Source organism: Lactuca serriola, chromosome 5 (genome assembly GCF_051521515.1).
Source record: "Lactuca serriola cultivar US96UC23 chromosome 5, Lser_US96UC23_V15, whole genome shotgun sequence".
NCBI classification, from domain to species: domain Eukaryota; kingdom Viridiplantae; phylum Streptophyta; class Magnoliopsida; order Asterales; family Asteraceae; genus Lactuca; species Lactuca serriola.
Window position 1 is genome coordinate 177,035,878 of NC_136412.1, and position 72,089 is coordinate 177,107,966.

A 72,089-nucleotide genomic window follows, 5' to 3' on the forward strand; every position below is an offset into this window, starting at 1 on the left:
ATCCAACATACAACTTTAACGGACTCAAATTGCCAACTCACAAAATAGATGGGTCATAAAGCTTACCTGGATTTTGGGCTGTTACAGGTGAGTTGAAAGTTTTACGGGCAAATTTTCACCTTGCTTGTAATTGTTTAAATTTCTGAATATATTTTTAAATAAGTGAGTCAAGAAGACGAAGAACTAGTCCAAAACATGAATACCTGGCTCGGAACACGAAGAATATGTCCAAAATGTTACTTTTAAACTTTAAATGTGCCTAAATTATGTTGTTTTTTTAGTGCCCTACATTATTCCACATTAAAAATTTGTAGTCTGGAACATATAAAATGCATCCTAGAACACACAAGACATGTCTGGAATGAGATAACTACTCTAGAATCCGAAGAAAAAGTTCAGAATGTTGAACACGGTGTGTTCTAGAGGACCTGTTTCATTCTAAAATTGTTTTGAAATTATTTATTTATTTATTTTTGTAGCATGACGATGTTTTTGGTGCATTGACCCATGTAATATCTAACAAACCGGCAATTGTTGCGGACATTCTTACTAAACTCAGGGCCCGACCGCATGTGAGGCTATGTTCTAAATGACGTGTTCTGGTAGGTTGTTAGGTATTTCAGTAAGGGTCGAACGGGATCATTTGCTTTTACATTACGTATTCTGCAAAGAAGTTATGACAAACCCTTGAAGCCCAGTACAATAAATGATTTTTGAGATTTATGAGTACGAGTTGACGTTTGAGAAGATGGAATTCTACTTTGTAACCGATTTACGGTTAGGTGAATATATTGTCGCCTTGGATTCCGGACACACTTTCCCGTTATGTGTGTTTCCTAAGGTTAAGGCGACTGACTCGATGAAATTGAAAGATTTTATTAATATCTTCATGAGTTATCGGAGGAGGATGTGGTCTGAGTTTGTCTATTATATTTGTTGGAGATGGGGTTCAAATGTTCAATGTTTGGTTACCTAGTCAGCTTGTGAAGCTGGAGTATTTCGGTTTGGTATCAAAATTTGATGATTTCAACATGTATCATGTCGTTAAATTATTAATATTATTAGTAATGTTATTTACGGAATTAATTATGCATTTTTGGCGTCGCAAATATTTGTGTGTGTGTGTTGGGGGGGGGGGGGGGATAATATGAGATCAATTATTGTAACATACACGTTCAGTTATCGTGTTTTGTTTAAAAATGAATATTATTTAATATATGATATTGAGTGTTGAGTTCTAACAAGATAGTTTTTACGAAATTTGAAGTAAAACTATGTTTAGAATCATCCAGAAAGTATTGGAAGTCTTATGAGATTCCGATCAAAAGTCAACTATTGAAAATTAAAAAAATATAAAGTTGGAAATAAGTAAAAATAATGTTATTGAAAGTTGTATATTATCTCGTTAGAAACATTTAGACGAAAACCTCATCGAAATCCGAGTTATAACGAAAAAGTTATGACCAATCGAAGATCCGCGACAAAATCGGCAAAACACTATTTAGCGTAAAAAGTAAGTTTTCAATAAACTACTTTTTAGCCTTTATGATCTAAATGAAAGTCTTAGTATTCATTAAACCAAAAATTTTCATAAAAAGAACGTCTAAATCTGACTTCGTATGAGGAAGTTATGATTTTTCTAAGATTCGATATAGCAGTATACAACTAAAAACTCGAAATAAAGATCGAGTCATTTGTAGCCGACACAACCTAAATAAGAATCGAAGGTCTTGTCAATAGTAGTACAACGGTATAAAGACAGATGAAAATGGACGTTGTATGAAGAAGTTATGAATTTTTAACAGATTTTCATGTCCCGGCCCGTTAAAAATATAATATTAAAAATAAAGTCAAAATTAACTGACGGAGTCTAAACGAAAGTTGTAGAGCATAATTTCACCTATGCGTGCATATAAAGAACGTTAAAAACAGAGCTCGTATATGAAAGATATGAAAATTTGAAGTTTTGGGCACAAACTTCGAGGCTGGTCTGAAGGAGTACGCCCAACGTACCGATGCACGCCCAGCGTATTCGTGAAGTGCTCTGGAGTCCGTCACCATCCCTACTCCTTTGCATGAGTGCCACGTGTCGTAGGCTTGTCGAGTCTGAGCTGATCCACTTCGTACGCCCAACGAAGAAGGCTGCAAGGCAGTATGCCCCGCATACCGGAGAATTACGCCCAACGTAATGCTGAGTCTTGGACACTATATATAGAAACCGAACGCTTCTGAATTTTGTTTAGAATTTTGAGACTCTTTCAGTCCCTATACTCTCTAAAATTACCCTAACACCCCCCGAAGCTATGACAACCTGAAACTTCTATCAAGGAAACTCGACTCTGTCACCTTTTAAACACCATTTTCGTTTAAGTATTCTAAGCATGAGTACCACCAAGATTAAGATTAGGGATGAACTATAAAGTCGTGAAATAGCAAAAATGGGCCATACACCCTCTTGGGAGGAGTGTGCGACCGTACACATAGGTGTGCGGCCGCACACCTGCCCCTCAACCGCACACCCGGGGTGGTGGGTCACCCACCCCTATAAATATGAGGAGACCCCTCTCATTCACCCAATTCTTCCTTTGGCTGCACACTGCTACTTTCTCTTTCTAGAATCTTCATCCAAGAGCACTCCAATGGCATAAAAAACGTAAGTGATTCATCCCCTAGCTTGTTATACTTGAAAGATTTCCTTGATTCTTCATGTTTTAGGCTTTGTTCTTTATCCTTTGAAGGTGTATGGCCACCCACCTTCATAAGGTCGTCCATACACACCTTAAAGACCCTCCAAAGTGAGAATTTGGCCTCTATCTTCTAGTTGGACACGACCCTAGCCTTGATGCTCTTGAAAAATCGACATTTTGGGCAAGGACGAAGAGTGTACGGCCGCACACTCCTCTGTACGGCCGCACACCCCTTGTACGACCGCAAACACCTCCCAGAACCGTAAACACCCACTTTGATGTTCACACTTGGCCTTACACTTGCAAAACCATTAAGTATGGGACCTAGAACACTCCTTGGTTGCTTTTAGAACCTTGGAAACGCCACAAAAGCACCCCTTATCATGAGTGTACGACCGTACACTCATGGACCGTACACCCATGGCCGCACACACCCTTAGGGTGGCGATACACCTCCTTTACTCAATCACATAAAGTTTTAACACTTAGTTCAAGTGTTTTCTAAGTCCCTAGATTAGCTTCCCGTTATGTCTAGTCGTGAAATACCCAGATTTTTACTCCTATATGTGTTATTACATGTTAAATAGGATCTAATTGTGTTCAAGACTTCACTAGGCACTCATCATCTCATACGGATCTTCGTTTAAACCATTCACTCAAGGTGAGTTCATACCCCTATGTTTTTCCGTGTTTTCATGTTTTCAGGGGGGGGGGGCACAAGTAAAAGTACAAGGAAACTTATGCTCAAAATATATTATTTTGTCTAAGATAATTAAATTTTCAGTATGCTTTTAACGTGGAAAACAATTTTTACCAAGCGATTAAGAAACAAACTCGTAGAATCAGTTTCAAAATTAGGGTAACTAACTTGTGAATCATGTGGTAAAATATATTATTTTACAAGGGACTCATGCAAAATCATAAACATGATTTTCAGTATTATTACTTGTAAATTTGTTATTCTAAGTTGGAGACACGTCCTTGGTAACACTCCCACCGAATTCGAGAGTGTAGGTCTAGAACTTGTAACCATAATCTCTTGTAAGGAGAGCGTGACTGATGTGTATAGATCTATACGGGACTGACTATCCCGCACCTGAACTGCTAGCTACAGTTAGGCAGACATGCCTGGGGTGACAAAAGTCATAAGATACTGGCCCCGTTACGTGCCATATCAAGTTATTGTATGGTTATAAAACTCACAACCTAGATAGCAGAGATTTACTTTTGTAATAATGAATCAAGTGAACTAACCTCAAAGTAATAACCGATTTGATTATTACTAGATGGTGTTGATAGTACCTTCAGGATTTAGTTCAATACGTTTTCTTTTATCATTTTTATCTATATAATAAGGCTAACATACCTCACTGGGAGTAACCAGGGTTTTTAAAAGAAAACTACGCTTATCGATATAAGTATGGTAGATACTCGTACACCTCAGCTCAGAACGGATAGCCAACCATCAACTTTTAGGGAAAATATAGGATTTTCCCGGGATAACTTGGCTTTTCATAAACAGATTGTTTTTTACATGTAACTAACGGATATTCATATTCATTCCACGACTCCTTGGGTTGTACATAACTTGTATAAAGCTGGGAGTCATGGAAGGAATGGGGTTTCAAGCACGCTTTTCATAAGAAAATTTAGGATTTTCTTGAGGAACACTTTTCAAAAGGATTCAAGGAAACATTTTCCACCATAACTTAATGCTTATGAACTCACCAACTTTATGCTGATATTCTTTCAAAACTGCTTGTATTCTCAGGGACTTAGTAGACGGGTACTTCCAAGCTTTTGGAGAAGTTAGCGCATTAGAGTCACGTCATTCCATTTTACTTTTGCTAAGAAGCAAAACTTTGTACTAAGACAATGTAAATATTATTCATATATGTTTTCAATGTTTGGTTGTGTTTACTATGCTTGCTATGATAGAACTGTTGTGATAGTACGCATGACGTCAACCACCCCCGAACGTTTCCGCCATTCCAGTTTGGGGGTGTGACAGATTGGTATCAGAGCTCTTGTTTATAGTGAACTAAGTATACCGAACCTTCCATGGTATACATCTATAAACACTAAGGGGCCTAAGTGCTCTAAACTAAAAGTATACTTTCAAAACATAAGTATTTTTATAAAAAGTATACAAGTATACCTAAGTACCTGAATCAGTGTCATAAGTAGAACAAAACAAAAGTATTTGGATGTTGGACATCACGGTTAAACCTGAGCAGTTATGTAATCATGTCTAGGATCAATATAGCCTGATCAACTATATTCATTCGAGACATGACCAACATGTGCTTGGGAGTGACTGTGGTGTTGCAGCAAGCCTAAAAATACCTAGATACCAGAATAATTCTAGAATCAAACGTTAGGGTCAGAATACTATAGGAGTATTTTAGGATGCTATAACGACCGAACTAGAAACTTACCCAATAATCCATTCTTCAAGAATCAATCATGTAGCTATAATACACTAGAAGTATTATTAGAGTCAATGCCTATTAACTATCCCTTTACCCTTATCTCGTGTAGATAGCATGGCCGGATTCCATCTCCCTGGTGACTTGTACTTTCCCAACCAAGGAAATGGAGGATGGCTCGATGATGAGCCAGAAGAACCTGCAATCCCCTTAGATGATCATTTCATCGAGAACTATTCGGAAGGTTCCGAATCCGAACCCGAAGTCAATAATCTACCCCTGGTGGCTCTTGTCCCAAATCCTAACCCTCGCCGGTTTTTCAAGGTCCGACGCCTCCATGGGTGGAAAGCTTGGAAACATGGAGTCAAGAGCAGGATCAACCTATGCCCTTCAATGGAGACAAAAGCTTCTACGATCTGAGCGTAGGAGGCTCAGTAGACAGAGTCCTCCCAATCTTGGTCCGCAAGGTTGCTAGGAACGAAATACAGGGTAGGAATGCCCTCAATAGAATCATGGAATGCATACAATCCGCATTATCCGTCTTGAAGATGCTCGTGAGAGGATTATGGGTGACAACGAGATCCTACGACGAGAGCTCGCTGCAACTCGAGCTGAAGTCATGGAACTCCGAGTACGCCAAAGAGTATTCTAACGACACCTTTTTGACATGGAGTGCCAACTGGCTAACTTAAGGATCCGTTCGAGGAGTCCCCGTTGCTAGTAGGAAATACTCTACTCATCCTTTCTTTTAGTTAAGAATAGCCTTCCTACCTATGCTATAAGTAGCACTTTTTCCCGCAAACATCTCTATATTTCAAGTACTGTTTTGCTAGTTCCTCATATTGTCAAATTTTCTATCTGTTGGTATGTTGTAGACCTACTCGTAGGTCGGATTTTTTTCCTAACTATGTGTAATCTTAATGACAATTATAGAGATAATAGTCTTAACTCGGTTAAAGGTCATCGTTAGCAAACATATATCTTAGATCAATCACCTGTGAACTAAGTAACTTTATCAAAGCCATACAACTATTCATCTTCGAAACATATTTATACGCTGTACTCTTATCCTAGACGATCACTCATTTCCCCATCAATATCATGTCATTCTCCATAAAGAGCTTTGATGTTATGATCAGCATGGATGAGTGAACCTCAATCACGCTAATTACCCCTGTTTCGAGAAAACGATTCGTCTCAATTTTCCCTCTGGCGAAGCCCTCACCATTTTCTGTGATAAACTCAGTTCGAATATTCGTATCGTTTCATGCATCAAAACTCAGAAGTACCTACAGAAGGAATTCTTAGCATTTCAAGCTTATGATAATGAAATGCAAGAATGTTAAAGACCATGAGAGCTTTCCCGAAGTCTGGAAATTTTTCCCGACACTTTCCCTAAAAATCTTCCAGGGATTTCTCCTGAACGCCAAGTCAAGTTTTGTATCGACTTAATCCCCAAAGCTACTCCTGTAGCTAAACCTTCATATCATCTAATGCCGGCGGGAGTGCAAAAAAAAACCAGTCAGCCCAACGAACTGGTCAGCGAAGGATTCATAAGTCTGTGTCATGTGGACCTTATTATGGATTGTTTTCAAATCTTTTCAAAAATTAAAAATCAATATTCGCTAATCGAAAGTAACCGAGTTCGGATGACACTCGGTCTCTAACCACACTAGAAACTTACTTCTATTCCTGCTAGAAACACATCATAGGGATGTGGGTTGGACCAATGAGAACCAAATAACAAAATGGGAAATTTTCAGGCATATAACATTTAGAATACATCCAGAGGCAACCATTGTCGCTCACAAGTTCATTTTCTCGACGTGTAGCAGAATCATGCCGCCGAAAGAACGTAACCAACCCTCCAGTAAGACAACAGTCCTCCAGATGGACTCACCCACGTTCCAAGCTACTGTCACAGCAGCCGTAGTGGCTGCCCTAGATGTTCTTAATGCTAACAACCTAAATGGGAATGGGAACAGTTTCCACACCTCAAACTGTAGCAACACACCCGGAAACCAAAAGGGCTTATCCAGAAGGACACTCCAACTCCCAAACCTAAGAGCGCCAAACGAAAATTTAGGATCAGGATAAAGTCTAAGTCGTCTCAGAAACTTGCCAAGAGATGACAACCCGAGATAACTTCTACAGCCACCACATCCACACAACCAGTGCCAATGCCAGTGTGGCAATATGCTAGAAAACTTCCAAATTGCGAGAAATGCAACTTCCACCACGTAGGAAAGTGCCGCAAACTTCAATGTAAGAATTGAAACAGGCAAGGACACACCACTCTATACTGCAGGGCACCTGCACAGCCAAACACCTCGAATTATGGTATAAGGATGGTTCAGGTTTGCTACAATTGTGGCGAACCCGGACATTTCGAAAGAAATTGTCCAAGGGTTAAGTATGGTTAGGAAGCTCGTTTCGCAAAGACCCTGACTCAACACATCATTTCCACTACTGATGCTAGCATAGTTCAACTGTGTCGTACATGTGGAGAAATGGGACATTTCAAAAGGGACTGCCTAACAGAGAAGAACAATGAGGAAACATGAGGGATCTGACCTCAGGGAATGAGGAAGCATCAAGGAACGCCGTTATATTTTGGTATGCTTTCAAAACCCCAATAATTGCCTATATTCCAATTATTCTTTCGTTCAAATTAAATTCCAACATTCATATAAACCTTAAAGCCCTAATGGGTGAACTATGATGGATTAATGTATATGTCCGGGTCAGTTATACATGATTAGTATACACCAAACGACTATAGAGAGACATAGTAAGGATCATTTCATAAAAATTTCATAATTTCAAAGTATTAGAACCCTCGTACCAGTAGTACCCGCTAAAGTCGAACCCAAAAACAGGAAACATCAGAAATATACACCCCGAGGCACCAATGTTCTAACAAAACGCCCCATCCGAAATAACTTAATGTGCGATTCTACGACGTCATTCTGCTCAGTTCGACTAAATCTACGTCAAACCAAACTTTCACGTCCTTAAGAAGACCCTTTGCCTTAAACCATTCAAATCCCAAAACCCACGTTGCATATAATGGCAAACTAGATGCGAACTTCGAAAAGTTCATCTCCTTTCCGGAACCCGAAAGTACGAATGTGAAAAGTATGACATCCACCCGCAACCTTCCTTAAACATTCTTGATAGACCAATCTAGAATTCCCACTCGCGCAGCAAGCCAAGTTCAAGCACAGAGACTAGGGACAAATACGATTAGCCTATCAATGTTAAATGTACACGTGAGGGTGGTATAATATTAAGGTCCTACGGACTTTGGATGTGTGTTTCCGCCCTATATCCTGTTCCTTGTTTGGTTGTGGACTTGGGGCAGAGTCACCCATCCGACCATCCTGTCAATCTTAATTATATATGACTTGTGTACACGAGACAATGATGGATGGACTAGGTATGAGTCCTATCATGAACTTGAGGACGAAGACAGCTCAGAGCTAGATGAGAGCCTACACTTCGTGGAAGAATCATCTTCATCTTTTTCGAGTCCATTATTTGTATTCTATGCTTGAGTTTCGGGACAAAATTCCCTCTAACGGGGGGATGATGTGACAACCCGAAACTTCTATCAAGGAAACTCGACTCCATCACCTTTTAAACACCATTTAAGGGTTCTAAGGCGAAGTACCACCAAGATTAAGATTAGGGATGAACTATAAAGTCGTGAAGTAGCACAAATGGGCCATACACCCTCTTGGGAGGAGTGTACGGCCGCACACCCGCTCCTCAACCGCACACCCGGGGTGGTGGGTCACCCACCCCTATAAATATGAGGAGACCCCTCTCATTCACCCTTTTCTTCCTTTGGCTACACACTGCTACTTTCTCTCTCTAGAATCTTCATCCAAGGACACTCCAAAGGCATAAAATACGTAAGTAATTCATCCCTTAGCTTGTTATACTTGAAATATTTCCTTGATTCTTCATGTTTTAGGCCATGTTCTTCATCCTTTGAAGGTGTACGGCCGCACACCTTCATAAGTTCGGCCGTACACACCTTAAAGCCCCTCCAAAGTGAGAATTTGGCCTCTATCTTCTAGTTGGACATGACCCTAGCCTTGATTCTCTTGAAAAATCGACTTTTTGGGCAAGGATGAAGAGTGTATGGCCGCACACTCCTATGTATGACCACACACTCCTCTGTACGGCCGCACACCCCTTGTACGGACGCACACCACTTGTACGGCCGCACACACCTCCCAGAACCGTAAACACCCACTTTGATGTTCACACTTGGCCTAAAACTTGCAAAAACACTAAGTATGGGACCTAGAACACTCCTAGGATGCTTATAGAACCTTGGAAATGCCAAAAAAGCACCCCTCATCATGAGTGTACGACCGTACACTCATGGACCATACACCCATGGCCGTACACACCCTTAGGGTGGCGATACACCTCCTTTACTCAATCACATAAAGTTTTAACACTTAGTTCAAGTGTTTCCCAAGTCCCTAGATTGGCTTCCCGTTATGTCTAGTCGTGAAATACCCAAATTTTTATTCATGTATGTGTTATTACATGTTAAATAGGATCTAATTGTGTTCAAGACTTCACTAGGCACTCAACATCTCATACCGATCTTCGTTCAAACCATTCACTCAAGGTGAGTTCAAACCCCTATGTTTTTCCGTGTTTTCATGTTTTCAGGGGGGGGGGGGGTGATACAAGTAAAAGTACAAGGAAACTTGTGCTCAAAATATATTATTTTGTCTAAGATAATTAAAATTTCAGTATGCTTTTAAGATGGCAAACAATTTTTACCAAGCGATTAAGAAAAAAACTTGTAGAATCAGTTGCAAAATTAGGGTAACTAACTTGTGAATCATGTGGTAAAATATATTATTACTTGTAAATTTGTTAGTCTAAGTTGGAGACACGTCCTTGGTAACACTCCCACCGAATTCGAGAGTGTAGGACTAGAACTTGTAACCAGAATCTCTTGTAGGGAGAGCGTGACTGATGTGTATACATCTATACGAGACTGACTATCCTGCACCTGAACTGCTAGCTACAGTTAGGAAGACATGCCTGGGGTGACAAAAGTCATAAGATACTAGCCCCGTTACGTGCCATATCAAGTTATTGTATGGTTATAAAACTCACAACCTAGATAACAAAGATTTACTTTTGTAATAATGAATCAATTGAACTAACCTCAAAGTAATAATCGATTTGATTACTAGAGGGTATTGATAGTACCTTCAGGATTTAGTTCAATAAATTTTCTTTTATCAGTTTTATCTATATAATAAGGCTAACATACCTCACTGGGAGTAACCATGGTTTTTAAAAGAAAACTACTCTTATCGATATAAGTCTGGTAGATACTCGTACACCTCAGCTCAGAACGGATAGCCAACCATCAACTCTTAGGGAAAATATAGGATTTTCCCGGGATAACTTGGCTTTTCATAAATGGATTGTTTTTTTACATGTAACTAATGGCTATTCATATTCGTTCCACGACTCCTTGGGTTGTACATAACTTGTATAAAGCTGGGAGTCATGGAAGGAATGGGGTTTCAAGCACGCTTTTCATAAGAAAATATAGGATTTTCTTGAGGAAGACTTTTCAAAAGGATTCAAGGAAACATTTTCCACCAAAACATAATCCTTATGAACTCACCAGCTTTATGCTGATATTCTTTCAAAACTGCTTGTATTCTCAGGGACTTAGTAGACAGGTACTTCCAGGCTTTTGGAGAAGTCGGTGCGTTAGAGTCACGTCATTCCATTTTACTTTTGCTAAGAAACAAAACTTTATACTAAGACAATGTAAATCTTATTCATATATGTATTCAATGTTTGGTTGTGTTTACTATGCTTGATATGATACAACTGTTGTGATACTACGCATGACGTCAACCACCCCCGAACGTTTCTGCCGTTCCGGTTTGGCGGTGTGACAGAAGCCTAGAAAACATCCCCGACACCTGAAGCAAGTCCAGACGCACCGAAGACCCGGGAAAATAATCTTTTTAAGTTTAAACTCTGCCCACACAAGGCCTGGTTTTCAACAAAAATCGTCGATTTCATGAAAGAAATTCGTTTTAGAGACGAAGTGCTGCATAATTATCATTTTATCAATCGATTATTTAACGGTGAGTTCAATACAGGGACAATTGTATGTTATGTGTTATATGTGCAATGTGATTTCACGTGTTATTATGATAATGAGCTATACGTTTGATCACGAAGTGTATGACATATGCATCAGTTGGGTATTGGTATGTAGCCTTTAGACATGTATGAGGAAGCATCACTTTGGCATTGGTAGAATGCTAAGATAGGGATGAAAGCTTGTGAATTCTAGAAAAATGATAATCTGAAATTGTATTTTCTGTGCCACTTGGGCTGAAGTCTTATTGATGTATATCAAGTTGAAATTGTTGTGTCTCATTGATTGTAAATCTTTGAATCAGATCATTTATTGATATGGAAAGCCTGTCATAAGATACACACATATACTTTTGTTGTTCTTTGTCCCTCTTTGCTTCTATCATATTGATATATATATATATATATATATATATATATATATATTTATTTATATATATATATATATATATATATATATATATATATATATATATATATATATATATATATGGCATAACGTTATATTGTAACTGTTATTGAACTCACTAAGCGTCTCTCGCTTATCCCTCTCAGTGTTTAATTATTACAGGTGATAAGAATCCAGTATAGTCATGTACTGGTAGAAGATGTAGAATAGATAATAATTAATATTTTTGTATTTAGTGTATAAATTCCTGGGAAGTTATGTAATATATAAAACTCTGTAAAAATCTTAATAGTCGGTTTGTATCCAGTCTTTTGTAATAAAATATAAATATGCTTGTTGCATGTTTTTGACTTTATGATAATGTTAAGTATTATGAAAGAGGTCCTCTCAGTCATGGTATCAGAGCTGTAGTTTAAGTGAACTAAATATCATGGATTGGTATTTAGACTTAAACTATTGGAAATTTAATATATGAATAGATTCGTTGTAAGTATATGGATACAAACCATAGGAAAGACTTAACTAAAGTATTAGGTAATAATAAATCCTAATATTCTAAAAATACTATGTTACCCCAAATTTTCAGAGGTGGGTGGAGATCCTCGTCATGATGAAGGAGATACTTTAGTATCCTCTCGTGAGGAGCGTCTTATGGATAAACTTACTGGTGTTATTTGTCAAACTCTCGAAGAACACAAAAAGAATAATGATAAAGGCAAAGAGAAAGTCACCAAAGAATCTTCTAAAGGGGAGGCGAAACGTCATTCATTCAAAACATTCAAGACTAATGGTGCTACAGAGTTTTCAGGTGTTCTTAATCCTATTATTGTTCTTACATGGATCCAGAACACAGAAAAGTATTCCGTATCTCTCATGTGGTTGATGAAGACAAGGCTAATTATGCTTCTGCAATGCTGATCGGAGAAGCCTTGGTATGGTGGGAAGCAACATTTGAAGCTCTCAATGAATATGACCAAGAGAATATATCTTGGGAAATGTTCAAAACATGCTTTCTAGGAAAGTATTGTCCTCTAGACATGAGGAGGAGATTGGAGAAAGAATTCCTCGAGCTTAAATAGTGAGGAATGACCATGAATGAATATGAAACTCAATTCAATCAAATAGAACAGTTTGCTGTAAAGTATATTCCAACTAAAGATGAGAAAATTCAGTTATTCATGGAGGGACTACGACATGAAATCCATGATTTTTTAGTCAATCGGGATGTTCTGTCATTTGATAAAGCTGTTGAGTATACCCGAAGACGCGACCATGACTTAAAAATACGGGGTGCCACTTTTTTTGTTCCGAAGCATCCACGTATTGATCAAACTGTTCATGTTTCCTTTATTCCACCAGCTTAATCCATTCGATCTAAACCTAGCAGGCAAGTGCAATCTCATAATACCTCTTGTGGCCGCGACACGTCATAATCTTTTTCTCTACAATCGCCATCGTGTCGAAATTGTGGAAAGAATCATCCGAGCGAATGCAAAGTAGAAAAAGGATCAGTGGTCTGTTGTGGATGTGGAGAAATAGGCCACAAGAAGCCCGTTTGCCCAATGAAGAATGTTACATGCTATGCTTGTGGTGTTGCTGGCCACATAAAGCATTTCTTCCCTACTCTTACTAATCAAATGGCGGGGAGTCAAGCATCTGTCCAACAACCAAGGAGTACTCCAACTAAAAAGGAGGAGGTGCCAAAAGCTAAAGGATGTGCATTTTAGATTAACACGGAGGAGGCACGTGAAGACCTGAATGTTGTGACTGGTACATTTCTTGTCAATTCTAAACCTGCTCACATCTTATTTGATTCTGGTGCCTCAGATTCTTTTGTGTCTCATGAATTTGCGCCTTCTTTTCAAATTGCTTGTTATGCACTCGCGCAACCATTTCATGTAGATATTGCGGGAAGTATATCATTACTTGTTGATAAAGTCTGTAGGGATTGTGTCATAGAAATTGAAGGCTATAATTTTCTTGCTAACCTGATTCCTATCTCCTTGCCCAACTTTGATATTATTCTCGGCATGGATTGGTTGTCAAAGAACCATGCAGAGCTCTTGTGCTATGAAAAGATAGTACGCATTCCTACTGAGGGGGAGAATCCTATTTATGTCTATAGTGAACAAAGAATCTTAAAAATAATCTCTTTCTACAAAGCTCGTAAGTTTATATCGAAAGAGTGTTCTACTTATCTGGCCTACACAGTTGATATCTCAAGAGAAGAGAAGAAAACTGTAAATGATATCCCCATTGTTAATGAATATCCTGATGTTTTTCTCGATGAATCGCCTGGACTACCTCCAGATAGGCAAGTAGAATTCCGAATTGATCCTGTACCTGGTGCTGCTCCAATTGCAAAGACTCCTTATCGTCTTGCACCAGTTGAGATGAAGGAAATGATGATCTAACTGCAGGAATTACTTGACAAAGGCTTTATTCGACCGAGTACCTCTCCTTGGGGTACTCTGGTATTGTTTGTCAAGAAGAAAGATGGTTCGATGCGAATGTGTATTGATTATTGTGAACTAAATATGGTAACTATCAAGAACAAGTATCCATTACCTTGCATTGACGATTCGTTTGATCAACTTCAGGGTGTTAGATATTTCTCAAAGATTGATTTGAGGTTTGCCTATCATCAGTTGAAAGTACATGAGCAGGATGTGCCGAAGACTGCTTTCCGTACTCGTTATGGGTATTTTGAATTCCTTGTCATGCCATTCGGTTTGACAAATGCTCCTGCTGTATCATGGATATGATGAATCGAGTATGTCGTCCAATGCTCGATAAATCTGTCATCGTATTCATTAAGGATATTCTAATATAATCCAAGTCTGAATATGATCATGTCATTCATATTCTTGAAATATTAGAACTTCTTCGAAAGGAGAAACTATATGCTAAATTCTCTAAATGTGAATTTTGGCTTCGTCAAATTCAATTTCTCGGCCATGTGATTTCTGGTGACGGTATATCAATAAATCCTATAAAAATTAAAGCCATTCAGAACTGGGAAGCGCCTTGTAATGCTGCTGAAATTCGTAGTTTCTTGGGTCTCGCGGGGTATTACCGGAGATTCATTAAAGATTTTTCACGTATAGCCGTACCTCTTACAAGTCTTACACGAAAGGAAACAAAGTTCGAATGGGGTGAAGCCCAAGAAAAAGCTTTCTAAAATCTAAAAGATCTTTTGACTCATGCTCCGATCTTATCACTCCCAGAAGGTGATAATGATTTTTCTATGTATAGAGATGCTTCAATGTTGGGACTCGGTTGTGTGTTGATGCAACGTGGTAGAGTAATAGCCTATGCCTCAAGAAAACTGAAGAGTATAAAAAGAATTATCCTATCCATGGCCTCGAACTTGCTGCAGTGGTATTTGCCCTAAAACTTTGGAGATATTATCTTTTTGGTACCAAATGCCAATTGTTTACCGACCACAAAAGTCTCAAGTATATATTCAGTCAGCAAACTCTGAATATGAGACAACAACGAGCTATGGAGCTGATCAAAGATTATGACTGTGAAATCTTGTATTATCCTGGAAAGGACAATGTAGTTGCTGATGATCTTAGCAGAAAAGTCTATTGTGTAGTATGTGTTATACTATTAATCACACTATAGTAAAGTTCACTATTTTTGATGAACTAGAGAAATGGCAAGTAGAGGCCATAAAGCCAAAAAATGTGAAGAAAGAAGGGATGATACATTATACTGATGTTTTACTTCATGATCCATCAGGATTGAAGGTATTTGTAACATACCAAGTTCAGGAGTGCAAGTTCAGGGTTCAAAGTGAAAATGTGAATGGTCAACTCGGCGAGTCCATGGGTAGACTCGACGAGTAGGGTCGCGATTCTGGTCGCGTGTTAAGTGGCCAACTCGGCGAGTCGGTGGCTGAACTCGACGAGTTGGTGCTGTGTGGAGAAAACCCTAATCCCGGGGGTTTAGCCCTATATAAAGAACATAATGCCCTCTCCTCAGCCTCTTTACTCTCCCTTGAAGTCCAAAAACCCTAATATTTGTTTGTGAGAGAATTAGAGAGCATTTGGATCTTGAAAGAGTGTTTGTGAAGTGATCCTTGAAGAATAAGAGGCTTGGAGCAAGGGGTTTTACAAGGTTTTGGCTTATTCTTCTGTTGGAGTCTTCTCTTGAGGTAATGATTCATTGCTTGAGCTGCTATCCATCTAGATTTATCATTTGTGGGATTTTTGGGAGTATATCTAGTGCTATCTTGAGTTTGGAGGTTGGATATGAGGTTGCTACCTCAGATCTAGAGTAGTAATGATCCAAAAGAGAATAAAGTCCCTGTTCAAGAGTTGTTGATGAAGCCTTTTAGTCCCAAACCCTATCCCTAGAGTGTATTATGCTTAGATCTCCTTGGATTCACGTAATGTTTGCCACTTTACGTGATGGGTGGCTTGTAGAAGAGTAGATCTATGGACTGGAGCCCCTGCATGGCTTGGAAAGCCACTGTATGGATTAAGAACTAGAGGCACTCGGCGAGTCACATGGGTGAACTCGGAGAGTTGGATGAAGATGGGAAGGAACTCGACGAGTTGGAAGAAAAGCTCGACGAGTATGTTGAAGGTTGCTTTGGACTCGGCGAGTCTGTTCTTGGACTCGGCGAGTCTGGTCGTGGAGTCCTAATCTTTTCTGGTTGAGCTGTGAATCGGTGAGTCGAGGGACGGCTCGGTGAGTTGAGTGAGAAAGGACTCAGAGTTTGTTGGACTCGGCGAGTCTTGGGGCGACTCAGTGAGTTGAGACGTGGATTGGGAGTTCTGAGTGTAGGGACTCGACGCGTCAGCGGGTTAACTCGGTGAGTAGAGTCAGTCAGGAAGGTTGACTTTGACTGAGGACTTTGACTTTGACCAAGTGTTGACCAGTTGACTTCCAGGGGAATTTTGGTAATTGTTGGCATTATTTTGAGTTTAGTGGTTTGGTGTTGGCTGCTGGTGGAGATCGTGTCAGTGGTCGGAGCAGCTCGGTCTTGTCTTTTCAGTCAGCAGTTGTGAGGTGAGTTATCCTCACTATATCGACACGGTCTACGGCAACAAGGCCGACCCTTTATCGGATTGCAATCCGGGTATCGTTGTTATGTTGTTGCTTTGTTATGTTTGCATCCTGGTAGTTAGGATGGTATATGTTAGAGACCTGGTTAAGGTCGGTATCCTGGTATATAGGATGATGCTATGCTAGTGACCTGTTAGGTCGGTATCCTGGTTAGGATGATGTTATGCTATGTGATCGGCTAGATCGGTTTGAATGGATGTGAATTGTTATATGATTGAATGTTTATGTGCACATGGTAGAACAACATGCTAGTACTAGGCTAGGGATCTTCAGGAATTTCATGATAGAGTTGCCTGATTTATGACGCCTGCTAGCCTAGGGTTTCTTTATGTATGAGATTTCCAGTGTTCCTCTAGGAGTGAGGGTTGGGTGCTTGTTATGTGTGATCATCACTAGGGTGTTGTGGTGATACTTGGTATAAATATGGGTAGGTGTGGAAGGTAGTATGAGCCCGTACTACTGAAAGCACATGACCCATACGCGTATCAAGGAAGTCACAACCTCTAGGGTGGGGTTGGGAGTTGGTTCCCGGGGTTCTGGGAGAGCGTCTGATGTTTTGCAATATTTTTTAGTATGGTGGTTACGAGGCATGCTGGGAGCGGATCCAGATCGGGATCGGGAGCAGGAAAGGGCGGTCAGGGTGGGTAAGTACCGCCCGAGGTTATTGGTCAGATGAGCACGGCGAGTTGGTTGCTAGGATTCGTGAGATCCTGCATGATGAGGTTGCTGCGATGTTCCGGGATGAGTTGCCGGAACTGTTTGGGTCGATCAAGATCGCCATGGTCGAGTATTTTGATGAGTGCTATGCAGCTCTTACAGAGACGGCTGCCGCGGCAGCTACAACGGCTGTAGCAGCGGCGGGGGGAGGAGCCGGTAGAGGTTTTCAGTATCAGGACTTCGATAATACGAAGCCCCTACCTTCGATGGAGTTCAGGACCCGATTGTTGCTATGAGATGGTTGTCAGATATGGAGGGGTGTTTCTTCACGTGTTCATGCCCTACTGATCAGAGAGTGAGGTGTGCTCTGAACCTGTTGAGGCTCGGGGCGAAGGATTGGTGGAGATTGACTATGGGGTCATATTCGGATGCGCAGAGGGCTGTGGTTTCATGGGATCAGTTCTGGGAGATGTTTAGCACTCGTTATGTTCCGCGGGTTGAGAGAGAGAGGTTGGCTCAGGAATTCCTGGAGCTGAAGCAGGATTCGGAGTCGGTGATGGAGATCACCAGGATGTTCAGTGAGAGGGTGATGTTTTGCCCTGAGTTTGCATCGGAGCAGGCTCAGATGTACCGATATCTTAGTATGCTCAAGAGGGATATCAGGCAGTTTGTGTCTACGTAGAGGTGCGAGACCTTGTTAGAGTTGCAGGAGGCCGCCAGGCGGCGTGAGTTGGAGATTGAGTTGCAGTTGCGAGAGCAGAGGCAGGCTCCGGTGCAGTCGCAACCAGCGCCAAAACGTTCCAAGACCGTTGATTCTAGATTGGGAGATCAGAGTAGCCGCACTTGTGGGAAGTGTGGGAAGGGTCACACCGGAGTTTGTAGGTCCGGTGGTGCATGCCGCAAGTGCGGAAAGGAGGGGAATTATGCGAGGGATTGTCGGTAGACAACCCCGGTTCAGGATTTGAGGATTTGTTATCACTGCCATAAGGTTGGACACTTGAGGGTCAACTATCCACAGCTTGTTGCAGGACCGGTGCAGGCTCCAGCACCGACCACTTTGAGGATCACAGGTGGAGGTCAGGGTGGAGCGGAGCCCCCGAGGGCTCAGGGTCGTGCTTTTTAGCTTACAGCAGAGGAGGTCAAGGCAGTGCCGAATGCAACTGCGGGTATGTTTCCTTCTTGATGTTTTGTTATCTTGTGATTATTATGGAGTATTGTGTATCTGCTAGTCTTGTTGTGTGATTTTTGGTATTGTATTCGTTTGTTCCTTGAGGGTGTGACAACCCGATATTTCAACTCTTTGTAATGACCTAAAAAGTCAAGTATTGTAACCACTTTTGAGTTAATAAAATTAACTTTGATAATAAATTGTCCAAAAAGTTCTATTTAAATTCCCTCTATGTTTAAATGTCATTAAACAATGATCGTACGTAAAAAGAACGCCCAAATCCGACTTCGTATATTGAAGTTAACATTTTTCCAAGTTCGGCTTAGCAACAGACGGCTAAAAACTCGAATCGGAGATCGAGCGACTTTTGGCTGGAATGACCTTAACGAGAATCGAAGGTCTCGACAATGGTATTTCAGCGGTGAAAAGTCTGGCAAAAACCGACGTCAGATAAAGAAGTTATGAATTTTTAAAGAAATTCCTTAATCACGTCATTTTATAATTAAATAATAAAAATAATTTCGGAATTTGCCAACGGAGTCTAAACGAAAGTTGTAGAGCGTAGTCTCACCTTCGCGTGGATATAAAGACCATCAAAAACAGAGTTCGTATGAAGAAGATATGAATTTTTGAAGTTTATTAAATAAATTATATATAAATTAAATCAAAAATCCGGTAATATCCGAAGGAGGAGTCAGCGTCCTCATCCGAGTTACGCGCTGCGTAACCCCGTACGCCCCGCGTACCCGAGGGCCTTGGTCTCGGTCCGTCCACGTCGCCCCTATGCGAAGCTACCGACCCGCCCCATCCGACCCGTCCCATCCGATCCGTCCCATCCGAAGCCGAGGCAGTTGATGACTCGCTCATGCATGACGTACGCGTACGCGCTGCGTACGAGTGTACGCCCCGCGTACCGAGGCTTCTCAGACTCCCAATAAATAGAAATGCGAGGGTTCCCGGAAATTCACCCCATTTCTCTCCTTTCTCTCACGATCTTGCCTCGATTTCCGTGCCCGTTCAAACCCGAAGCTTTGGTCTTTTTGCTCAAGTCCTGAGGGTCGATTTTACTCCCGAGATTCCCGAGAATCCCGAGAAAAATCCGTTTCTGAAGACGAAACTCTGCCCGGTTTTCCATCTCGCTATCTTCAAACTTTCAAGTGAGTTTCATACCCCCTCAATTAACCTTTTTAAGATATTCTAAATGCTTTTATATGCTTTCAAGGGGGGGAATACAAGTAAAACACACGAGTATTATCGTGTGTTACATAAAGAATTATTTTATATGCTTTTATATATCCAAATCACATGTGATTTATAAACTTTATAGGAAACTTTCGTATATAAAATATGTTACAATAGAATTCTATCTTTTGAAATATAAATTGTTGTAATGCATGTATAAACTAAACATTTTCTTAGATTTTATGTATACTTGTCTATCTTAGGCTCTACAAAATCTATACTTTCATAACAAGTGATTCCTTTTCTAGGTATTTCTAAACAAACGAGACACACTTTTAGAAAACTATAATAGGTATAGTTTTACAAGGATATCGCTAACTTTTACATACTAGAAAATTGATTTTCAAGAAGTCACTTTCATATACAAGAACAATCGATCATTTTAACACGTAAATCTATTTTTATACCACGGTTTTGTGAGACATAAACTTCACGTACGTTCGAGTACACATTTCAAGTCCTGTATTATATACCAGAATCCTTTGGAGGGGGAGCATGGTGTTTGTGTATAGATCTATACGGGCTTGACAACCCGTGCCCTGACTGTTAGCTACAGTCCACCGTTTGGGGTAACAAACGTCATAACATTCCAACGCCTGAAGAAGGTTGTGTATAGGCATTCCGAGTCAATAGTATGGTTATAAAACTCACATGGGGTATTAAAAATGCATTGATTTACAAGGTTTTCAAACACATTGGTTATTTCACACTTACATACATTTTAGAAACAAACATTTGTCTTGAGAGAAGGCTACTTTTATACTAGTAGAAAATATAGGATTTTCTAAACACAAACAAACAAGGACAAAACATTTCATTTCATACAAACATTGTCATTTAAATACTTATGAAACTCACCAGCTTAAATGCTGATCTACTCTTTCAAAATTACTTGTATGTCCCAGGATATCAGTAATTTCAGGTATCATTATGCTTTTGATGAAGGGATGCTGCGGCGTCAGTTTAATCTCATATTCTGACATCATATTGTAATTAGTTTTGAACATGTAACTTTTTGACAAATGTAAACTTTCAATTATATATATGATGGTTGTATTGCTTTCTTTACTATGTATTCTATTGTTACGCTACCACATGAAGTCATCCGACCCCGAACGTTTCCGCCGTTCAAGTTTGGGGGTGTGACAGATTGGTATCAGAGCAATGTTTATAGTGAACTAAGTATATCGAACCACATAAGATATACAAACTATAAATGCTTAAGGGACTAACACTCTCTGACAAAACATTTTTCTTTTTACGCTTGAGCAGCGTTACGTTTAACTTAAATTGATAGTTCATTTAAGTACAATTACATGCATACAACAAATTATTTTCATGATATCTAACTATACAACAAGTATTTAGACAAGTTGACACTACGATTAAGCCTCGATATATGTAATCAGATTTTGGACAAATATAGCGTGATCAACTATATTTGCCCGAGATTGGACCAACGTATATCGAGGAATGATCGTAGTAAGCAACAAGTCAAAACTTACCAAACCGTTACTAGAATCAAACACAAGAATTTAAATACTATAGGAGTATTTGCTACCTAAACTAGTTTAACTTACATGTTTTGCAAGTTTCAACTTTATTCAACTCCTATAACCCTATTTCTCGTACAGTCAAATGGCTGGATTTCACCACCCCGGCGACCCCTACTTTCCCAACCAAGGCAACGGAGGATGGGTCGAAGATGATCCCGAAGAGGACGAGGAACCCATAGAAGTGGATGATGACTCCAGTACCGACTCAGAACCGGAAGTGATCGATCCACCACCTGTTCAACCTCCTGTCTTCGTAAGGAACTTTCAAGGACCGACTCCCGTCTGGGGAAGTCACCTCCATCATTGGAGCCAACAACAGAACTTACGTCCTCCCTACGGCATGTGCCGGGACTTCTATGATGTCCGCGGCGGAGGTTCGGCTGATCGAGCACTCCCGGTAATGGTGGGTAAGCTAGCCAATCAGTCCTATCAGTCTGGAGTTCAAGCTAGCCGACTCCGGGATGTCAACGTGGAAGTGCAGGTTCACACTTCTGACATCCGTAGGCTGGACAAGATACAAGACAATGCTCAACTCCAAACCGAGGCATTCCAAGCGCAAATGATTGCATCCCTCGCTGAACTGAGGGAACAACAAGCCGCTTTTGATAGGCGTCTAATGGAGTCGAAGCAATCAGATGCAAAGTCAAGCTGCAAGCGCAACCTACGTCGCAAGTAGTACTTGTCAAAGACTCAAATTTTGTTATAGCTTAGGACCTCGGCTAAAAGTCTTTAAATTTCTCGAACTTTGTAATCGGAGACCCTTATAGGGGTCAAATTTTCATGATCGTTGTATCAACTTTTATATTAATATAAGTGACACTATTATTACTACGTTGAGTATTTCGTTCAAACCTTGAAAAGTCTTTGAGAAACCAAATACTTGTTTCATACTTTCCGTCTTACAAATAACTTTCATCCTTCTATTTTAAGACTCATACTAGCATCTGTTGTTGAACTATAGCAGTTTAGTTCATGAGACACATTAATTCTCTATTCTATGGAATTCTTATCTTTACCTTTTCAACCTATAGTTGAAGGATGCCTCCGCGTAGGAATCCAAGGCGAAACAACGGTGGGGAAGCACCTGTACCACCACCACCTCCACCACCTCAATTTGATGCTGTTATGTTCCAAGAAGTAGTCACCATAGCAGTAGCAGCTGCCATGTCACAGATCAATAACTCGAGTACTAATGGCTCGGGATCTGGCACACACCCATCCAACCATGGCGAGAGTCATGGACCACCCCGAGAATGCACCTATAAGGACTTTACTAACGCCAAGCCCCGGATGTTTTATGGATCTGGTGGTGTGTTAGCCCTGAGACAGTGGATTGAAAGGACAGAGTCAGTCTTTGAAATCTGCTCCTGTCCCGAGCACAACAAAGTCAAATTTGCAACTTTCACCCTTATTGATAGAGCTTTAACTTGGTGGAATGGCCACGTTAAAGTACTTACCCTGATAGTGGCAAACTCCATAAGCTGGGAGAGCCTAAAAGCCATGATGATGAGAGAATACTGCCCACGGGGAGAGATTCAAAAGCTCGAACACGAACTATGGACTCTCGGAATGGTTGGTACCGACATCGCAACTTATACCAACAGATTCTGCGATCTGGCAATCTTTTGCCCCGATATGATTGCTCCCGAGAGCAAGAAAATATGAAGGTACATCTAGGGACTGACGCCCCAAATACGATCAAGCGTGTTAGCTTCCAAACCTGACACCTTTGAAAGTGCCAAGGAACTGGCACAATCTCTGATTGACTACGGAGGTCATCAGAACTCCACCGTTTCTGCACCAGAACCACAGAAAGGAAACAACAACAACAACAATAACAACAACAACAACAACAACAGGAAGAGAGTATGGAATAAAGGGAAGGGTGGGTCTTCCCAAGAATCCGCAAAGAAACAACTGGTTTCAGTGAATGCTGCCACTATACCTACTACAGTCCCTACAAATCCCTACCCCACAAAGCCTTATGTGGGTAACCTTCCAAAGTGCACCAAATGCACTTACCACCACCATGGACCTTGCCGGGAAATGCAGTGCGCCAACTGCAACAGAAAGGGACACACAGCCCGTTTCTGCAAGGACCCCGCAAAACCGATCACTCAAGTTCCCAGTGCGGGTGTAGGCCAGACTTGCTACGGTTGTGGCGAGGTGGGCCACTACAAGAGGAACTGCCCTAAGGCAGCAGGCACCAGCGGTGTGGGACGAGTTTTGGCGATAGGCCACGACGAAGCTGTAGCTGACCCAACTGTAGTTGCTGGTACTTTCCTTCTCGATAATTCATATGCATGCATATTATTCGATAGTGGAGCGGAGAGAAGCTTCGTAAGTCAAAACTTTATTCATTTACTTAAACCTAAACCTAGCAAGTTAGAAAAATCATTCACTATAGAGATGGCCAATGGAAAAACCGAAAACACTAACTGCATATACATGGGCTGTACGTTAACTTTAGACGGCCATTCTTTTCCAATCAATCTCATGCCGGTCCAAATTAAAAGTTTCGACGTCATAGTCGGCATGGATTGGTTGAGTCTTCTTTGCGCCGACATCATGTGCTTTGAGAAAGCAGTCCGTCTTAATCTCCCTAACAACGAAACATTAGTTATCTACGGCGACAAATCAAATACAAACCTTCGCATCATTTCGTGCATCCAAGCTCGAAAGTGCTTGCGGAAGGATTGTCGAGCATTCCTAGCGCACATCGTTGATACAAGTCAAGAACTGAAGGACATCAAGAACATTTCGGTAGTACGCGACTTTCCCGATATCTTTCCAGAAGAACTACCAGGATTACCACCACAACGCCAAGTCGAATTAAGAATCGACTTAGTTCTAGGGGCTACCCCAGTAGCGAAGTCACCTTATCGTCTCGCACCAGCAGAGATGCAGGAACTTTCCAGTCAACTTAATGAACTCCTTCAAAAAGGATTCATAAGACCAAGTTTCTCACCATGGGGAGCACCGGTCTTGTTTGTAAAGAAGAAAGACGGATCGTTCCGTATGTGCATCGACTACAGAGAGCTGAACAAACTTACTGTCAAGAACCGTTATCCTCTACCCTGTATTGATGACCTATTCGATCAACTTCAAGGAGCAAACTACTTCTCAAAGATAGATCTACGATCCGGATATCACCAATTACGAGTTCTAGAGGGGGATATTCCAAAGGCAGCTTTCCGAACTCGTTATGGACACTACGACTTTGTAGTGATGCCGTTCGGATTAACCAATGCACCAGTAGTATTTATGGACCTAATGAATAGGGTATGCCATCCGTACTTGGATCAGTTCGTCATCGTCTTTATCGATGATATACTTGTCTACTCCCGAAGTGAGGAAGAGCATAGTTAGCACCTACGAAAAGTCCTAGAAACACTGCGAACGGAGAAACTCTATGCGAAGTTCTCTAAATGCGAATTTTGGATTCGAAGAGTCGAATTTTTAGGCCACGTTGTTAGCGAGAAAGGTATACATGTGGACCCCTCCAAAATTAAGGCCATTGAGAACTGGTCGGCACCAAAGACACCTACAGAAATTCGTCAATTTCTAGGTCTCGCTGGCTACTATCACAAATTCATAAAGAACTTCTCTAGCATTGCGAAACCTCTTACTACCTTAACCCAGAAAGGCGTGGCCTTTGGCTGGGAAGCAAAACAAGAGAAGGCATTCCAGACGCTAAAACAGGCCTTGTGCATCGCACCGATACTATCCCTCCTCGAGGGGATAGAAGACTTCGTAGTGTATTGCGATTCGTTAAATCAAGGACTTGGTTGTGTTCTTATGCAGAGAGGGAAGGTTATTGCTTATGCCTCCCGACAGCTTAAGACACACGAAGTGAACTATACGACACACGATCTTGAGTTAGGAGCAGTGGTATTTGCTCTGAAGATCTGGAGACACTACTTATACAGAACAAAGAGTACTATTTTCACCGATCACAAGAGCCTTCAACACATTTTCAATCAGAAGGAACTCAACATGCGACAACGACGATGGGTTGAGTTACTAAATGACTACGAATGCGAAATTCATTATCATCCTGGCAGGGCCAACGTGGTAGCTGACGCCCTCAGTCGAAAGGAATACACTGGTCGGAGGGTCAAATCTCTGACTATGACTATCCATTCCCACTTATCCACACAAATTAAGGTGGCACAAATGGAAGCTTTGCAACCTGAAAATGTGGCGGGTGAATCCCTGCGAGGAATGGAAAAGAATCTAGAAGTCAAGGGTGGCGGAGCCTACTATCTCATGGACCGAATCTGGACCTCGAAACATGGTGGTTTCAGAAACGTAGTCATGACCGAAGCACACAACTCAAGATATTCCGTTCACCCAGGTTCGGATAAAATGTATCTGGATCTTAAGAAACTGTACTGGTGGCCTAACATGAAAGTAGAAATTGCTACCTTCGTAAGTAAATGCCTTACTTGCGCTAAGGTTAAGGTCGAGTATCAGAAACCGTCAGGATTACTACAACAACCGGAGATACCAGAATGGAAATGGGAGCGGATTACTATGGACTTCATAACCAAGTTACCCAAGACGACGAGTGGACTCGATACCATATGGGTCATCGTCGACAGATTAACCAAATCCGCACATTTCCTACCCATCAAGGAGACTGACAAAATGGAAAAGCTTACAAGAACTTACTTAAGGGAAGTAGTGCGACTGCATGGTGTTCCGATATCCATTATCTCCGATAGAGATAGTAGATTCACTTCAAGATTCTGGCAGTCACTACAAAGTTCCCTGGGGACTAGGCTAGACATGAGTACAACCTACCACCCACAAACAGACGGGCAAGGTGAGAGAACGATACAAACTTTAGAAGATATGCTAAGAGCCTGTGTGAATGACTTTGGAAAGGCATGGGATATCCATTTACCCCTTGTCGAATTTTCATACAACAATAGTTATCATACAAGCATAAAGGCTGCTCCGTTCGAAGCCCTCTATGGTCGAAAGTGCAGATCCCCTCTGTGCTGGACTGAAGTTGGCGATACCCAGTTAGCTAGAGGAAGAGTTCCTGAAAGCACTTTTACCGGTCCGGAAATCATACGAGAAACGACAGAGAAGATCATTCAGATTCGTGAACGATTGAAAGCCTCTAGAGACCGACAGAAAAGCTACGCTGACCAAAGGAGGAAACCTTTGGAATTCCAGGTAAGAGACCACGTTTTATTAAAGGTCTCACTGTGGAAGGGTTTAATACGCTTTGGAAAGCGTGGGAAACTAAATCCAAGATACATAGGGCCTTTTGAGATTCTTGCCAGAATCGGCCCTGTGGCTTACAAGCTTAACCTACCGCGTGAACTTAGTAACATACATCCAACATTCCACGTCTCGAACTTGAAAAAGTGTCTGTCTGATGAGACTCTTGTAATTCCACTCGACGAGATCGAGATCAACGAGAGCCTCAACTTTGTGGAAGAACCAGTAGAAATCATGGACCGAGAGGTCAAACAAACAAAACAAAGTCGCATACCCATCGTGAAGGTTCGCTGGAACGCCAAGCGGGGACCTGAATTCACATGGGATCGCGAAGATCAGATGAAACAAAAGTACCCTCATCTCTTTCATGTTCACTAGTATCTTTACTACTTTAAATTTCGGGACGAAATTTCCTCTAACGGGGGGATGATGTGACAACCCGATATTTCAACTCTTTGTAATGACTTAAAAAGTCAAGTATTGTAACCACTTTTGAGTTAATAAAATTAACTTTGATAATAAATTGTCCAAAAAGTTCTATTTAAATTCCCTCTATGTTTAAATGTCATTAAACCATGATCGTACGTAAAAAGAACGCCCAAATCCGACTTCGTATATTGAAGTTAAGATTTTTCCAAGTTCGGCTTAGCAGCAGACGGCTAAAAACTCGAATCGGAGATCGAGCGACTTTTGGCCGGAATGACCTAAACGAGAATCGAAGGTCTCGACAATGGTATTTCAGCGGTGAAAAGTCTGGCAAAAACCGACGTCAGATAAAGAAGTTATGAATTTTTAAAGAAATTCCTTAATCACGTCATTTTATAATTAAATAATAAAAATAATTTCGGAATTTGCCAACGGAGTCTAAACGAAAGTTGTAGAGCGTAGTCTCACCTTCGCGTGGATATAAAGACCATCGAAAACGGAGTTCGTATGAAGAAGATATGAATTTTTGAAGTTTATTAAATAAATTATATATAAATTAAATCAAAAATCCGGTAATATCCGAAGGAGGAGTCAGCGTCCTCATCCGAGTTACGCGCTGCGTAACCCCGTACGCCCCGCGTACCGAGGCTTCTCAGACCCCCTATAAATAGAAATGCGAGGGTTCCCGGAAATTCACCCCATTTCTCTCCTTTCTCTCACGATCTTGCCTCGATTTCCGTGCCCGTTCAAACCCGAAGCTTTTGTCTTTTTGCTCAAGTCCCGAGGGTCGATTTTACTCCCGAGATTCTCGAGAATCCCGAGAAAAATCCGTTTCTCAAGACGAAACTCTGCCCGGTTTTCCATCTCGCTATCTTCAAACTTTCAAGTGAGTTTCATACCCCCTTAATTAACCTTTTTAAGATATTCTAAATGCTTTTATATGCTTTCAAGGGGGGGAATACAAGTAAAACACACGAGTATTATCGTGTGTTACATAAAGAATTGTTTTATATGCTTTTATATATCCAAATCACATGTGATTTATAAACTTTATAGGAAACTTTCGTATATAAAATATGTTACAATAGAATTCTATCTTTTGAAATATAAATTGTTGTAATGCATGTATAAACTAAACATTTTCTTAGATTTTATGTATACTTGTCTATCTTAGGCTCTACAAAAATCTATACTTTCATAACAAGTGATTCCTTTTCTAGGTATTTCTAAACAAACGAGACACACTTTTAGAAAACTATAATAGGTATAGTTTTACAAGGATATCGCTAACTTTTACATACTAGAAACTTGATTTTCAAGAAGTCACTTTCATATACAAGAACAAACGAACATTTTAACACGTAAATCTATTTTTATACCACGGTTTTGTGAGACATAAACTTCACGTACGTTCGAGTACACATTTCAAGTCCTGTATTATATACCAGAATCCCTTGGAGGGGGAGCATGGTGTTTGTGTATAGATCTATACGGGCTTGACAACCCGCGCCCTGACTGTTAGCTACAGTCCACCGTTTGGGGTAACAAACGTCATAACATTCCAACGCCTGAAGAACATTGTGTATAGGCATTCCGAGTCAATAGTATGGTTATAAAACTCACATGGGGTATTAAAAATGCATTGATTTACAAGGTTTTCAAACACATTGGTTATTTCACACTTACATACATTTTAGAAACAAACATTTGTCTTGAGAGAAGGCTACTTTTATACTAGTAGAAAATATAGGATTTTCTAAACACAAACAAACAAGGACAAAACATTTCATTTCATACAAACATTGTCATTTAAATACTTATGAAACTCACCAGCTTAAATGCTGATCTACTCTTTCAAAATTACTTGTATGTCCCAGGAAATCAGTAATTTCAGGTATCATTATGCTTTTGATGAAGGGATGCTGCGGCGCCAGTTTAATCTCATATTTTGACATCATATTGTAATTAGTTTTGAACATGTAACTTTTTGACAAATGTAAACTTTCAATTATATATATGATGGTTGTATTGCTTTCTTTACTATGTATTCTATTGTTGCGCTACCACATGAAGTCATCCGACCCCGAACGTTTCCGCCGTTCAGGTTTGGGGGTGTGACAGAGGGTTATGGTATGGTTAAGGGTTTTGGTATTGGGAATTTCATTAGTTATCATCCATGAGGATTATTAGTGGGAAACTAGGCTTTTGGTCTGAATGTCGGGTGGCATCTGCAGTCTGAGGAGTGGTTAGCTGAAGGTCGTGCTTCTTTCGAGTCCGAGATGATCAGTTTTGATATGTGATTTTGTGAAGGTTGCTCGTTCTAGTGGGAATCTGTTCGCGTGTAAGGGAATGTGTTGTGTAGGGTTGTTAAGGGAGGTCGGTTATGGCGACCGGTGGTTGATAGTCAGTGATCTAAGTGGGGAGAATTGGAAAATTCTCCGGAAGATCGATAAGCATGAAAGGTTGATTAGCTGTTTGGGATTCAGCAGCGGTTCTATCAGCCAAGAGCGTAGGCTGGTATGAGTAAGTGACAGGCAAACGGGGTGGGATACAGACCAAGGGTTTCGGAAAAGGGCGATTGATTGTGGAAGGCCTAGGATCAGGCCGGGATTAAGTATGTAGGATGGAGTTAGAGTTCGGAGCCCCTAGAGGTCTAGAACAGTATGCATGGGAGAATTTTCCAGGAGGGATAATTCGGGATGATGAATGCTAGTTGAGCGGTCCGGATAGACTGAAGGCCGGTGGGCGTACCAGTCAGGCCGAAGGCTCGGAGGACGGTCCAGACAGGCTAAAGGCCTTGAAGGGTGGTCCAGACATGCTGAAGGTTCTGAGAGTGGTCCAGATTGGCTGAAGGCCTGGTAAAGCGGTCCAGTCATGCTGAAGACTCTGCATGTGTTGATAGATCTGTATGAGGAGATGGAATGAGTATGTTGCGATGTGATAGCATCAGAAGGTCTGGCCCCGGGTATTGATCATGATTAGTGGAAGGTAATTCATGGACTCGAGAGTCCTTGCGAGCAGATTCAGAGCATGTGTGATGCATGGGATAGCGGTTATGCTGTAAGGGAATGGTGTAGTGATGGGTGAGCACCGTGACACTTGTTGTAGTGACAAGGCGGCCAAGTAGATTTCCTTGGATAAGGAAAGGGAAAGGTATGTAGCTCCGAGAGGGAGTGTAAGTTCACGGAAGTGAAAGCATTAGCATGGAGGTATGATTGAGGTGTTCCAATTATGGTTATTGAGCAGTGTGTTTGCGGCGGTGGTACGGAAACACATCCGGGTTGGATGTCTGCTGAGGTCACGGAAGGAATTCCGAGGGTGTAGAGCCAAAAAGGCTCGGAAGGGATGCAAGGATGGAGCCTTGGATTCCCAGTTTGGTTTTGATCAAGGAATTATGTATGTAGTGGTAATTCATCCCGGGGGATGTTTGGAGGTGTCGTCAGTGTGTCGGGTTTTCCCAACCCGAGGATGCTAGAGCCAGTTCAACATGTGTATGTGATTACGGAGGAGAACTCATGGGAGTTGCTCTGAAGCTGAAGGATGTGCCATCCTGTCATCATGGAAGGGATACAGTTGGACTTAGGAAAGGAGCAGGTTAAGTCTCAGCAGTGAATTCGGTGAAAGATATGTCTAGAAAGGAAAATGATAGCAGTATGGTACCGAGTCGGGATCCCGGTGGTTCAGGGTTATATCTAGCTCGTATGAGTCAAGTGATTGTTGTGATCTGGAATGAGTGAAGTATCATGGAGTGGTACTCGATTGATAAGTGTGGTTATCAGAGGATGAGGCCGGTGGCCGGCTTGAGGCGGTGGTCAGGACACCGCAGGGGAAGAGTTGGGTTTTTGGGTTTCGGTGGTAGTGTTTTGAGGAACCCGGTTTGGTTAATGCCAGGTGGTGCATTGCGAGAGTAGTTTCTGGAGTTGTGTTGCTGCAGGCTTCGAGGACGAAGCCTAATTTAAGTGGGGAAGAATTGTAACATACCAAGTTTAGGAGTGCAAGTTCAGGGTTCAAAGTGAAAATGTGAATGGTCAACTTGGCGAGTCCATGGGTAGACTCGGCGAGTAGGGTCGCGATTCTGGTCGCGTGTTAAGTGGCCAACTCAGCGAGTCGGTGGCTGAACTCGGCGAGTTCGTGCTGTGTGGAGAAAACCCTAATCCCGGGGGTTTAGCCCTATATAAAGAACATAATGTCCTCTCCCAGCCTCTTTACTCTCCCTTGAAGTCCAAAAACCCTAATATTCGTTTGTGAGAGAATTAGAGAGCATTTGGATCTTGAAAGAGTGTTTGTGAAGAGATCCTTGAAGAACAAAAGGCTTGGAGCAAGGGGCTTTACAAGGTTTTGGCTTATTCTTCTGTTGGAGTCTTCTCTTGAGGTAATGATTCGTTGCTTGAGCTACTATCCATCTAGATCTATCATTTGTGGGATTTTTGGGAGTATATCTAGTGCTATCCTGAGTTTGGAGGTTGGATATGAGGTTGCTACCTCAGATCTAGAGTAGTAATGATCCAAAAGAGCATAAAGTCTCTGTTCAAGAGTTGTTGATGAATCCTTTTAGTCCCAAACCCTATCCCTAGAGTGTATTATGCTTATATCTCCTTGGATTCACGTAAAGTTTGCCACTTTATGTGATGGGTGGATTGTAGAAGAGTAGATCTATGGATTGGAACCCCTGCATGGCTTGGAAAGCCACTGTATGGTTTAAGGACTAGAGGTACTCGGCGAGTCACATGGGTGAACTCGGCGAGTTGGATAAAGAAGGGCAGGAACTCGACGAGTTGGAAGAACAACTCGGCGAGTATGTTGAAGGTTGCTTTGGACTCGGCGAGTCTAGTCATGGAGTCCTAATCTTTTTTGGTTGAGCTGTGAATCGGTGAATCGAGGGACGACTCGGTGAGTTGAGTGAGAAAGGACTCAGAGTTTGTTGGACTCGGAAAGTCTTGGGGCGACTTGGCGAGTTGAGTCGTGGATTGGGAGTTCTGAGTATAGGGACTCGACGCGTCAGCGGGTTGACTCGGCGAGTAGAGTCAGTCAGGAAGGTTGACTTTGACTGAGGACTTTGACTTTGACCAAGTGTTGACCAGTTGACTTCCAGGGGTATTTTGGTAATTGTTGGCATTATTTTGAGTTCAGTGGTTTGGTGTTGGCTGGTGGTGGAGATCGTGTCAGTGGTCGGAGAAGCTCGGTCTTGTCTTTTCAGTCAGCAGTTGCGAGGTGAGTTATCCTCACTATATCGACAGGGTCCACGACACCAAGGCCGGCCCTTTATCGGATTGTAATCCAGATATCGTTGTTATGTTGTTGCTTTTCTATGTTTGCATCCTGGTATTTAGGATGGTATATGTTAGAGACCTGGTTAAGGTCGGTATCCTGGTATATAGGATGATGCTATGCTAGTGACCGGTTAGGTCGGTATCCTGGTTAGGTTGATGTTATGTTATGTGATCGACTAGATTGGTTTGATTGGATGTGAATTGTTATATGATTGAATGTTTATGTGCACATGGTTGTTGGACTGGGGTTGGGTTGAGGCAGGTCCTGCTTTGTGCTGTAGGCCAACATACCCTAGGCGGACCGGTTATCCCGAAGGCCCAGCGAGCGGTCTGGATAGGTTGTATGCCCCAAGAGGGCGGACCAAACATGCCGAGGCTCGGAGAGTGGACCAGGCTGACTGAAGGCCCGGTGCGGGCGGACCATTCATACTGTAGACTCAGAGAGTGGACCAGGTGGATTGAAGGCCCAGTGCAGGTGGACCAATCACACTATACACTCGATATATATGGCTAGACTCGGAGGGTGGACCGGGTGGACTGAAGGCCCGGTAGGGCGGACCAGTCACACAGTAGACTCGAAGTGCATGGTTGTTCTGTGTTCTGTTATGATATGGCATGTTATCTCTATGGTATATGTGGTTGGTATTTTTGGGGTATCTCACTAAGCTTTCGGGCTTACAGTTGTGGTTTAAATGTTTCAGGTACTTCAGCAGACCGTGGCAAGGCAAAGGCGTGATCGTACCGCTCCTCATGTTTATGTTTTATGATATGGTTACGGAAAGACTCTGATGAATAATTGTATTAAAAACCTTTTTGTAATAACTTAATGAAAATGGGTTGTTTTTGAAAAGTTTAAATTGGTTGAAATTCTTAGAGTGTTACAATATTTAAGATTTGGCTATGGATTCCAAAGATTGGTGGATTAAGACAGAAGATTTTAGATGAAGCCCATAAGTCTAAGCTGTCAATACATTCTGGTACAAGTAAAATGTACTTTGATGTACGGGATGATTATTGGTGGCATGGATTAAAGAGAGACATTGGAAGATATGTGCATGAATGCTTAGTATGCTTACAAGTCAGAGCAGAGCACAAAAAGCCTTACGGAACTCCAAAAAGTCATATTGTTCCTGTGTGAAAATGGGAAAAGCTGTCCATGGATTTTATTACCAAATTACCAAAGACTGCTAGATAGAATGATAACATTTGGGTAATTGTTGATCGGCTGACTAAGAGCGCACATTTTCTTGCCATGCGTGAAATAACTCCAATGGAGAAATACGCACAAGTATACTTGGATGAAATTATTGCAAGACATGGTGTGCCACTAAGGATTATTTTCGATCATGATACTTGCTTCACTTTTTATTTTTGGGCAAGTATGCAATGTGAATTGGGATCTCGTATTGCTCTCATCACAGCTTATCCTCCCCAGACAGATGGTCAAAGGGAGAGAACGATCCAAACAGTGGAAGATATGCTTTGTGCTTGTGTCTTGAAATTTTTTGGTATCTAGGACAAGTACTTACCTATTGTCAAATTTTCATATAACAACAGTTACCACACTCCAATCAAAATGCTATCATATGAAGTATTATATGGTCGTAAATGTCGTACTCCATTATGTTGGCGTGATATAGGACAAAAAAAAAAATCCTTGGAGGCCCTAAAATGATTCAAGACACCATTGAAATAATGAAGGAGGAACATCGTACAAACCGATTTACATACAAAGAACCGGATAATAATACTACTTATGACATACTGATTATCTAAATAAACAAAAGAAACTTGGTCCTATGAAATGTTACATCAAACAAAAGACAAGAATAATTAATGCATAGACTGAACACATGATCTCGTATCATTTCTTCATTTCGGTACATACTCCACTCTGGACTTTACCATCATCTCGTACCACAACCATTTAAGACTCAAGACTAAATTCAAATCTTCAAGAGTTAGATATTTCTAGAGGTTCACTTTCAGGTTCCAACAATCTCCCCCTAAGTGAACTTAGCAATCCTGTCGGATTAGTTCGATTCTTCCTTGAGAAACACATACACCCGATACAACCAATCTCTAAATTCGATGTACCAGTGCAGCTAACTTATGAATTTTGCCTTCACATGTTCTGGTGCCTTGGACTTTGATGCACGATTGATAAAATTCCGAAGGGCCTTGGTGGGAACCAGATGCTTGTCAAGGACTCGGAAGATGTCCTTCTTGTTCATTTTCCTTTGAAGATACACAAACCCTAATACTTGTTCGTCAATTGATCCCTCTGCCAATATCTCAGCTTTTGGCAGCTTGAAGTTACTCTTTGCCAAGTATTTTTCGATTTCAAACAAGTGGGCCAATTCAAAATCGCACCGGCAAAGTTCAGCGACATAATCATTGAGGAAACTCAAGGAAGCATTATAAGCTCCTATGCTAAGATCGTCGGTTTGGTAGCTTCTGAAGTGAGCAACTATTATCAAGATGTCATTGGGATTGATTGCTGGGAAGTCGGCGTCAGTGATGGTTTTGTGAGTTTGTTTGTTTCGGAAGATGTGGTATCGGAACAACACACAGTTTAGTTCAAATTTGGTTAATATTTTCCTTCTGAACCTAGAAATTTTGGTGATCCTTTTCCGAGACCATACTTCTTTTTGGGGAAGTGCGTTCTTGGAATAAAAGGTCTTTAATCTTTCACGTTCAGTTCTGATGATCATTTGTGGATCATCTTCCGGGTGGAGAGGAGAGAACGTGGTGTAGAACTTGCTATATGGAGAGAGAGGCAATCAATCTGGTCCGAATCTTGATTGGGAAGATCATAGTACATATATGGCACTATATCGAAATCATGTATAATCCTTTCTCGGCAGAGAGGAGAAAGACCTAGCATCGGATGAGGATTATATTTGAAGGCTTGAATCCACATGCTTTCCTCAAGAGCTTTATTTATTTCTTCCTAGGACCAGCCCAAATTTTGTTTTGGAGGAGGTTCGGAGCGATGTACTTCCGGAATTGGCTTTTTTCCTTTGTCTTGGGGCTGATTGAGTGCCGAGATGATGAGAAACATATTTTCATCAACAAAATTTTTTGGAGGAGACGAAACCAGGGGCTCTTCCGGAATATCAACAGGCTTCCTAAGAGGAGAGCCTTCATCATCCGGAGCAATCTTGGGTGAAGGAATCAGAGGCAACATTGATTTAGTAGCTCGGAAGGCATTAATTGTTAGTTTAGTTTTAGCCTTAGCCATTTCTCGGCTTCTCTGAAGTACATCAGGCAGAGTTGATGGCCATGAGACTGCTGACCATATTTGTTGCTCTTCCTTAGAAAACACTTTTGTTGGGAACTTCTTTAGAGCTGGAACCCCTATGATGACATTAGTGACATACTTATCATCATCATCATCATCATCATCATCATCATCATCATGATCATGATCATCATGATCATCATCATCATCATCACCATTGTAACATCCCAAGTCCAGGTATATCTTGTAAGCCTTGATCTTTTGAGCACTTGTCCATTTTGGCTCTTATTAGAGAAAAGGTGGTAAACGAATACGCGGGGCATATTAGAGTGTACGCTCAGCGTACTTGTATGCATGCATATGACGCGGAGGCCACCTAGTAGAATGAAAACCCTAATTGTTGGTGAGTCCCCTATATAAAGGATATGATAGCCTCAATCCTGGCCACCATTCCCAGACACCAAACCCTCCTAACCCTAAATAATCGCTCTTATAGCTTGTGAGTGCATTTGAGAGCTTGTGAGTGTATTCTTGTGTTCTTGAAGTGGAGAAGAAGCCATGAAGAAGGAGTGAGAGTCCAAGCCCTTGGATATGAGCATAGCTGTGTGGAAAGCTTCACGTAGAGGTATAAAGCTTCAAGCTTTCTCACTCTTTTGATTTGAGCATTTATATGGAGTATTTTAGGGTTTTATCCCAATAGATGGAGGCTTTATGAGATAATGAGCCCCAGAGGTCATGATCCACCCCCTTTTAGTGTATTTTGTGGAGTAATGGAATAAAAATCCAATCATGGTTGTTAGAAACAAGCCATGCATGAGATATGAGCTTCATGAGAAAAGAGGACGAGTGTTTTGAGTGTTTGTGACCAAATCCTACTAGGCCCAGAATGAAAACCCTAATTGTTGGTGAGTCCCCTATATAAAGGATATGATGACCTCAATCCTAGCCACTATTCCCAGACACCAAACCCTCCTAACCCTAAATCATCGCTCTTATAGCTTGTGAGTGCATTTGAGAGCTTGTGAGTGTATTCTTGTGTTCTTGAAGTGGAGAAGAAACCATGAAGAAGAAGGAGTGAGAGTCCAGGCCCTTGGATATGAGCATAGTTGTGTGGAAAGCTTCACTTAGAGGTATAAAGCTTCAAGCTTTCTCACTATTTTGATTTGAGCATTTATATGGAGTATTTTAGGGTTTTGTCCCAAAAGATGGAGGCTTTATGAGATAATGAGCCCCAGAGGTCATGGTCCACCCCCTTTTAGTGTATTTTGTGGACTAATGTCATAAAAATCCAATCATGGCTGTTAGAAACAAGCCATGCATGAGATATGAGCTTCATGAGAAAAGAGGATGAGTGTTTTGAGTGTTCATGACCAAATCAGCCATGCAAAGGCTTAAAGTCACTGACTTTATGGATTAAGAGATATCAGGGAGTCCAGATCTGTGATATGAGCTAAGTTATTAACTGATTAAGACCAAATATTTGAGGAGAGTGAAACTGGGACTTACGCTGGGCATAATCCCAGTACGCGCATCGTAGGGGTCGAGCATCCCCAATATCTGCACGACAACTGAGTACGCCTAGTGTAGAGAGATGGTACGTGCAACGTACTCCCTGCCGTTGACTTTTGGTTGGCTTTTAGGGTTTGGTCAACGTGTGAATTATTAAGCCCATGAAGGGGTAAAATGGTCTTTTACCCTTCTATAAGTCTATGGAAGGGTTAGTCTAGCATCCTGAGATCCGTTATTAAATAGGGATATTTATTGTGTGTGTTAGGCAGAGGCTAGACTGGTGATACAATTTCGAGGTTATCTGATTCCTACGAGGTGAGTCTTCTCACTATACATACCTAGAGTGATAATATGAGTTGTGTGTAACCGAAGGGTCTTATGTGTTATTTGAGTACTGTGATATCTTGCATTATTTCTATGTGATTTATATTGTCTATTATTCTGAGTTATTGAGTAGGACCGGAGGGTCCACCCGAGTTTGGACCAGAGGGTCCACTCGAGCTATGGGACTGGAGGGTCCCACTGAGACACACGACCAGAGGGTCCATACCGAGCCGTGAGACCGAAGGGTCCTCACCGAGACGCATGAGACTGGAGGGTCCATGCCGACTTATAGCCTCGAGTGGCTTATGATTTGTGCATGTGGTATTTTGGGGAACTCACTAAGCTTTGTGCTTACTGTGTTATGTGTTATGTGTTTCAGGTACTTCTCAGGATCACGAGAAGGCGCCGACATGATTGTACACACACATTAAAGATTGAGTTATGATTTAGAGGATCCTGGAGTTTTACGTATATATAGTCTTTGATTATGAGATTTGGTGATTTGACATTGTGAAATTTTGGGATTTTGTTACTGTGAGAAATGTGTTTTTTTTAATTGAAAAAAAATTGGTTTGAAAATTTACGTAGTTACAAGTTGGTATCAGAGCCTTGGTTTGAGGGATTCGGATGTACCTTCGGGCGTGTTCGGACTCAAACTGAGGATTTGAAATGATTTTTCAAAAGAGATAAATTTTCTAAATAGGAAGGAGTTTAAGAGAAAACCAGCTGGAGCAGTGTGTACAATCAGCCAGAGCCCGAACGATGATTTCCCAAAATACCCTTACTTTTGTGTTATGAGATATACATGAGATATTTGTTGGATAGAGTGTCTAAGTCCATAACTATATTTGGTATGTACTTGACCCGACCCGGCATGGTCCATTTGGGTTGCACTTCACCCGAACAATTTATGGATAATCTTTTGAGAATAGTTTAAGTTATGATTTATTAATATATTATAAGTTATAATATATTAATATAAAATTATATTATTTAATTAGCGTTGATCTTTAATTAATTTAGAATTAATTTAGAGATCAAAAGTGTGACTAATTAAATACGGGCTCTTGTATTTATATAGTGAGGGCTAATGCTTATTTGGAATGGGTAGGCTTGCATGGAAAGTCCATGGATACTCCATGGAGCTTTAACCCATGGATCTCATGGAAATGAAACGACATGGGTATTAGGGTTTACATGGATGTAACCCTAATCCACCACACTATATAAAGGAGGCTTTAGTTCTTGAAATTACACTAGTTGTTGTGAGAAAACCAAGAGGGCCGATTTCAAGAAGTTAGTGACTATTCTCTCAAGTTTCCAAGTTTATGGTGATTTGTGACTTCCATTTGAGGCATCCACATTATTGGTGCTAGGCTCTCAAACTCCAAGTAATCAACTACTACTACAAGGTAAGTAATTCTACTAGATTTATTTGATTCAAGTACCCCATGCCATGCTAGTTAGGATAAGAACCTTGGAAAAATAATTATTTGCATGTATCTTAGTCAAACATAGATCCAAGGTTTCTTGGGTTGCATGTACACCATAGGAGTGTTAGAATGCTTAAAACCCATCAGTGGTATCAGAGCCTAGGCTTGTTTACTTGATAGTTGATGCAAATAGCTTGAAAATTGAAATTTTTGTTCGCTGCTCGTATGAACTCGCCAAATCCATGGGGGGACTCGACGAGTCCATGAAGAAATGCATGCTACCCGTCGAGTCTGTTCATGCACTCGACAAGTAGAGGTTGCAGTGTCCAAATTTTCGAGTTTTGCTGCTGGAAATGGACTAGAGATATTACCCTAAACTGTTTTGGTGTTATAAAACTTGATTTAGATGGTGTAATGTTTATGCTAATCCATTTACAATGGCTATTATAAAAAATTACAAGTTTTATATAAGTTATTTATGATTCTTGAAATTATTGATAATCATGTTTTTGAACTTATGAGATTAGATGATCATAAGAATTATTTATAACTTCGTTGGTAGTTTAATTCTTGATCATTTTGTGTTCTAATGGAGTCCATAACTTGTACTCAAGTTATGGAAAACCAAAGGTCACACTTTAATTAAAAACCATTATAAGAACACATGAGTTATAAAAATGAAGAGTCTTCATTTTAATACTCAATTAACTCATAAGTTATGAGAAATGTAAAGTTTTGAAAGTTTACAAGACTTGCCCTCAAGTTTTGGAACAAGTAAAGTCATCTAAAACTTTAGTTCCAACCCTTAGAATTTTAATTATTAAAATTCAACCCTTATACTTTATAATATTATAAGTTAATAATATATATATATATATATATATATATATATATGTATGTATGTATGTATAATAACAAAGTCGTCTTACCATTAGTAGGCCTCATTCATGAAGCCGGTCTATAAGGGGGGGGGGGGTATAACGTTGTTGCCTATAAAATGGAAACTTAATGGGTGTCTATTCTCATCCACCGATTCCTTGATCTGTGGAGGGTCGTTAGCCGAAAAGGTAGGACAAGGACTATAATTCTTATTTAAGTATGATGAATATACTAAAATAACTAAACCTTTATTAAATTCCCAATCTTAGGTACTTTAGGAAAATGTGAATAAGGTGCTAATCCATGAAATTACACTTTGCACTTTGATTAAGTCATTAGTGGAGCGTGTGTGGTTAACCGGCACACTAACATGGACTTATCAAGGTAGGAAAAGGGTGACTTAATGTTTATCATAGTATCGATGAAGCGTGTGTGGTTAACCATCACATCGATTGAGGGGTAGTACATTAAGGGCACCAAGTAATTTGCATGGTTACTTCACACCTTGTTTTGTGATCCTCATCATCCCAGTCACAAAACTTGAAGGGCACACTCGAGATTGAAACATGCCATTGAAAAGTTCAATGAATCTCAAAGAATCTAGGAGTTTCTAAACCAATTGAAACCTAATTAAAGATTTCGTTTTTCATGGTGGAAATTGGTGAATCTTGATTCACCTACCTTTAAATATCTTATAGCTTAGATTACGACATCCCTCTTCTAAGTTATAAAATATTGTGTTGGGTCCTAGCCTTAATATTACATTTGGGTGTTTTATTAAGGACTATCTTTATATATAATCTAATCTATTCTTTCTTCTTTTCAGATGTCTTCCAATAACAATGCCTCTGGCTCAAACCCTACTGGCTCCTTCTCTCTCATGAATCTTTGAGGGAGAGTCATCTTTGATGGATCCAACTTTATGGATTAGAGCAGAAACATCAGGATGGTCACTCGTTATGAGGATAAAGAATATGTCCTTGATAAGGAGCTAAAGGAGATTGATGAGTCAACTGCTACTCCAGAGGAGATTCCTGCATTTCAGGCACATGAAAAGGGATGCTACTAAGGTAGCATACATCATGATGGCCACTATGACAGCTAAGCTCCAAAAATCCTATGAGGACCACTACCCTTTTGAGATGTACACGGATTTGATAGACCGCTACCATCAAGGTGCTCATCAAGAAAGGTATGAAATTATCTCCTCCATGATAACTACCCGAATGAAGGATGGTGAGACCAGCACGGCCCACATGCAGAAAATGCAAAGGTTTGTGGATCGTTTGAAGAAACTAAATGTTGACTTTCCTTAGAAGATGGCGATATATATCATTTTGCACTCCATACCTTCATGTTATGATCAATTTAGAATGACATACCACTTGCATAAGGAAGAAGTTATACTTAGTAAACTTCAAGGGCTTTTAAAGACTGCATAAAGTAGTCTTAAAGGCAAGTCGGGTGTTACTACTCCTCCTACTCTAACTGCGGCCAATGTCTTGGCAATCGGGCATGGCAAAGGGAAGAAGATAAAGAACCCTTATAAGCATACCAAGGGTAAGACCGTTGTAGGATCCTCTTCAAGAAAAACCAATAAAGGTTTTGTCATCCCTTTTGCTAACCCTAATGAGGCTAAATGCTTCTATTGCCATGAAAAGTCGCACTGGAAGCGAAACTCCCCAAAGTACCAGCAAGATGTGAAGGATGGGAAAGTAAAACCCAACCATGCATGTATATACACTATATTATCTAATAACTCACCTCATTCTAAGTCTTGGGTCCTTGATACAAGTTGTGGTATTCACGTATGTTTTGATTTGCAGGGACTAAGAAGAAGTGAGAATGTGGAGTAGGGAAAGATAAACTTGATCATTGGGAACAGGAAAGCTTCACCTGTCACCAAGATAGGAGTTTATTCCTTATTGCTAAATAATGGGTTTACATTAGATTTGAATAAATGTTATTATTCGCCAGAAATTGCAAGAAATGTTATTTCTTTTCATGCATTATATAAACAAGGTTTCACCTTTTATTTTGATAATAATAATGGTGGTATTGATGCTTTCTTTAATAATGTTCTTTATTTTAAAGCATTACCTTGTGATGGTGTGTATGAAACTGTATCTGTTGTAGATAACCTAGGAAATAATGTATTATGTATTGACTCTTCTACTAGCTTAGATAAAGCATCTTTATGGCATTGTCGTCTTGGACATGTAAGCAAGAAACGCATAGGCCAACTCCAAAAGGATGGAGTCTTGGAGTCATTTGACCTAAAGTCGGATGATAGTTGTGAATATTATTTTCTTGGTAACCTTTTACTGAAACTTGTGCTAGGGGTGAAGGTTTGTTGGACCTCATACACACAGATGTGTGTGGACCCTTCAGAACCGCCACAAGAGATGCTAATCGCTTCTATGTGACTTTTACTGATGATTTTAGTAGATATGGATATGTCTACTTAATCAAGCATAAGTCCGAAACCTTTGAAAAGTTAAAAAAGTTTAAGCAAGAAATGGAGAATTAGTTAGGCAGGAACATTAAGATGCTTCGATCCGATCGAGGTGGTGAGTATCTTAGTACTGAGTTCCTTGACTATCTTAAGGAATATGGGATTATCTCACAATTGACACCTCCCAGGACACCGCAATTGAATGGTTTGGCTGAGAGGCGCAATCGAACCTTGTTGGATATGGTTTGTTCTATGATGAGTCGAGCTTCGCTACCGATCTCATTTTGGGGCTATGCCTTAGAGATTACCACCCATATCCTTCATCTAGTCCCTACAAAGAAGGTTGCCAAAACACCTCACGAGATGTGGACTAGAAAAGTTCCCAATCTAGACCACATCAAGATTTGGGGTTGTGAGGCTTTCGTGAGACGCGAGACTCACGATAAGCTCGAACCTTGAAGTGAAAGGTGTATTTTCATCGGCTACACACATAAATCCTTTGGTTACATCTTCTACAAACCTAGTGATAATGTGGTCTTTGAAGCAAGAAGAGGAGTCGTTTGAGAGAGAGAACTCATAAGCCAAGGAGACAGTAGGAGGCAAATTGACCTTGAGGAAATTCAAGAGTCAAGTGGTGAAGGAACCTCAACCCCTATCCCTCAACCCGAGGAGGAAACTCCTGTTGAGCCAACTGAAGAATCTGTACCTATGAGGCATTCCACCAGAGTTAGGAATGCACCTGAGCATTATTATGGTTTCCATATTACTGCAAAAGGTGATACACTTATCAGTGATAACACACTGGTAATTCTGGATGAGCCTAACAGCTATACGAAAGCCATAGCAGGACCTGAGGTTGCTAAATGGAATGAGGCTATGGATAGCATGATACAGTCCATGTATGACAATCAAGTTTGGACCTTGGTTGACAATGTACCTGATCGTAAGACAATTGGGTGCAAATGGATCTTCAAGAAGAAGACCGACATGGATGGTAATGTACACACATACAAGGCATGACTGGTTGCAAAGGGTTATTATCAAACTTCGGAAGTTGATTATGATGAGACCTTTTCACCAGTGGCCAAGATTAAGTCTATTAGGGTTATGTTAGCCATTGCTACATTTCATGACTATGAAATATGGCAAATGGATGTCAAAACCGCTTTTCTTAATGGAAATTTGGCTGAAGATGTTTACATGGTTTAGCTAGAGAGTTTTGTCAGTACAGAGTACCCTAATAGAGTGTGTAAGCTTGAGAAATCCATCTATGGATTGAAACAAGCACCTCGCAGATGGAATCTTTGTTTCGGTGAGAAAGTCAAAGAGTTTGGCTTTTCGAGAAGCGAAGATGAATCTTGTGTATATGTTAAGGCTAGTGGGAGTATAGTTAGCTTTTTGGTATTGTATGTGGATGACATACTACTCATAGGCTATGACATGCCAACCTTGAAGGAAGTAAAGTCCTGGCTTGGGAAGTGTTTCACTATGAAAGACCTTGGAGAAGCTGCCTATATCCTAGGGATAAGGATTTTGAGAAATAGGAGTAAAAGACTAATTGGACTTAGTCAAAGCACCTATGTGGACAAAGTGTTGAAAAGGTTCAACATGCACAACTCCAAGAAAGGTGAGTTACCTATCCAGTGTAATGCCAGACTGAGTAAAACTCAGAGTCCGAGTATAGAGGCTGAGATAGCTGAGATGAGTCGAGTACCATATGCTTCCGCTGTAGGCTCGATCATGTATGCTATGACTTGTATTCGTCCTGATGTTGCCTTTGCTTTGAGCATGGTCAACAGATATCAGGGGAATCCTGGCAAGGCTCACTGGACAACGGTAAAGAATATTTTCATGTACCTACGAAGGACTAAGGACTGGGTCCTTACCCTTGGTGGGAGTGACGACTTGAAAGTAGCAGGGTATAGTGATGCTTGCTTTCAGACTGACAGGGATAATTTACGCTCTCAGTCAGGCTGGGCCTTTACCCTAAATGGAGGGGCAATTACTTGGAAAAGTTCCAAGCAAGATACAGTGGCGGATTCCACTTGTGAATCAGAGTATATAGTAGCAAGCGAGGGGCAATAGTACGGTTGCCTTAGCCAAGGAACCAAGAGATCATGGGAGATCCAGACACATTGATAGAAATTATCACTTCATTAGACATCGAATAGAAGAAGGAATCCTTATAGAAAAGAGGGTATCATCGGATGAGAACTCGGTAGATACCCTCAAGAAGGGACTAAGTAGGGTTAAGCATCTTCAGCATGCTAGGAGCATAGGGCTAAGAGATGATGTTAGTTTTTAGAAGTTAGATAATTTTGAAATTTGTAAAGTGTAATTGACATTTGATGATAAATAAAAGCTATTATTTATGAGTAAAGTGTTGCTATCTCTTGTCAATCGTTTACTATTATTTCTTTTTGCATGTATTGACTTCCAGAATAATTATGTTATGGTATATATCATATATTCAAACTACCCATAGTCGGTCATATGTTGGAAGTAGATATGAATTAAGACTGTCATGGGTTGGCTTGTAGAGGTCTAAGATGTTAGACAAAGCGGGGCAACAACACTCATGAGTGCTCATAAGTCCTGAGTATTGGATTAAACCCACGATCACTGATATCACTTCATGGAATTTATCTCGAGCGATCGTGAGATGGTAATATCATGTAAGTCTTCAAATCTAGAGATATGATTTGTTGCCTATGAGTTGGTTATGCATTGCTTACACGAAAATGCATTGGTAACTCGATGTTATAAACCGTGCCTTTGTGTGTAATTTAACAAGTAGTAGAGCAAACATATGAGTCGAAGTTTATCTGTTCCTTCTAGGATTAGAAGCTATATCTGTACCCCTCGATGTTTTTGTTTTGACCTATGTACCGGGCCCGGTCAGATCTAATTGATGTGTTCAGTTAAGTTCTATGTCAAACAAATCGAAAATCGGGAAACAAATGATGGACAATAAGCAAGACCATGTACCATGTATTCATCCGAATGATATCTGAACAGAGGATTATATGATCGGTTATCTAAAATTCTGCTTCATAGTTCAACAAAGTTTTAAGAGCTACGATTGCTGATCAGTTCCTAAAGTCATACTTGCAATTATAGTTATTAGACTTATCAAAGTGGGAGACTGTTGGATATAGTGTCTAAGTCCATAACTATATTTGGTATCTACTGAGAGAGTAGTCTATGCTTGGTGAGATATAGATTACTTGTGAACTAGGATCCTAGGAGGAGGACTTGGGGTGAATATAGATGCAGTGTGGAAGGTAGCTTTGGGCCCGTACTACTGAAAGCACCGGATTGGTGAGCAGTCCAAGTAAGAATCCATAGGGTGCTAAGGAACAAGTAGGGGTGAGTAATCGAGTGCGAGTATACTCGAGCGAGTCTCTGATTATTTTGTGTTGTGTTTCAAAGACATCAAGGTGGGTATGCGCTACAACCCCGAGAGCAGTGGAGTTAACGATGATGAGATTTGTAGGATGATTCATGACGAGGTGGCCACAGCCATCCGAGAGGCTATTCCGGAGATGTTTGGTTCTATTAAGACCACCTTGATCGAGAGGTTTGATGAGTGATATGCTGCTGTTACCGAGGCGCCTGCTGCTGTAGCCACCACAATTGTCGCTGCTACCAGGCCATAGGGGGTGACTCGTTGCTGTACCGAGAGTTCAGCAACACGAAGCCACTAGAGTTTGAAGGGACTCAGGATCCGATTTCTACAATAAGATGGATCGCGATGAACCAACTTCACTTGGGGGTGAAGGACTGGTGGAAGTTTGTGACAACCAATTACACTCCTGCAGGTGCATATTGCGAGGGATTGCCCCAAGGGGTTTGTAGTCTGCTTTCACTACAACCATACTGGCCATCAGAAGGCCAAGTGCCCCTAACTGCTACATGGATCAGTGCAGGGATCTGTTCGCGGGAGGGCCTTTCAGCTGACATCATAGGAGGTCCGCGCAACACCTTATGTTGTGGCCGATATGTGCTCTTTTAGTTATTCTATTTTGAGTTATATTGTGCTTATATTATGATATGTATAGGTACTTTTCTTGTGAGTTCTGTACCTGCTTTGGTGTTATTTGACTCGGGTGCGAGTCGATCCTTCGTGTCATTAGCGTTTAGCCGGCACATCAGTATCCGACGTGATGCGTTGAGTAGACCTCTGAGAGTTTCTATAGACGATGAGCATGCGTGTTTTTTACTGATGTGATCCGGGGATGTGTGCTCGAGATTTTTGGTGTTGAGTTTCTGATAGATCTGGTACTGATCGCTAGGGGTGATGTCTGTGTTATTGTGGGCATGGACTGGTTTAGTCGATTCAGAGCTGTGATTGACTGTGCGAGCGTCAGTTGGTGACCATACGAGACCCTAGTGGGGGAGTGCTTACGGTGAGGATCATCTGAGAGAGACTCTTGGAGTATTGAGATTAGAGCGGTTTTATACCAAATTCTCCAAGTGTGATTTCGGGTTATGAGAGGTCCAGTTCCTGGGACACCTTGTTAATCAGGATGGGATATTGGTCGATCTGTCCAAGATTGAGGCATTTATGAGATGGGAGGTGCCAAGATCTCCCACTGAGATTAGGAGTTTTCTGGGATTGGCTGGCTACTATCGGAGATTTCTCCAAGATTGCCGTTCCCCTCACCAGGTTTACCCGAAGGGCGTTACTTTTACTTGGGGTCCCGAGCAGCAGAACTCATTTGAGACTCTTCGCCAGAGATTGTGTGAAGCCCCGGTGTTAGCCCTTCCCGAGGGAGTGGAGGAATTTGTTGTTTACTGTGATGCATCTATATCCGGTATGGGTGCAATGCTGATGCAGAGAGGGAACGTTATAGCATACACATCGAGACAGTTGAAGCCTCATGAGACGAAATATCCCACCCATGATCTAGAGCTCGGGGTGGTGGTGTTCGCCCTCAAGATCTGGTACCACTATTTGTATGGGGTTCGGTGTACCATATACATGCACCACAAGAGCCTAAAGTATCTCATGGATCAGCCGAACCTAAATATGCGACAAAGGAGATGGTTGGATGTAGTGAAAGACTATAAATGTGAGATTCTGTATCATCCGAGCAAGGCTAACGTGGTAGCCGACTTCCTGAGCCGCAGAGGAGAGAGTGCTCCGATCCGAGATGTGTGTATGAGGATGATTTAACGGCGTAAAATTTTCAACCATTTTTTTCATTTTTAAAACACGATAAATTACATATCATAAAATGTTAAGTTTCAATGTCAAAACATATTTCAATCTAGTTTTTCACAAATCTAGGATCCACAATAAACATAACTGCAGCTCAGGTGTGTGTGTACAATCAAGCCGGTGCCTTCCTGTGATCCTCGGAAGTACCTTAAACACATAACACATAAAACGGTAAGCACGAAGCTTAGTGAGTTCCCCGAAATACCACCCACATATAATTAGCCACTTGATGCTATAGTTCTGTAAGACCCTCGAGTGCCACAGCTCATTGGACCCTCCTGTCCGGTCTGTTTGAGAACCCTTCGGCCTCATAGTTCGTTGGACCCTACGGTCTGGTCTAAGTGACACATAATATAGCATATAGTACATATCATACAAAAATGCATAACTCAAGCAAGGACATAAAACCCTCTGGTCACACATTGTTACCACCCTAGGTAAAGTATAGTGAGAAGACTCACCTTGAAAAACTCAGGTAATCTTGAACTCAAATCATTGGTCAAGCCTCCGCCTAACATACACAATAACTATCTCTAATTAATAACGTCACTTACAAGGCTAGAATAACCCCTCCATGCACTCATAGATGGGTAAAAGACCATTTTACCCCTCCATGGGGTTAATAGACCACATGTTGACCAAACCCTACAAGTCAACTAAAAGTTAACGGGAGGGAGTACGCTGCGCGTACCAACTCTCTACGTCGGGCGTACTCGGCTGCCATGTAGGCATCGGGGATGCTCAAACCCTACGCTGCGCGTACTGGGATTACGCCCAGTGTACGTCCCAGTTTCACTCTCCTCACACTTTTGGTCTTAACCAGTTAAGACATGGGCTCATATCTTAGATATGGACTCCCTAATGTCTCTTAATCCATAAAGCCAGTGACTTGAAGCCTTTGCATGGCTGACTAGGTCACAAAGACTAAAAATACCCATCCCCTTTCCTTATGAAGCTCATAACTTATGCATGGCTCACTTCTAACGTCAAAGATTGGATTTTTATGACTCTACTTCACAAAATACACTGGGAAGGGTAGATCAAGGTCCTTGGAGCACATTATCTCATAAAGTCTCCATCTTTTGGGACCAAAACCTTAAAATACTCCAAATGAATGAACCAAATCATAGAATGAGAAAGCTTGAAGCTTTATACCTTTTGTGAAGCTTTCCACACAACTAAGCACATATCCAAACTCCTAGGGCTCTTACTTCTTCTTCTCCAAGCTCCCTCTCTACTTCAAGAACAAAAAATTACACTCACAAGCTCCCAAAGGCACTCTCCAGCTATAAGGACAAAGATTTAGGGTTAGGATGGTTTGGTGTCTGGGAATGGTGGCCAGGAATGAGGCCATCATATCCATTAAATAGGGAGCTTACTAATAGTTAGGGTTTCATTCTGGGCCTAGTACGCCCAACATACTAGGTGGCCTCCGCGTCACATGCGCACATTCGAGTACGCCGAGCGTACACTCTTGTACGCCCTGAGTACTTGTTACCACCTTTTCTATAATAAGGGCCAAAATGGACAAGAGCTCAAAGACCAAGGTTTTAAAAGATATACCTAGAATTGGGATGTTACAGATGAAGATGATGACTACAGTCTTAGATACCATTCAAGAGGCCAGGTGGAGGCCGTGAGACCGGAGAACCGCAAGAGGGAGTGGGTGATTGGGCAAGTGTCCGAGTTTCTGACGGATAGATGAGGGCTTATGTTTGAAGAAGGATGTTACTTGTGTAGTTGGGAGGTGCTTGACCTGCCACCGGGTCAAGGCAGTGCACCAACGTCCACATGGTCCATTGCAGCCTTTGGAGATTCCCCAGTGGAAGTGGGAATAGATCTCCATGGACTTTATCACCAAGTTACCGTTGACTGCCCGTGGAGTTGATGCGATTTGGGTGATTGTAGATCGACTCACGAAGAGTGCTCACTTCCTTACTATTAGTGAGAGTTCTTCTGTAGAGAGATTGACCGAGATCTATTTGAGAGAGGTGATAGCTCAGCATGGAGTGCCGACCTCGATAGTTTCGGATCTAGACATGCATTTTACTTCCAGGTTTTGGAAGAAATTTCATGAGGAATTGGGCACACGCTTGCATTTCAGTACTGCATACCACCCACAGACGGACGGGCAGAGCGACGAACGATTCAGGCACTTAAGGACATGTTGTGTTCGTGTATCATGGACTTCGGAGGAGGTTGTGACACTTACATACCACTGGCTGAGTTTTCTTACAATAACAACCATACTTCGAGTATTGGTATGCCTCCCTTTGAGCTTCTGTACGGGAGTAGATGACAGGCTCCCATTTCTAGGGGAGAAGTGGGGCAGAGAGTGGTGGAAGGCACAAAGATAGTGCTGAAGACAGCCGAGCAGATTCAGCAGGTCAGACAGAGGTTACTGACAGCCCAGAGTCGCCAGAAGAGTTATGCAGACAGACGACGATCTGAGCTAGAGTTTTAGGTAGGCGATTTTTTCCTCTTGAAAGTATCTCGATGGAAAAGGGTAATTCGATTCACGAAATGGGGAAAGCTGGGATCCCGATACATTGGTCCTTTTAAAGAGACCGCCAGAGTGGGTAGGGTAGAATACCAGGTGGAACTACGTGTAGAGTTGAGTCAGATCCATAACACCTTCCAAGTGTCCCAGTTGAGGAAGTGTGTAGCCGATGAAATGACAGTAGTACCCCTAGAGGACATTCAGGTGGATGCGAGCCTGAATTACATTGAGAGGCCGATCGCGATATTGGATCAAAAGGTGAAAGTTCTGAGGAACAAAGAGGTGCCTCTGGTTCAGGTCTAGTGCCAACATCGGAAAGGAGCGTACTATAGTGTACGCTCAGCGTACTCGTATGCGTGCATATGTCGTGGAGGCCACCTAGTACGCTGGGCGTACTAGAGGGTATGCTGGGCGTACTAGGCCCATAATGAAAACCCTAATTTTTGGTGAGTCCCCTATATAAAGGATATGATGGCCTCATTCCTAGCCACCATTCCCAGACACCAAACCCTCCTAACCCTAAATCATCATTCTTATAGCTTGTGAGTGTATTCTTATGTTCTTGAAGTGGAGAAGAAGCCTTGGAGAAGAAGGAGTGAGAGTCCAGGCCCTTGGATCTGAGCATAACTATGTGTTAAGCTTTACTTAGAGGTATAAAGTTTCAAGCTTTCTCACTCTTTAAATTTGAGCATTTATATGGAGTATTTTAGGGTTTTGTCCCAAAAGATGGAGGCTTTATGATAAATGAGCCCTTTTAGTGTTTTTTGTGGAGTAATGTCATAAAAATCCAATCTTGGTCGTTATAAATAAGCCATGCATGAGATATGAGCTTCATGAGAAAAGAGGATGACTGTTTTGAGTGTTTGTGTCCAAATCAGCCATGCAAAGGCTTAAAGTCACTGAATTTATGGATGAAAAGATATTAAGGAGTCCAGATCTGTGATATGAGCCAAGATCTTAATTGATTAAGACCAAATATGTGAGGAGAGTGAAACTAGGCCTTACGCTGGACGTAATCCCAGTATGCGTAGTGTAGGGGTCGAGCATCCCCGATATCTGCATGGCAGCTTAGTACGCCCAGCGTATTCCCTGCCGTTGACTTTTGGTTGACTTTTAGGGTTTGGTCAACGTGTGGTCTATTAAGCCCATAGAGGGGTCAAATGGTATTTTACCCTTTTGTGAGTGTAGGGAAGGGTTAGTATAGCTTCATGAGAGTCGTTTTTAATTAGGGATAATTGCTATGTGTTTTAGGCGGAGGCTAGATTGGTGATACGAGTTCGAGGTTATCCAATTCCTACGAGGTGAGTCTTCTCACTATACATACCTAGAGTGGTAATATGAGTTGTGTGTGAGCGGAGGGTCTTATGTGTTATTTGAGTACTGTGATATCTTGTATTATTTCTATGTGATTTATACTGTGTATTATTCTAAGTTACTTAGTAGGACCGGAGGGTCCACCCGAGTTTGGACCAGAGGGTCCACCTCAGCAATGGGACTGGAGGGTCCCACTGAGACACAGGACCGGAGGGTCCATACCGAGCCGTGAGACCGGAGGGTGCTCACCGAGATGCATGAGACTGGAGGGTCCATGCAAACTTATAGCCTCGAGTGGCTTATGATTTGTGCATGTGGTATTTTGGGTAACTCACTAAGCTTCGTGCTTACCGTATGTGTTATGTGTTTCAGGTACTTTTCAGGATCACGGGAAGGCGCCGACATGATTACACACACACATCAGAGATTGAGTTATGATTTAGAGGATCTTGGAGTTTTACATATATATAGTTTTTGATTATGAGATAATTTGATATTGTGACATTTTGGGATTTTGTTACTGTGAAAAATGTATTTTTTTTAATTGAAAAAAATTTGGTTTGAAAATTTATGTAGTTACAAGTTGGTATTAGAGCCTTGGTTTGAGGGATTCGGATGCACCTGCGGGCGTGTTCAGACTCAAACTGAGGATTTGAGAAGATTTTTCAAAAGAGAAATTTTTTTTAAATAAGAAAGAGTTTAAGAGAAAACCAGCTAAAGCAGTGTGTACAATCAGCCAGAGCCCGGACGATGATTTCCCAAAATACCCTTACTTTTCTGTTATGAGATATACATGAGATATTTTATGAGATATTATGCATTCTAGAGAGTAGGCTAGGTATTTCATATTTTAGGACTAGAGTGGCCTGATTTGTGATGCCTTAGCCTAGGAGTTACTGCTATCTGTGATTTGCTTTTGAGTATGAGCTGAGTATGAGTATTTAGCAGAGATGAGCCTGTTAGAGGTCTACTGTAAGAGTAGTCTATGCTTGGTGAGATATAGAATACTTGTGAGCTAGGATCCTAGGAGGAGGACTTGGGGTGAATACAGATGTGGTGTGGAAGGTAGTTTTGGGCCCGTACTACTGAAAGCCCCAGATTGATGAGCAGTCCAAGTAAGAATCCTTAGGATGCTAAGGAACAAGTAGGGGTGAGTAATCGAGTGCGAGTATACTCGAGAGAGTCTATGATTATTTTGTGTTGTGTTTCAGAGACATCATGGTGGGTACGCGCCACAACCCCGAGAGCAGTGGAGATAGCCATGATGAGATTTGTAGGATGATTCATGACGAGGTGGCCACAACCATCCGAGAGGCTATTCCGGAGATGTTTGGGTCTATTAAGACCACCTTGATCGAGACATTTGATGAGCGATATGCTGCTGTTACCGAGGCGCCTGCTGCTGCAGTCACCGCAGTTGTGGCTGCTACCAGGCCATAGGGTGGTGACTCGTTGCTGTACCGGGAGTTCAGCAACACGAAGCCACTAGAGTTTGATGGGACTCAGGCTTCGATTGCTGCAATGTGATGGATCTCTAATATCGAGGGGTGTTTCTACACTTGTTCATATCCGAAGCACTTGAGGGTACGGATCGCGCTGAACCAGCTTCACTTGGGGGTGAAGGACCGGTGGAAGTTTGTGACAGCCAGTTACACTCCTACAGGTACATATTGCGAGGGATTTCCCCAAGGGGTTTGTAGTCTGATTTCACTACAACCAGACTGGGCATCAGAAGGCCGAGTGCCCCCAACTGCTACAGGGATCAGTGCAGGGATCTGCTCCTGCTGCTATACGAGCTACCGAGAGCCAGCTAGCGAAGCCTGACGTACCGAGGGTTCGCGGGAGGGACTTGCAGCTGACATCGGAGGAGGTCCGCGCAACACCTTATGTCGTGGCCGGTATGTGCTCTTTTACTTATTCTATTTTGAGTTATATTGTGCTTATATTATGATATGTATAGGTACTTTTCTTGTGAGTTATGTACCTGCTTTGGTGTTATTTGACTCGGGTGCGAGTCGATCCTTCGTGTCATTAGCGTTTAGCCGACACATCAGTATCCGACGTGATGCGTTGAGTAGACCTATGAGAGTTTCTATAGACGATGAGCATGCGGTGTTTTCTATTGATGTGATCCGGGGATGTGTGCTCGAGATTTTTGGTGTTGATTTTCCGGTAGATCTGGTACTGATCGCTATGGGTGATGTCTTTGTTATTGTGGGCATGGACTGGTTGAGTCGATTCAGAGCTGTGATCGACTGCGAGCGTCAGTTGGTGACCATAGGAGACCCTAGTTGGGGAGTGATTACAGTGTATGGCGAGGGTAGCCGATCTGGTCAGCATTTTGTTGGCTGCCAGAGCGTGATAGAGTCTACAACAGGGTTGCAGTGGTTTTGAAGCGTATGTGACGGATACGCGGGTTGCTACCGAAAGATCGAGTTCTATCGCTGAGGTTCCGATAGTGAGTGAGTTTCCTTATGTTTTTCCCGAGGAGTTACCGGGTGTGCCTCACGAGAGGCAGGTGGAGTTCCGGATTGATTTGGTTCCGGGAGCGGCAACTATCGCCAAGGCACCATATCGCCTTGCACCACCAGAGATGCAGGAGTTATCCTCACAACTCCAGGGGCTGTTGGGGAGGGGCTTTATCAGACCGAGTAGCTTTCCGTGGGGAGTGCCGATCCTTTTTTTAAAGAAAAAGGATGGTTCACGCCAGATGTGCATTGATTACCGGGAGTTAAACAAGTTGACGGTCAAGAACTGTAATCCACTTCCAAGGATCGACGATTTGTTTGATCAGTTTCAGGGGGCGTCTTGGTTTTTCGAGATTGATTTGAGGTTTGGGTATCATCAGATGAGAGTCCGCGAGGAGGATATCCAGAAGACTGCCTTTAAGATGCGTTATGGGCACTACGAGTTCATGGTTATGCCTTTCGGGATCACCAACACACCGACAACATTCACAGACCTCATGAATCGGGTGTGCCGACCTATATTTGAACGATCAATGATCATGTTCATCGATGATATCTTGGTGTATTCGAGATCCAGAGAGCAGCATGAGGAGCATCTGAGAGAGATTCTTGGAGTATTGAGTTTGGAAAGGCTTTATGCCAAATTCTCCAAGTGTGATTTTTGGTTATGAGAGGTCCAGTTCATGGGACACCTTGTTAATCAGGATGGGATATTGGTCGATCTGGCCAAGATTGAGGCATTTATGAGATGGGAGGTGTCGAGATCCCCCACTAAGATTAGGAGTTTTTTGGGATTGGCTGGCTACTACCGGAGATTTATCAGAGATTTCTCCAAGATTGACGTTCCCCTCACCAGGTTTACTTGAAGGGCGTTACTTTTACTTAGGGTCCCGAGCAGCAGACTTCATTTGAGACTCTTCTCTAGAGATTGTGCGAAACCCTGGTGTTAGCCCTTCCCGTGGGATTGGAGGGCTTTGTGCTTTACTGTGATGCATCTATATCCGGGATGGGTGCGGTGCTTATGCAGAGAGCGAACGTGATAGCATATACATTGAGACAGTTGAAGCCTCATGAGACGAGATATCCCACCCATGATCTAGAGCTGGGGGTGGTGGTGTTTGCCCTCAAGATCTGGCACCTTTATTTGTATGGGGTTCGGTGTACCATATACATGCACCACAAGAGCCTGAAGTATCTCATGGATCAGCCCAAACTAAATATGCGAAAAAGGAGATGGTTGGATGTGGTGAAAGACTATAAAATTGAGATCCTGTATCATCCGAGCAAGGCTAAAGTGGTATCTGACTTCCTGAGCTGCAGAACAGAGAGTGCTCCGATCCGAGATGTGTGTATGAGGATGATGTAACGACGTAAAATTTTCAACCAATTTTTTTTCATTTTTAAAACACGATAAATTACATATCATAAAACGTTAAGTCTCAATGTCAAAACATATTTCAATTTAGTATTTCACAAATCCAGGATCCACAATAAACATAACTGCAGGTCAGGTGTGTGTACAATCAAGCCGGTGCCTTCTCGTGATCCTGGAAAGTATCTTAAACACATAACACATAACATGGTAAGCACAAAGCTTAGTGAGTTCCACGAAATACCACACACATATAATTAGCCACTCGAGGGTATAGCTCTTTAAGACCCTCGAGTCAATGTGTCTCAGTGGGAACCTCGAGTCCCACAGCTCATTGGACCCTCTGGTCCGGTCTGTTTGAGAACCCTCCGGCCTCATAGTTCGTTGGAACCTCCGGTCTTGTCTAAGTAACACATAATATAGCATATAGTACATATCATACAAAAATGCATAACTCAAGCAAGGACATAAGACCCTCTGGTCACACATCGTTACCACCCTAGGTAAAGTATAGTGAGAAGACTCACCTCGAAAAACTCGGTAATCTCGAACTCGAATCATCGGTCTAGCCTCCACCTAACATACACAATAACTATCTCTAATTAATAATAGCTCTCACAAGGCTAGACTAACCCCTCCATGCACTCACAGATGGGTAACAGACCATTTTACCCCTCCATGGGGTTAATAGACCACATGTTGACCAAACCCTAAAAGTCAACCGAAAGTCAACGACAGGGAGTACGCTGCGCGTACCAACTCTCTACGTTGGGCGTACTCGACTGCCATGCAGGCATCGGGGATGCTCGACCCCTACGCGGCACGTACTGGGATTACGCCCAACGTATGTCCCAGTTTCACTCTCGTCACACTTTTGGTCTTATCCAGTTAAGACATGGGCTCATATCTCAGATCTGGACTCCCTAATGTCTCTTAATCTATAAAGCCAGTGACTTTAAGCCTTTGCATGGCTGATTAGTTCACAAACACTCAAAACACCCATCTCCTTTCCTTATGAAGCTCATAACTCATGCATGGCTCACTTCTAACGTCAAAGATTGGATTTTTATGACTCTACTTCACAAAATACACTGGGAAGGGGTAGATCAAGGTATTTGGAGCAGATTATCTCATAAAGTCTCCATCTTTTGGGACCAAAACCTTAAAATACTCCATATGAATGAACCAAATCATAGAATGAGAAAGCTTGAAGATTGATACCTTTTTGTGAAGCTTTCCACACAATTAAGCTCAGATCCAAACTCCTGGGGCTCTCACTTCTTCTTCTCCAGGCTCCCTCTCTACTTTAAGAACACAAAATTACACACACAAGCTCCCAAAGGCATTCTCCATCTATAAGGATGGAGTTTTAGGGTTAGGAGGGTTTGGTGTCTGGGAATGGTGGCCAGGAATGAGGCCATCATGTCCATTAAATAGGGAGCTTACTAATAATTAGGGTTTCATTTTGGGCCTAGTACGCCCATCATACTAGGTGGCCTCCGCGTCACAAGCGCACATTCGAGTATGCTGAGCGTACACTCTAGTACGCCCCGTGTACTCGTTTACCACCTTTTCTCTAATAAGGGCCAAAATGGACAAGAGCTCAAAGATCAAGGTTTTAAAAGATATACCTGGACTTGGGATGTTACAAATGAAGATGATGACTCCAGTCTTAGATACCGTTCAAGAGGCCCAAGTGGAGGCCGTTAGACCGGAGAACCGCCAGAGGGAGTGGGTGATTGGGCAAGTGTCTGAGTTTGTGACGTATAGTCGAGGGCTTATGACTCTCCGAGGGTGGATTTGGGTGCCTTATACGAGCAGAGCTCCGCGTATACTGATTGAGGAGGCGCATAGATTGAGATTCTCGATCCATCCCAGGGCCACTAAGATGTATTTGGATCTGAAGAGAGACTACTGGTGGCCGTATATAAAGAGGGATGTTGCTTGTGTAGTTGAGAGGTGCTTGACCTGCCGCTGGGTCAAGGCAGTGTCCACATGGTCCATTGCAGCCTCAGGATATTCCCCAGTGGAAGTGCGAACAAATCTCCATGGAGTTTATCACCAAGTCACTGAGGACTGCGCTTGAAGTTGATGCGATCTAAGTGATTGTAGATCGACTGATGAAGAGTGCTCACTTCCTTGCTATTAGCGAGAGCTCTTCTGTAGAGAGATTAAACGAGATCTATTTGAGAGAGGTGGTAGCTCATCATGGAGTGCCGACCTCGATAGTGTCGGATCGAGACGTGCGTTTCACTCCCAGGTTTTGGAATAAATTTCATGAGGAATTGGGCACACGCTTGCATTTCAGTACTGTGTACCACTCGCAGACGCACGGGCAGAGCGGCAGACAATTCAGACACTTGAGGACATGCGTGCATGTATCATGGACTTCGGAGGAGGTTGGGACACTTACTTACCACTGGCTGAGTTTTCTTACAACAACAACCATCGTTCGAGTATTGGTATGCCTCCCTTTGAGCTTCTCTACGGGAGGAGATGTCGGGCTCCCTTTGGTTGGGGAGAAGTGGGGCATAGAGTGATGGGTGGCACAGAGATAGTGCTGAAGACAACCGAGCAGATTCAGCAGGTTAGACAGAGGTTACTGACGGCCCACAGTCGCCAGAAGAGTTATGCAGACAGGTGATGATCCGAGCTAGAGTTGCAGGTAGGGGATTTTTCCTCTTGAAGGTATCTCCATGTAAAAGGGTGATCCAATTCAGGTCCTTTTAAAGAGACAACCATAGTGGGTAGGGCAAAATATTAGTTGGAGCTACCTGCAGAGTTGAGTCAGATCCATAACACCTTCGATGTGTCCCAGTTGAGGAAGTGTGTAGCCAATGAAATGATAGTAGTACCCCTAGAGGACATTCAGGTGGATGGGAGCCATAATTACATTGAGAGGCCGATCGCGATTTTGGATCGAAAGGTGAAAGTTCTGAGGAACAAAGAGGTGCCCCTGGTTTAGGTCCAGTGGCAACATCGGAAAGGGTCCGAGTTGACTTGGGAGCCAGAGTCGGAGATGCGGGAACGACATCCAGAGTTATTTGCGGAGCATGACTTCGAGGGCGAAGTCTGATTCTAGTAGGGGAGAATTGTAACATCCCAAGTCCAGGTATATCTTGTAAACCTTGATCTTTTGAGAACTTGTCCATTTTGACCCTTATTAGAGAAAATGTGGTAAACGAGTACGCGGGGCGTACTATAGTGTACGCTCAGTGTACTCGTATGCGTGCATATGTCGTGGAGGCCACCTAGTACGCTGGGAGTACTTGAGGGTACGCTGGGCGTACTACGCCCATAATGAAAACCCTAATTGTTGGTGAGTCCACTATATAAAGGATACGATGGCCTCATTCTTTTCTTGAGGATCGATATCGGTTGCCTGTCCTCTTCAGAATCACTGCTTGATATAGTGGTTGGTTTGGTTTTGTGTTTCTTGGTGGGTCTAGTTGGTTTGGGAGCATCTTTCTGTGGTGTTCTTTGTTTCCTTTTGGATGCCAATGTCTTTCTTATTTGAGAAAGATTGGATAAGGTAGTGGTAGAGGTGAATGCAGCACCTTCAGGGTTAATGGCTGCGGATGGAAGAGGCGGGGTAGAAGGGTATGGGGCAATACCCTCCGTAGCCTCAATGTGGTTTGAGACATCAATAGTCTTAGGACCAAGAGTAGAGAGAATATGGATGGGAAGCCTGCGGATTGGTCCAAAAAGAGTTTGATCGGATGAAGGATTATACCTTTTGAGATATTTTGTAGCAAAAAGCTTGGTATTGTTGCCCATGGTGATGCCTGCATCGACATGAAGATCCAGGATGCACAGTGACCAGAACCTAGCAAAGGTAAGTTCTGTTAGGTTTTCCTTGCGGTGTTCCTTAGGGATGTATTGAAGGAAGTCATCCCATAGGATTTGTCCGTAATTCACATTGTGCCCTGTGAATATGCTCCAAACCAACTTAAGGAGCTTAAGTCCCATGTTGTCGATTCCTCCGGTTCTGCCGGATAGGCTTCGGATGATGAAATGGCACACATATTGCCACACTGCGGGCAGTTGATTTTTCTTGAATTCACCGATACCCTTGATTCTTTTATGGTATCCCATTTGGTATAGAGAAGCAGTGATATCCGCCATTGATGGAGAGAAGAACTTGATTGACGGATGAACTAGTAGATTGATGGACCTTAGAAATTTCTCCTTGGTCAGAATAACCAATGCTTCATTCACGAGATTGAGATGCACTTCTTGAGGGCTTTGGAGAGGTCGATGTAAGGTCAAACCTTGTAATATGATGATGTTTGAAACTGGTCACTCAGCGTCAGCGCATGACTCAACGTCAGTATCAGCGTCAGCGTATCAGTTGTTCAGTGTATAGCTTAATATTCAGCATTTTGTAACAGATTTAGTACTTATCTAATTTCCATAGTTATCGTCTATTAGTTAGCTGGTATATCCCTGATTTGTAGGGATAGCCTAGAATAGTTGTATATATTCGTTTGTACCGGTTTGTGATAAGCACGCCTTTCACAAACCCAAATAGCCGCTTTGTGCATACGATAATCTCTGGGTGAGATTATCATTCTTAGTGAAAGTTTTCTTTGTGAATCTTTATTGTTCTTATTTACAGTCATTGTTTGATAAGTTGTTTGATCTTTGGATCGTTCAATTGGTATCAGAGCAGTGTTCTCTTATCAAACAAATGGCTTCATCATCTTCTTCTTTAAACTCATCAAATCATCCTTCTGCTAAAATTACTCCATTTGATGAAACCAATTTTGCTATGTGGAAAATCAAAGCTCTCTATGAATTAGAATCTGTAGATGAAGACATGTTGGACATCATCGACAATGGTCCATATGTTCCAATGTATCAGCCCCTAAAAAACAATGTTCCTGATGGTGTCATGAAGAAAACACCTAGAGAAAACTGGATAGCAGATGACAAAAGAAAGAATGGTCTCGATGTTCGTGCTCGGGCTGCAATCAGCTATGCTTTGCCATACAATATCTCTAGGCTGGTTCAGAACTGCATCTCAGCAAAAGAAATGATGGACACGCTGACTGTATCTTTTGAAGGCACTAAGGAAGTCAAGGCTACTCAGATAAATGATCTAAACAGAAGGTATGAACATTTCTTTGCAAATAAAGGTGAAACCCTGACTCAAACCTTTAACAGGTTTAATACTCTTGTTAATGATCTGCGGAGACTAGATCAGTTGAAGCATCGAACTGTTCTAGTGCAGAAGTTTTTGGATTCTTTGGGTGTAGGTTGGGAGAATCATGTTGATGTGCTGAAGAATAGTGAGAAGATCAGCACAATGGATTTACAAAGTCTTTATGGAAACCTTCGATACTATGAGGAATCAAAGCTCCAGAGAAAGGAGCTGATGAAGGATGCTCAGCGTGAGTCATCAATGGCACTATTTTCAAAAAAAAGGCAAGAGTCTGAGTCAGACACTGAAAACCATTCAGACACTGATTCTTCTAAAAGTGATACTGATGATCTGGAAAAGGTTGTTGCTAGTGCGGCTTTCATTGTGAAGACTTTTGAGAAATCAGGCCGTAATTTCTCAAAGTTTTAGAAGAAGATGAAAGGGAAATCTTCTAAAAAATCAGATGCTGACAAGAAACATGCTACTGAAAAGAAAGGGAAAGCTCAGTGCTTTAACTGTGGTAGCACTAATCATTTTGCAAAAGAATGCAAGCAAAGAACCCAAAGCTCGGACGAATACTGGAAGCAGAAGTACAACAAGTTGGTTGAAAAGCTGAAAGCAGAGAACTTGGAACATAAAGTTCTTGCCGCTGAAGAAGAAAAATGGAAGACTGATGAGGAGTCATCAGATGATGAAGTTAAATGTCTGATGGCTAAGACAGAAGATGCTGATGAATGTGAAGTCAGCACAAGTTCGTTTGATGCTGATATGTCCGATGCAGTTGAAAATTCCGAGAAGCACAACACTGATTCTCCTTCAATGTATCAGGTTCAAAATTTTGTTTCCTATTCAATGAATGAAAAAATCAAAATGTTTGAGTATTTGGGTGTTCTTAACTCTAAGAAGAATAAAACAATAAGGGATTTGCAAAATCAAATTGATCTTCTTAAAACTGAATTATCCCTGAAAAATAACATTATTGATACTACTCAAGAAAATCTAAGAGTCACTAGTTTATCAAACTCGTCTCTGTCTATTGAAATTGATAATGTTAAAGATCTCTTGAACAAAGAACAAACTGTACTACAAATTTGGGCTAAATCTCACAAAAATGCTAATTATATTATTTCTGCTCAAATACCTCATTCATGTGAGAAAATTCTTGGGGGAAATTTTGCTGAAGCTGAAAAGGTTTTTAAATCTCAAGAAAAAGAATCTGAATTTTATTCCATGAATGAGTTGAAAGATAGTTTCAAAAACAAGTTTATCAGTAACACTTTTATTAATCAGAGTCTAATTGATGAATACTGTGCTACTAATTCTAATGATGTTACTGAATGTGATATTGAATTACCGGAACTGATCCTACCTCTTACCCTGCACATCTTGTGAGACCAACTCCTCTCACTGAAAATATTATTGCCTTTCCTATCTCAAATGGAGTGTTTCATGTTGTTCATGAACAACTTAAGCATTACCCTAATTGTAGTGCTTCCGTGAATAAGTCCAAATCTGATACTGATGTCAGCTCCTCATCCATCACTGATCATAATCCATCTGACACTGAATTCAGTTGTGATTCAATGTCAAACAAAAGGACTCAAAGTTCACTTAGTGGATCTTACAAATCCAAATGTGTTAAATCTAGACATCTGCTCACCAAGAAAAACTTTGGTACTAGAGTTTGTTATAGATGTGGTGATACCTCTCACAAGATTAGTGAATGCACATTTGATAAAACATCTTTAAGAGCTGACAACATCAAAGTTAGAAATGAAAAATGGACTCTTAAATAAAATTCTTTGAGTTGTCTTCCTAAAGAGTGTTATAATTTATTGTCAAATAACTTTGTGAATGACCCATTTTACAATGGGTCAGTGTGTTCTAACTAGTTTCTCAGCACTGCAGGGTCAAGAGCATCTTTGGTACTTAGATAGTGGTTGCTCAAGACATATGACAGGATCCAAGTCTCTCCTGGAAGACTATGTCAAGAAAAGTGGTCCTGCAGTTACATACGGAGACAATGGAAAGGGGTTTACTAAAGGATATGAGAACATCAAGTGCAACAATGTGGTGTTCCAGAATGTTTCATATATAAAGGGGCTCAAACACAACCTTATCTCAATCAGCCAATTGTGTGATGCTGATTATGAAGTTCATTTTACAAAGAAGGAGGGAAGAGTCATCAACACTGACAAGAACATTGCACTCTCAGCAAGCAGAAAAGATGATATATATGTTCTCGACATGTTCTCAAGTGACAAGGCACTGATGCAATGTTTTTTTACCAAATCTCAAACCAATCTCAGTTGGATTTGGCACAAAAGGTTCTCACATTTGAAATTTAAGAATCTGTCTAAAATATCCAATCAAGATCTGGTTAGAGGTCTCCCAAAATTCAGTTTTGTCAAAGATAAGGTGTGCTCAGTGTGTGAACAAGGAAAGCAAACCAAGTCATCTTTCAAACCCAAGTCATGTTCTAGCATATCCGTTCCTCTTCATTTACTTCACATGGACTTGTTTAGACCTATTCCTGTTCGTTCCCTAGGAGGAAACAAGTATACTCTGGTGGTTGTGGATGAGTTTACTCAATTTACATGGGTGGTTTTCTTGAAGAAGAAAGGTCATGCTGCATAGGAAATTATCTCCCTGATTCGTCAAAACGAGACACTGACTGGTCTCAAAGTTAAGCAGCTAAGGAGTGATCATGGCAATGAGTTCCGGAATTCAACTCTTGAAGACTTCTGTGATTTTAAAGGCATTGGGCAGAACTTTTCAGCTCCTCGCACACCTCAACAAAACGGAGTTGCTAAACGAAGAAATTGAACACTGATTGAGGCAGGAAGAACCTTGATGATACATGCTGGTCTCCTTATGTCGTTTTGGGCTGAAGCTGTTAATATAGCATGTTATACTCATAATCGCTCTCTAATTCACAAGGTTCACAAGAAGACACCATATGAGATGCTGAAAGGTCGAAAGCCAGACGTATCTTTCTTTCACGTGTTTGGATGTGTTTGCTATATTCTCAATCAGCGCGATCCCAGATCAAAATTTGAGCCTAAGGCTGACAAAGGTATTTTTGTTGGATATTCATCTATTTCAAAGGCTTTTCGTGTTTTTCATGTGAACAGGCAGTGCATTGAGGAATCCATTCATGTAAAGTTTGATGAAGAATCATACACTGATGAAAAAGTAGTTCATTCCTCTTTTATCTTTCAAGAGCTTCTCTCTTGCCCATATGATGAAGTTTCTCATACTGAAGAAGAAGCTATTATTCCTGATCCTATCGCTTCAGACCCAAGTTCTGTAAATCAAGGTACTGCGGTCAGCTCGACAACTCATTTTTCCGATGCCGATGAAACCCTTGAAGCTGAAGATTCTCCTGCAACTGATGTTCCTTTCAGTAATAACACTTCAGTGTCAAATCCATTGGAATCAGCTCCTGAACATCGAGATCACCCTGTTGATCAAATTATTGGGAATCTTCATGATGGTGTCCGAACCAGATCTCGTGTATCTAATAATTTTTGCATGTATGTTAATTTCGTTTCAATGATTTTACCTGACAAGATACACTCAGCTCTTCAAGATGCTGATTGGATTAAAGCCATGCAAGACGAGCTGAATGAGTTCGAAAGGCACAAGGTTTGGACTCTTGTTCCCAGACCATCAGGAAAGACCATCACCGGAACACGCTGGGTCTACCGCAACAAGGTTGATAAAGATGGTATTATTACTCGCAACAAAGCAAGACTTGTTGCTCAGGGGTTCACTCAAATTGAATCTATTGACTACGGGGAGACTTTTTCTCCAGTTGCCCGCATTGAAGCAACCAGACTGTTTCTTGCATATGCCTCATATATGAACTTCATTGCTACCAGATGGATGTCAAAACAACATTTCTTCATGGTGTGTTAGAAGAAGAAGTATTTCTCAAACAGCCCCCAGGCTTTGAAGACAAAGAGCACCCTGACTATGTGTACAGACTAGATAAAGCTGTATATGGACTGAAGCAAGCTCCCAGGGCCTGGTATGAGACACTAACATCATATCTTCTTGAAAATGGCTACAGAAGAGGAGTAATTGATAATACTCTCTTCATCAAAAACCAAGGCTCAGACATGATTCTTGTTCAGATCTATGTCGATGATATCATCTTTGGCTCTCCAAATGAGAAGCTGAGCAAGGAATTCGCTGAGATCAAGTCTCAAAGGTTCGAGATGAGCATGATGGGGAAGATGACCTTTTTCTTAGGTCTTGAGGTTCAGCAACAAAAATCAGGTATCTCAATTTGTCAAAGTAAATATATTGCTGACATGCTTGTTAAGTACTCTCTCAGCGACTTCAAACCGGCTTCTACTCCGGTGTCCAAGACTGATAAGCTACATGCTGATCCCACCGGCACTGATGTTAATCACTCTTTTTTTCGAGGAATGATTGGATCTCTTCTCTACCTTACTGCAAGTCGCCCTGATATCATGTTTGGAACCATTCTCTATGCTAGATTCCAAGCTAATCCCAAGGAGTCTCATCTTATTGCAGTTAAACACATCTTTCGATACTTAAAGGGCACTAAGAACTTGGCATTGTGGTACCCTCGTGACCCAGCACTTGAACTCTTTGGATACACTGATTCCGACTATGCAGGATGCAACTTAGACAAGAAGAGAACGTCAGGTGGATGTCATTTCCTTGGAAATCGACTAATCAGCTGGTCTAGCAAGAAGCAAACCTCAGTAGCTATCTCCACTGCAGAAGCTGAGTATGTTGCAGCTGGGAGATGTTGTGCCCAACTCTTATGGATTCAGAATCAGCTTCTAGACTATGGGCTTAAATTCAAAAAGACTCCTATATACTGTGATAACACCAGTGCCATTCAGATCACACAGAATCCTGTTCAGCACTCAAAGACAAAGTATATCGAGATCAGACATCACTTCATCAGAGACAATGTTGAGAAGGGCAAGGTTGTTCTTGAACATGTCAAGACTTCAGATCAACTAGCTGATATTTTCACCAAGGCCCTTGATACTCAAACTACTGCTCACATTATTGGAGAACTTGGAATGATCACTCTAGATTAAAAAATGTTTTACTAATGTTTGCTATTGTCTTATAAACTAATGTATTTTTTTTGCTGATGATGATGTGCTGATGATGTTCACCATGCTGAGTACATTGTATGATCTCTTATCTCTATCTCTTCTACAAATCTTCTAAACTAAAGTTGAATGATTCATTGTATTAAACCATACACTGATAACAACTTGAAACTCTTTGCCGATGGTTAGACCAAAACACCAAGGTCTATCACACGCAACTATCCCTTCTTACCAATCTTACACTGATTCTGTGATTCAGTGTGACAAAACACATGCTGATGAGAGTCTAACAGTCTTTGCCGATGGTTAGACCAAAACTCCAATGTCTATCACACGCAACTATCCCTTCTTACCAATCTTACATTGATTCTGTGATTCAGTGTGACAAAACACATGCTGATGAGAGTCTAACAGTCTTTGTCGATGGTTAGACTAAAACACCAAGGTCTATCACACGCAACAATCCTCTCTTCACCTTCTTCTCACTCAGTGTCTAATGATTCAGTAAGAAGCACCACTCACTGATAAAGACTCAACACTCTGTGCCGATGGTTAGATAATTAAACCAATATCTATCACACGCACCAACCACCTTGCTAACCTTAAACAAGCAAGTTGTACCTTGAATTGATGACATACTATCTTTCAGCATGTAACATTTAGGGACACTGATCTCAGTGCTTCCGTAGACACTGATTGTCGTTTCATCTTCAGTACAACGGCTCTTTTTACCCAACGGCTATTTTTTGATTTGACAGTTTGTTAAGATACGCAGTTATTTTCGAAAAAGATAATCATTACCTTTTTAAAACAGTTTAATCCCATATTTAAACTTTTTCCCCACCTCTCTCTCAAACCTTCCTCCCATAATTCAAACTTCCTTCTCTCTCTTCAAAACCCTAGAATCCAAACTCTCTTCAATGGCGACATCACTGTTTACTTTCTCCTCCATTTCAAGAAGAGTCATCCCAGATCCAAACTCTCCTCCTCTTCCCATATACATCAAAGCCACAAATGTCGTCTTCAACCCTGATATACCAGATATTCATTGCGGTCTTGGACTTGATGATTTAGTCAATTTTCTAGTATCCTGTCGACTTCGATACGCTATCAGTGAGGTTCCATCAGAGTTCTTTCCCGAACAAGTATGTGAGTTCTACTACACCGCAACGGTTAATAATGAAAACAATGTCATCTGAGGCACTATTGGGCGTGGTCGTCGCTCAGTTTTCATCACCGCTGATCTTCTCAGTGCTGCACTCAGGTTACCAATTTTTGAACCATTCTCTGAGCTTCCAACTATTGAACGCTGTCGACGCCTTTTCGATCAACTGGGCTATGATCACTCCAAGGCCGGTGCTCGATCAGCTCTCATTCTGCGTCAATGTATGACTCCAGGATGGAAGTTCTTCACCGAGGCACTTTTCAAATGTGTGGGTCACAAATCTCGTAGTGGTGATCAACTGAATCCCTTTGAGCAACAAGTTGTATGTTCCCTTCTTCTCAACAAACGTCTTGATTATATGGCCTTCTTCTTTGATCAGCTTGTCCAACTTCTTCGTGCCAATGTACGAGCTGATCATGTTCCATTTCCACGCTGGATTGCTCTTGTCCTGGATAAATTTTTCGCTGAAGCCTACTACTCCCACTCTGGAAACCCCATCCAATGCCCACGCATGTCAGTACGAATGTATCAGGATGATCCACTGGCAAATGACATCGGCATCTCTGATCGGATGCGAGAATGGATCGCGAATCCATATACTGTGACACTGACGAAGGAGCTGCTGATATCAACGACACTAATGCTGAAATACAAGCTGATCCTAGTCAAGAAGGTGGTCATATCTCTCCTCAACTTTCTCACCATACCATCTCTGTCACTGAAAGGATTCGTTCAGCTCATGGGGAGCCATCTGCTCAGGGGGAGCAACCATCTCAAGGGAAGCCACCATCTCAGGGGGAGCAACCTTCTCAGGGGGAGCAGCATCGATCACAAGAAATTCCAGGTACTCAACTCATTCATATCCCAGCCTCAGCGTTTAATGAGCTTCTTACACTGACTCGAGACATGAGTCAGTGTCTTCTACGTATTGAGGCTGATGTCAACCAACTGAAGGGAGTTCTTCTGTCAACTCCTTCCCCTGGCCCAAATGATGATGATGATCAAAAAGGGGGAGAAACTAATTATGTTAAGTATGGATCTGAAGAAAACATTTTAAACCAGACCGAGCCACCACAACTTGTGCACGACTCTGAGAGACTAACAGAAACTGAAAAGCTTACTGAAGATAGTGAGCATGATGATGAAGATGAACATGATGATGAGTGTCAGATGCTAGAAATGAACTTCATTGATCCCACTGTGCCAGTTCAAGGTGAAGACTCTGATGTAGTTAGCGAGGATCTTCATCCTTTATCTCGAAAGCGCAAGGCAGCAGATACTGAATTATCTGATTCACATGATGACACTTCTCTTCCCAGCAAGAAATCTAAGTCCATTGTCAGCATATCCAATTTGGCAGCTGAATGGAACATGTCCCCTGATCAAGTTAAGCAAATCCTTGATGAAGCCAATAAAGCTCAGCTTCTAAAGAATATTGCTCAAGCTGATGAATCCCTCATTCAACACAAACTTCAGGCCAAAGGATCCTTTGAAGCTCAGATGCAAAGGTTTTTAGAATATCAGTCCAAATCTAAATCTTCACAGCCTCCTCCCAGTAGCAGTAAGTCAAGGACTGATAGTGTTCTCGACAGGATTGATCGCAAGAGGTTTCAAGATGTTCTTAAACGAAGAGTGAGCAATGATAAGATCATCAAAGTTAAAGCCTCAAAACCTCGTAATGAGAAAATTCTTACTTTGCTGATCACTCGTCAAGGTCCTCAACATCCGTACACTGAAGTTGTCAAGAGAGACGAGCTGATCAAATATGGACTCTCTAAATGGATGGAATTGCTCGAGTTGGCATCCAAGCAAACTTCAGCTTTTTCTTCATAATTGACTTGTGCTCTTCATTTACTGATTAAGAAAGTTCAGCGTCTTGATCTCGTTCCTAAAGAGCGTTCTCAGCAGCAAGGTTCAAGTTCCTCAATTCCAAGAAACAGAAGAACCAGATTTCAGGTTGATGGTGAAGATGTGTTGGTTCTAAATTTTGGTGCTAAAGAATTAAACAACTCTCTTCTCATTGGTGTTGAGCCGGTTCAACATCAGTTCATTTCTGTTCCTGAACATGGAATGTTTTATCTTGACAAGAACAGAAAAATGTGTTTTCAGCGAACTGCAGAGATTCCAAGGGCTCCAACAACTCATCTTGTTGGCTTAAGACAAATGTGCATGAGTCATCAAGATCTTTCTGGAGAATTTCATATTTTAATTGCTATGGAATTAGTGAATAGAAGACAGGAGCTGCTGGATAGTCCTTACTGGCCAGTAAAAGTAGAAGCTGAAGCTGAGTATGAAGAATTTTTGTCCAGAGGTGTTCTAGTCTAGCTGGTTTTGAACATCATCATATTGGGGGAGATTGTAAGGTCAAACCTTGTAATATGATGATGTTTGAAACTGGTCACTTAGCGTCAGCGCATGACTCAACGTCAACGTATCAGTTGTTCAGTGTATAGCTTAATATTCAGCATCTTGTAACAGATTTAGTACTTATCTAATTTCCATAGTTATCGTCTATTAGTTAGCTGGTATATCCCTGATTTGTAGGGATAGCCTAGAATAGTTGTATATATTCGTTTGTACCGGTTTGTGATAAGCACGCCTTTCACAAACCCTAGTAGCCGTTTTGTGCATACGATAATCTCTTGGTGAGATTATCATTCTTAGTGAAAGTTTTCTTTGTGAATCTTTATTGTTCTTATTTACAGTCATTGTTTGATAAGTTGTTTGATCTTTGGTTCGTTCAGTCGATATGCCGAGAAGGCACATTTGAACAAGGTTGAAATTGTTATGATTTCTGTAAATGCGTCAAAAGGTCCAAACAGAGGGTGATTCTTGAGGAACTTGATCATGAGCTTGATGGGAGCATTGTATGAAGGATGATCTTCAAATACAGCTCGGAAATTGCTTGAAGCGATTGACAGAGAATCTGAAACTGTTGGATTCACAGAACCTAAATCCTTGGATTGCTTCTTGGATGCACCTGATTTCACTATTGTGAGAAAAGAAAAAACAGAGTTCTTGAGAGTTATGGAGGTTTTTGAAAGTTGAGAGAGAAAATCGATATTCAAAAATCATAAAGGATTGATGGGGAAGAAAATGGGTTTATAAAGGGGGGTGAAAAGGTTTTACCATAGGTAAAAGGTAAGGAGAGGGTAAAACGACGATTGGGGTTTTTCGGGGGAATCGATGAATTATGGATTGAATCTCAGCCACAAATATTAAAATGGGTTGGAAAAGATTTTGGGAGATTTCCAAAAAGGGTTTGCATTTAATGTAAAGTCGGACGCATGTTTATACGTCAGGTAATAGTGGGGGTGATGGGAGAGGAAGGGGTAACGGATGGGACGTGTTTGGGAGATGGGACGTGTTTGGGAGAGGAAAGGACAAATTAAGGATGAGTTTATTGGAAATATGTTCTTTTTGTCATCATCCCTAAAATAGGTCTGATAAAAGGAGTATTCAGAAAGAAAAGATGACAGCTTCCAAGGAGAATGTTTTATTTTATTTAATGAAGGATCATTAAATAGCACACAAGGTTTTTTTTTTGTAGGAAAAAGCAGTTGAGAAATTATCACGAAGATTGCGGATGAAAACTTCATTGCGGTTGGAAATGTCGTCGCGGATGACCAAGGTAAAGACTGCAGTGAGAAGCTGAGAGAAACACTTATACAAAAATTAGTAAACACAAACAAGAAGGATCCATGAAAGATAGATATAAGATATGGTTGCGGTACATAGACTGTAAAACAGGAAATGTTCCAAAACCATCTATTATAAATAACTTTCAGTAAGGACCGCAATGGAGACTAGGATGGTCTGCGGTATGATTTAATTCAAGAAGAATTTTGGATCCAGATTCATCATTCCCAACATTTGTAGGAATACATTGAGTTTTGTATAGTCAAGTGCTTTTGTAAAAACATCAGCAATCTCTTCATGAGTAGGAACAAAGATGAGTTCAATATTACCTTTCAGAATATGATCTTTGATGAAATGATACCGTAACTCAATATGTTTTGTCTTGGAGTGCTGAATGGGATTATGAGAGATCGCTATGGCACTTTTAGAGTCACAGTAAATTGATATCCGCAACATTCTGTACCCGTAGTCTAACAATTGTGTCTTCATCCAACGGACTTGGGAACAGCAACTGGCTGCGGCCACGTATTCTGCTTCTACGGTAGATAACGAAACATAACTTTGTTTTCTCGAGGACCAGCTGACAAGTCTTCCTCCTAAAAATTGACATCCACCAGATGTACTCTTTCGATCAAGTTTGCATCCGACATGATCCAGATCAGTAAATGCTTGAAGACTGAAGTCATTGCCTGCGGGGTACCATAGACCGAGATATTTGCTTCCTTTTAGGTACCGAAGAATTTGTTTGGCTGTGGTCATGTGTGACACTTTTGGATCAGCCCGGTACCTTGCACACACACTAGTTGCGAAGACAATTTCAGGTCTGCTTGCGGTGAGATACATCAGCGAACCAATGATACCTCTATAAGTCTTGTGATCCACAGATTCACCAGAGGGATCAGCAGAAATCTTATATCCGAAGGCCACAGGGACCTTAGCAGAAGAGCAGTTGTCCATAGAATATTTCTTCAGAAGTTCAGTGGTGTATTTCTCTTGATGAATGAATATTCCTTGCTGACTTTGTTTGACTTGGAGACCTAGAAAGAAGTTAATCTCTCTATTCATGCTCATTTGAAATTTGTTTGTCATGAGCTTGGCAAATTCATCCACCATTCCTTGATCAGATGACCCGAAGATGATATCATCCACATATATTTGTACAAGCATGAGGTGAGTCCCGTTTGCTTTTCTAAATAGTGTGGGATCAATCACTCCTCTTTTGTATCATGAAGAGGCTAAGAATTAAGAAAGAGTTTCATACCAAGCTCTAGGGGTTTGTTTCAGACCGTAGACAACTTTTTGAAGCTTGTAGCAGTGATTAGGGAACTCGATACTTTCAAATCCGGGAGGTCGTTGAAGATAAACCTCTTTTTTTAATTCCCCATTAAGAAAAAGCACTCTTGATGTCCATTTGGTGTACTTTGATGTTTTTGTAAGAAGCATATGCTAGGAATATTCTGATTGCTTCCATTCTGGCTACCGGAGCGTATGTCTCATCGTAGTCAACACCTTCCAGTTGGCTATAACCTTTAGCAACTAGCCTTGCCTTATTTCTGATGACCGCACCGGATTCATCTAGTTTGTTCTTGAAAACCCATCTTGTACCAACAATAGTATGACCTTGTGGAGTGGGAACAAGTTGCCACACTTTGTTTCTTTCAAATTCTTCCAGTTCTTCTTGCATTGCAGCAATCCAATTTGGTTCCAATAAGGCTTCTTTGATAGATCGAGGCTCGACTGCGGATATAAATGCTGCATAGTGATAATGATCAGATAAATCTTTGGCAGATCGAGTTTGGATACCTGCGGACGGATTGCCAATAATTTGACCTGGTGGGTGATCCTTCATCCATACATGTAGGCGAGGTATTAGATGATCATCAGCTGCAGTAGAAGGAATGTTATCAATATCAGAGGTAGCTTCGGATGGGGAAGGAAGTTCCCCTGGATTTGAGAACACCCTGCTGAGTCATCTTGACTAGTTGGAGTGAG